This window comes from Onychostoma macrolepis, chromosome 09, assembly GCF_012432095.1.
Source record: "Onychostoma macrolepis isolate SWU-2019 chromosome 09, ASM1243209v1, whole genome shotgun sequence".
In the NCBI taxonomy this organism is placed as follows: domain Eukaryota; kingdom Metazoa; phylum Chordata; class Actinopteri; order Cypriniformes; family Cyprinidae; genus Onychostoma; species Onychostoma macrolepis.
The window spans coordinates 17,882,244-17,954,332 of NC_081163.1; positions in this window are offsets into that span (position 1 = coordinate 17,882,244).

A 72,089-nucleotide genomic window follows, 5' to 3' on the forward strand; every position below is an offset into this window, starting at 1 on the left:
TCTTTGTAATCATTTGAATGATTTTTTTAGAATACCATTACTAATGTATACAATAAAACTCTGTTGTGAATATGTGTATTTACACACTGTCCTATCAACAACCAGTCAGTAAATAGACTGAATCTAAAGCATAAATCACATTACTGGTTCATACTAAATAGAACATAACAGAACAATGACTGGTGGTTCACTGAGGGAGACAGATGTGAACTCTGTAATGCCTCTGAATGATACGCTGACTGAGTAAGGATTCAAACCAAGGTTGTTGAATGGGTTTGACTGACTCATGAAAACTATGGTTCAAAGGTGTCATTTTGTCATGAATCGGACATCACATGGCGTGGTGGTATTATTTTGTAGTCTGGAGCCCCGAATTCATGTGCTAAGGATCGGTAGACAAACACCTGTCCACATATGTGGATTGTTTTCTCTGGGGCCATCACCTATTCACATTTGACCAACAACCACTTTCACTGTTGGCATTTAAGTAAATATCCCCATTTAAAGGAGCAATGCAGACTGTAATGAGTGTAATTACTCACTTGGGAAAAGTCCACCTAAAATAACTGAGCTTTAATGAAAGAACTGTATTTGTAGAAAAGGTCACATTGGCATCGATTGAGGGAATGGACTCAATTTATCCACCTAATTTGACCCAATGGTATCTTTGGAATGTGAGCCGTAGTAAAGGGTGAGCAAGTGAAGGTAACTTAGAATTATTTAACAATTCAAACACATGGGAAAGCGAGTGAAAGTTCAAATTCTTCCTTATGAAATTTTTAATAACTTAAAATCTACACCACAGTTCAAAATGTTAGGGTCAGTAAAATCTTTTTTAAAGAAACCGTTACTTGTATTCAGCAAGGATAATCCAAATTTGATCAAAAGTGACATATTTATAAGATCTCTAATAAATGCTGTTCTTCTGAACTTTACATTCCTAAAATAACCATGAAAAAATTATTATGTATTATGGTTTTCACAAAAATATTAAGCAATATTAGGCAACTGATCGCAATGTTGATAATAATAAGAAATGTTTTTGAGCACTAAACCATACATTTATGTATATTGTGGTGTTTCATAGCTAGGTAAAGGAGGTTTTGCTTAGAATGCACAAAAATGTCTCTCTTGTGCAGAGAAAAAGAACACAGACCCAGCTTATTAAAATTCACAATGTTTACGTCACTATGTTTGCAGGAACTACTAAAAGCAGTATTTCCAGGATGGTAAGCCATAACACCATCAGTCCTGAGAGACATGACGTTTAACTGCAGGTAAGAATCACATCCTGCTGTAAATATCCGTTTTTAATATGAAGTGGCAGGGGATATGAACACTTCTCAGGAAAGAAGATGTGTGTTGCCACAGGGTTTATCCTAACCAGTGCTCTAGACTGAAAAGTATAAACACTGTTATCACCCTTCCTGCTAGCAGGTACTCCAGTAAGAGCAGACGCAACTGACTCTGCTTACTTTTACCAATATATTCATTAACACCTCAGACTACTGCTTGGTTCCAGGCACATGCAGGCTCAAAGTAAGCATTGGAACATTGATGATAATAATTAAACAATAGGCCCATTTATGTAGTTCAAATATATGAGCTCTTAATTAGACATCCTAATCCAACCTTTCTTAAGCCTTAGAAGTGTGGCTTTAAATAGCAAAAATAAAAAAATAAAAAAAGCTTAAATATTCATGCATTTGTCAACACATAATTTACTTACACATTCAAAATTCATGCATAGATGAAATGCGTGATTTCACATGCATAAGTTTCACAAATAGCCATAACCGAATGTTATATTTGTTATATTTTATATTTGTTGAATCCCGTGATTTCACTGTAAAGAAAAAAAAAAAAAAGTTTTTATACTACTCTAGGTAATGCAGCCTTTCTAGAATATTGCCAATAGTTAAGGGAGTCATTTAATGGTGCTTATGTAATGTAACAAAGGTTGCACAATAATAGCAAATGATGATAGATTTGAATAGGAAGGTTCAGTGCTGGGATATGTCAAATAGCTCTCAAAGTTGACCTTCTGCCTCCACATCCTGGTCAAAAAGCTTTCTCACAAGTGGAGGCTAAAGGCCACCTAAAATATCTCATACACATGGCAATGAACAAAAAATATATGGTCTTTTTTTTATAAGCATAAAATTTAGGCCACAGTAAGCTAGTCCCTTAAGTAACTCAATCTTTGTGCAGCCTTGATTTAGCTCAGAAGCAACTTTACACACACACACTACACATTTTAATAACATTAAATTAATAACATTAATTAAATAATGTTATTAAGTTTTTTATTTATTTATTTTTTATAAAATGCTACTCAAAAAATGCATGTACTGATAAACTTATTTGTAAATAAGTTGTAACATCTAAGTTGCAACAAAAAACTATGCATGTTTCTTAATGTTTTCCTCAGTTATACATACCTAACAATACTTACTGTGACATTGCTTCATTTTATATGACAAAAGTATCACTAAAACATAATGCAATAACAGCAACAAAGCAATGCTCATTTTACATTTATAGGGCTGATGTACCGTCATGTTTTGGTTTGTCAGGCTTCACTAAATACATTCTGGCTTGCTAGCCATGACTTCAAGTCATTGACTAACATCTCATCAGGCATTTGTCAAAATAAATACCCTTCTAATGAAAATGCCATGGATGTTGGAGGAAAAAAAAAAACTAAGTAAAGGTAAAGGTTAGTCTACCAGCATGTATTGAAGCTGATCAGGCTATACTGTTGTGAAGCATTTGAAGATTAGTCACAGATTTGTGTTGGTGACCTTTGCTGGGGGCAGGATCTAAGCAGATGTTACGATGCCGACTTGAATCCCGCAGCTGTATGCTTTAATATGTCCTGGGCTGTCCTGAACACCCAGCAAGGCCAGCTTTAAATGGCACATCTCCTGGGCACAGCTACATTATAATCAGTAAGACTCTATGGGGGGGAAAAGTGGGGAAATTAATTTTAATGGCAATAAAGAACTATAAATCAGACATTTACACATTTATTTTATAGCGGTTTCTTGAATCTATAGATATTTATATAAATCTACACAAAGTTTGCACACTGATCAAGTATATCAGCTGCTGAATGTGGTTTATCCCATCAGCATTTATAAACCAATTTTGGAAGCAAAAATGGTCCATTACTATTGTCAATAGTATAGGAATGTATGAAGCACAGTTCACACAGAAGTCACTTTCAAACCAAGCAACTTCTGTTGATCAACACTGCAATGGAATCCTATTGAAATGGCTGGATTTCACAGATAAAAAATGGCTGAACAATGATGTATAGTTTTAGGTGTATCGTGGTACCTTTGGACAAGATCAGTGGGTGTAGTAATAATTAGAAACAACTCTACCTCACACCTATTACTAGTCTAACCACTACGATGACAAGAAAACTATTCCTCCACCAAAGTTCTTTTATTGACATGGTAAAAAGGCTTTGCAGTGCCAATGCACTGATCAAAACACAGACCAACACATACACTCTCAGAAATAAAGGTACAAAAACTGTCACTGGGGTGGTACCTTTTCAAAAGGTACACTTTTGTACCTATTAATTTCAAATATGTACACTTTAATATGTATCTTTAAGGTTCCAAAATGGACCTTTTAGATACAAACATATACCTTTTGAAAAGGTACCACCCCAGTGACAGCTTTTGTACCTTTATTTCTGAGAGTGTACATCATTACAATTGAAAAAAAATAAATAAATAAAAGGAAAATAATAAGGTGGCAAATAAGTAAAAGGCAAACAAATACACAATGATTTCATTTATATCCAAATCTCACCCCCTCTTTCATGTTTTGCTATAAAGGGCTATTTCCACTGATTTCTATATATATACTGTATATATTTTTTTATACAGAGCTAATTATATACTCTATCCTCTTTAAGTTCTGGTTCCATTTGCTTCTTTTTTGTTCACGTTTAGTTTCTTTATCATTAAAAAAGCTGCGTTTAGATCCTCGCCTCTCTTCTCTTTCTATGCCAGCACACTTTGTAAGAGTTAACACTTATACAGTGCTAGGCCCTGAACTTTCAACTCTTGTTAGTGGTACTCAGGCTGAAACTACATATAACATGTTGGTAACACTTTAGAATACTGTTCCGTCTTTAATGAATAACTACACAGGAACAAATGGCTAATGCACTATTAACATTGTAGTAACTACTATTAACTAACAAGGAACTCTGATTAACGATTTATTACGTAATAGCGCTAAGTTGAAACTGGTAGTTCAATATTAGCTAAACAACAACTACTATTTTTTACATATATCATGATAACTCCTAAGAACTACTTTATACAGGTTCATAATTAATGTGAATTATGCATAATGAATAATTAATTCTAAAATGAAGATCATGGTAACCCACTAGTAATGACTCAAGTATTACCAAATCCTTCTAAATGAACTACTAATTACTTGAATCAGTATTCTAAAGTGAAAATCAGCATAACTTCCTAATATTGACTGATGTCATTGTAAGCTTTTGAGATATGTGTAAGGTTTTGGATAGTAATGACTCAAGTGTTACTACATCCTTCTGAAGAAACTACTAATTATTTGGATCAGTATTCTAAAGTGAAGATCAGGGTAACCCACTAGTAATGATTTAAGTGTTACCAAATCTAGCTAAATGAATTATTAACCAGAACCTTACAAAAACCTTGAAAGTTTACAATGACTTCAGTAATTACTAGGGAATTATCACGATCTTCACTTTAGAATACTGATCCAAATAATTAGTAATTCCTTCTGAAGAATTTGGTAATACTTGAGTCATTACTAGTGTGTTACCATGACCTTTACTTGAGAATGAATTATACATTATGTATTATTCATATTAATTATCAACCTGTATATAGTAGTTCTTAGTAGTTCTTGGGGAGGTATGAAATAATAATAGTTACTGATTAGCTAATAGTGAACTACCACATTTGACTAATCACTATTACTTACTAATTCATTAATCCGAGTTGCTTGTTAGTTACTAGAGTGATAATATTGCATTACTCATGCGTTCTTGTGTAGTTACATTAATGATGGAACAGTATTCTAAAGTGTTACCAACATGTTTGCTTGTATAGATCAAATCTCACACAAAGGCGAAAATCAGAAGCTTAGTCCGGGTCTAGAGAGAAATCACCTTTACCCTCCGTGTGAGCTATAGAGTAGCAAAGACCCGCATCAAAGAGCCTGCTATTTTGATCCATCGATGTAGTAAAATACATAAAAACACTCTACCCCGTGTCCGCCAGCTTTAAAAAATGCCATTTCCTTAAAAGGTTATCAAAACCTGTGTACATGCTAACCCACGACAAATAGCCACAGTTTCCAGAGAGTCACATCAGCGTGATGCATTCACTGCATCTTGCTCCAGCATGAATCTGACAAACACCAAAGCATTGCTTCCTTCTCCGGATGACTTTGTGAAAGCCAGAGTTGTTTATGAGACAAGCATTTAGCTATGCACCTTCTTCAAGCCAGAAACTATACATTATTGTGAACTGAAATACAAGTGAATTTTCAAGCTCTTCAGAGCCTTGCACTTGCTGACATGGTGCTGAATTATGCATAGATATGGCTCTCGTGACTTCCTGTTTGAGATGGTGCCCCTTTCAGACTGTGGAAACAAAACACAATAAGGATAGCACTGCTATCTTATATGCTGTCTTTTTCAGTGGGAGACTACAAGATCCTGCCGGACTGTATGTCCTGTGCTGTGTTATGATGGTTTTTTAGTTCAGGCTACTTCAACAATCCAATATCATCAAACTCAAATATGCTGAGTATGTGTGGTAAGATGGTCAGTGCAGTGGCTAAACAAGCAGCAAAAAAGGCAAAAACTCCAGAAATGTCCATGGAAAAAAAATTGTTTTTAGTTCCAAAACATTCTTAAACATTCTTAATGGACCAACTCCTCCCCTTCAGGGTAACATATAGTCGGCTTCCTGTTTGCGGGCCCCTCCTACTAGGCAGCTCCAGGAACAGTTAAGACAAAGAGACATGAACATTAATATACAAACATTGTTTGACCAACTTCACCCTGAATATTTCACTCTGATAACAGTCTGCATTGAATGTGCATCTTTCATGTGACTGCCACTTGAGTAAAACAAAATAAAAATCTTACAAAACAGTTTGGTCTGGGTTTTTTTACTTTGAGTTGAAACATGAGTGCTACATCACATTTTCTCCCCTTCACCCCCTCTGGATGGTCTGAGTTCAGAAATCAGTGCAGAACCTAATTCCTCCATCCTTTTTAGGGACCAGTAGTATGGGACTTGACCACTCACTGTTGGAGGGTTCTATAATCCCCATTTCCAGCATAGTCTCAATCTCAGACTTTAGCTGTTTAGCTGTCTTCTCCGGCACTCGGTAGGGTTTCTGCCAAATAGGAGTGGTGTCTTTCAAGATGATGTTGTGTGTAAGGATCTCGGTATGGCCAGGTCTTTCCTGGAAAAGAGAGGGAAAAGATTGGACTACTTTGGTTAGTTGCTTTTGTTGGTGGTTTTCCAAATGTGAGAGGCCTCCTGAGGTGATCGAACTGGCTCCATATAAGTTTCGTCCTCTTCCTCCACTACTGCTCTCACCATCATCACTTGGTCTTTGAGATCTTGAGGGCCCTCGAGATCAGACACCCTCTCCTTGAATTCCCTCAAGAGATTAACATGTAGGACCTGTTTAGGCTGCTTTCTTTCGGGAAAATTTCATAGGTTACTGAGCCCAGTTTTCGGGTAACAACATATGAACCCTGCCACTTGGCCGACAATTTACTTGTACTCAATGGTAGCAATACCAGAACTTTCTGTCCAGGTTTCAAGTCCTTTTCCCGGGCATGTGTGTCGTACCATACTTTTGTCTTTGCTGAGCAGCAAGTAGATTTTCTTTGGCCAGAGTCCTAAAGTTTTCCAACTTGTCCCTCATCTGTAAGATATAAGAGGCGATACTGCACTGGGCTGGTTTCTCTGCAGTCCATCCCTCTTTGAGCACGTCCAGGGGGCCACGAACTTGCCTGCCAAACAAAAGCTCAAAAGGAGAGAAACCGGTTGAGCATTGAGGGATCTCTCTATATGCAAAGAGAAGAAAAGGAAGCCATTTATCCCAATCCCTTCCAGACTCATCAACAAACTTCTTAAGCGTGTTTTTCAATGTACCATTAAAGCGTTCTACAAGGCCATCTGTTTAAGGGTGAAATGGCATGGTTCTGATTCCCTTAATGCCTAGTTGCTTGTACTATAGCTTCATCAGTTTAGCCATAAAATTTGTTCCCTGATCTGTAATAATTTCAGAGGGGACTCCAACTCTGAAGATCAAATCAATCAAACATCTCACAATGTGCTTAACTTAGATTGAACGCAAAGGGTACACCTCTGGATATCTAGTAGCATAGTCGCAGATTACCAGTGCGAATTGGTGACCTGAACTACTCTTCACCAAAGGGCCTATTATAGCCATCCCTATACGATCAAATGGAGTTCCAATTATAGGCAAAGGTTGCAGATAACTTCCATCTGATTTACGAACAGGTGCTACCATTTGATATTCAGAACAAGTTTTACAGTATTCTTGCACATCTTGATACATTTTTGGCCAATAAAATCTTTGACTGATTCGTTCATATGTTTTCTGTTGGCCTAAAAGTCCTGACCAAGAGATGGTGTGACCCAGATGTAAATTCATCGGATGCAGTGCTTAGGGTACTACCAGTGTAGGATTCTCTGTATCAACCAAGTACTAAAAGGTTGTTCTTTAAAATGTACCGGACCCCCCCAATTCCGGTACACCCACAGGCTTGCCATCTACCTCACACAGCTTTTGGAACAGGGGCTGTAAAGTAACATCTGCTTTTTGCAACTCCCTAAAATTATCAGGAACCTGCCAACAGGAGTTAATCAGCTCCAACTCAGGGTCAGGGAGATCGGGTAAGCTGTCTTGTGCCTTATCTTTCCCCCTATGTTTTTCTTGTCGTCTCTGTCTTTTACTTTTTTATCTTTCCCCACACTACCAAACAAATCAGCATTAGCATTAGGAAGGGGTTGTAACCCTTTAGTCTGAGAACGTGTAACTACTGCAAACAATTTGGATGTTAAACCCACCAAATCAGTTAGACAAGGAAAATCTTCCCAGATCACCACGTCATATGCTGATTTCTCAACTACGCCCACCCTTAACAGATATGTCTGTTCATCAATCACCATAGAGACATCAGCAGTTCGATAGATTTGTTCATCCCCATGTACGCATCCTAAACATACAGTATCACCATAGTTCAGCATTTCATACAATTCAACAAGTCAGATTTCACCAAGGTTTGGGTACTACCTGTATCAACCAGAGCCTGAGCAGGTTGACCATTAACAGTTACCGTTATAAGGTGACTATGTTTCTCTGTAGGTTTTGATGGTACACCAAAATCCTCAATCCTGGGAACATAACACATGTTAGTCACTTTGGGTTTTCTTAAGGGACAAAGAGAGGCCTTATGTCCAGGTTGTTGACAATAAAAACAGATCAAAGTTACATTAGAATGTTTACCAGACACAGTCACAGTCTTATCAATAGGTTCCTCAAATTTACCCTTGCCCACAGTACCTTTGTTGGTTCGTGGTGGATCTCAATGTGCAGCCATGTATCTCTCCGCCAGCCTTGCAGCTTCCTCTCCAGTCCGTGGTTGATTTTCTTTAACACAGACTCTCAAGTCTGCACGCAGCACTCGCAAATACTGTTCCAATATGATGGTTTCCCCCAGCTGTTGCTTGCTCTTTATTTCGGGTTGCATCCACCTCTTATACAAGCCTTTGATGTGATTGTAGGTTTCTTTTACACTCTCTCCAGTTGGTACCGTCAGGCTCCTGAAACGCAGACGATATGTCTCCTCGGTCATGTTGTATTTGGCCAATACCGCAGCCTTGATGTCATCATAGGAACCGGATCGTTGTTCGTCCATGTTCGCATAGGCCTCCAAAGCTTTGCCTGTCAACAAAGTTACCACTCAGGCTGCCCACTCATCGGTTTGCCATACCCACGTTCTAGAAATATGTTCGAACCACACAAAGAAACATTCCACATCCTCACCTTCCACAAAGTCGGGAATTCCAGGTTCATGATAGCGTCTAAAGGTGGTGACATAAGTGACACATGGTCTTGAGGTTGAGCCTGAGGAAGTTCTGGAAGCAATGTTCCTCCTCCTAATGACTGCGGAAATGTCCTGGGGGTTGGTATGGGATGGTGATGAGTATATTGGCTGATCTGTTCGACTGATCCCCACTCAGTCTGGTGTTTCTGGAAGATAGTAGCCTTTAACCTCTTCAGTTCATCAAATAATATATTTTCATTCCTTTGTTGTTGCTTCATGAACTGCCTCATTTCCAAAAGGAAATCTTAACCCACCGGAACACTCTCTGCACCATCTCGAGGGGTACTAACTTTACTGGTCTTTGGTCTCACCACAGGTTCAGTCTCAGGCTCTTGCACACTCACCACATGAAACGAGTCCATCACAGCTTCCTCCAGGTGCCCCAGCAGCGGCCAACTCCAAATCACCCGCTTGAGCTTCAACAGTGTCCTCCTCCCCCTCCGAAAACAGGATTGGGTGAGCTCTGGTACTCCTTTGAGGACCTCCCTGCTCTCTAGTAGTCATCATGAAGTTTGTCACTTGCCTCTTCTACTGCTGGTTACTCCACAAAGACTCCATATCCTACTTCTGACACCATTTGTGGTAAGATGGTCGGTGCAGTGGCTAAACAAGCAGTAAAAAAGACAAACATTTCAGAAATGTCCATGGAAAAATTGTTTTTAATTCCACTTGCCATGAATTCCTAAAAGGTGTAACAAGGACCATAGCAAAATGATAAAAAAAAATTTCCTCAGGAAAAAAAAAAAAAAACACAATAATAAAAAGGAAAAAAACTAACAAAAGAAACTGTTCCAAATACAACTCAATACATAACAAAAATAAGATACACAGTTGGCTATTGGTCCAACAAACACCCTTCTTTCTTTCTTCTTAAACATTTCTCTGTTCTTTTATAGTTTTAATCTCCTCCTTCATTTTCAAACTAACCAATCGTAACCCCTCATCAGCTACTAACTATACATTCTACATGTTACAGAAGATTTATAAGCTTACAGACAATACCTTAATAATCATCACCTCTAACAAGTTGTATTATTACCTTGAAAAGCATCAAAAATATAACCATTCATGAAATTTAGGCCTAAACATTCTTAATTGACCAACTCCTCCCCTTCAGGCTAACCTACAGGTGCATCTCAATGAATTAGAATGTCGTGAAAAAGTTCATTTATTTCAGTAATTCAACTCAAATTGTGAAACTTGTGTATTAAATAAATTCAATGCACACAGACTGAAGTAGTTTAAGTTTTTGGTTCTTTTAATTGTGATGATTTTGGCTCACATTTAACAAAAACCCACCAATTCACTATATCAACAAATTAGAATACTTCATAAGACCAATAAAATAAAATAAAAAACATTTTTAGTGAATTGTTGGCCTTCTGGAAAGTATGTTAATTTACTGTATATGTACTCAATACTTGGTAGGGGCTCCCTTTGCTTTAATTACTGCCTCAATTCGGCGTGGCATGGAGGTGATCATGTTGTGGCACTGCTGAGGTGGTGTGGAAGCCCAGGTATTTTTGACAGTGGCCTTCAGCTCATCTGCATTTTTTGGTCTCTTGTTTCTCATTTTCCTCTTGACAATACCCCATAGATTCTCTATGGGGTTCAGGTCTGGTGAGTTTGCTGACCAGTCAAGCACACCATGGTCATTTAACCAACTTTTGGTGCTTTTGGCAGTGTGCCAAATCCTGCTGGAAAATTAAATCAGCGTCTTTAAAAAGCTGGTCAGCAGAAGGAAGCATGAAGTGCTCCAGAATTTCTTGGTAAACGGGTGCAGTGACTTTGGTTTTCAAAAAACACAATGGACCAACACCAGCAGATGACATTGCACCCCAAATCAACACAGACTGTGGAAACTTAACACTGGACTTCAAGCAACTTGGGCTATGAGCTTCTCCACCCTTCCTCCAGACTCTAGGACCTTGGTTTCCAAATGAAATACAAAAAATTGCTCTCATCCGAAAAGAGGACTTTGGACCACTGGGCAACAGTCCAGTTCTTCTTCTCCTTAGCCCAGGTAAGATGCCTCTGACGTTGTCTGTGGTTCAGGAGTGGCTTAACAAGAGGAATACGACAACTGTAGCCAAATTCCTTGACACGTCTGTGTGTGGTGGCTCTTGATGCCTTGACCCCAGCCTCAGTCCATTCCTTGTGAAGTTCACCCAAATTCTTGAATCGATTTTGCTTGACAATCCCCATAAGGCTGCGGTTCTCTCTGTTGGTTGTCCATCTTTTTCTTCCACATTTTTTCCTTGCACTCAACTTTCTGTTAACATGCTTGGATACAGCACTCTGTGAACAGCCAGCTTCTTTGGCAATGAATGTTTGTGGCTTACCCTCCTTGTGAAGGGTGTCAATGATTGTCTTCTGGACAACTGTCAGATCAGCAGTCTTCCCCCCATGATTGTGTAGCCTAGTGAACCAAACTGAGAGACCATTTTGAAAGCTCAGGAAACTTTTGCAGGTGTTTTGAGTTGATTAGCTGATTGGCATGTCACCATATTCTAATTTGTTGAGAGAGTGAATTGGTGGGTTTTTGTTAAATGTGAGCCAAAATCATCACAATTAAAAGAACCAAAGACTTAAACTACTTCAGTCTGTGTGCATTGAATTTATTTAATACACAAGTTTCACAATTTGAGTTGATTTACTGAAATAAATGAACTTTTCCACGACATTCTAATTTATTGAGATGCACCTGTATAGTTGGCTTCCTGTTTGCGGGCCCCTCCTACTAGGCAGCTCCAGGAACCGGTAAGACAAACAGACATGAACATTAATATACAAACATTGTTTGACCAACTTCACCCTGAATATTTCACTCTGATAACAGTCACCATGGAATGTGTACCTTTCATGTGACTGCCACTTAAGTAAAACTAACAAAATAAAGATCTTACAAAACAGTTTGATCTGAGTTTTTCATCGAGTTGAAACATGAGTGCTACATCACAGTATGTTTCTGATTAGCTAGTTTGTTGATTGCCCAAAATAGGGCAGACCGGTCTCATGACTATTTTTGTCATAATTCCTACCATGGATCTATAATCTACCTGATTTAACTTATAAAAATGGCTTTTTGTTTGTTTTCTTAATGTAGTCTGGTTTAGGTCATAATATTTTGGACTAGAATAAAGCCATTACATTTTATTTATATTTATTTTTTTATGCACATTATCCATAAAAAAATGCTGAACAATATTCTATTATATTGTAACAAACATTTTGTTTATTTATTTATTTTTTTTCCTTTTTTATTTATTTATTTTTTTTAACATATACAGAACAGTTCAAAATGTAGGGTCAGTAAGATTTTATTTTATTTTACTTTTCTTTGATATGATCTTACCTTAAGTGTCCAAATACTTTTTGGGGTCATAACATACACTATGCCAGGAACCAAAAGTGTGAAACTACTTGTGATCTAATCACTAATGCATAGCAACTCTTGTAATACCATAGCTATTATTGCAAAATGTCAATTTTAAGTGTTATCGTTATCTTCTAGCCAACAAATGCCTGCATGGATTAGAATTAGATTTGTGCAATCTATTCAAGCTACACTGTAAAACCTGAGTATTATGCACAAGTACTTCTAGCTGCTGCTCCCAAGTCATTTTAGATGTGACATCTGAAATCAGTCAATGGTTAACATACAAAGCCTCTCAATGGTTAACATATTTCCCTAGAAGCATTTTACTTCACTGATGAGAGGAGAAGAGCTTCTCTAATATGAAAATTCAATAATAAATGCATTTCCTCTTAATGATGTTTATGAATAAAAAGATCAAATTGTAAACATACAGTAAGAGGGACAAAATGATATAAGATTGGTCAAATAAGATTGGGATATGTATATACATCAACAATCTTTTGGCCTTGAGTGTTTCATTTTATTTCTGATTAGATTTACAGTTCTTAAGTGAGTTGAGTTACAGAATATGTTCTCTATATGTACGCTTTTAAGAAAAACTTGAGTTCAGCTAACCTGTTGAGAAGGGTTTCAATTGAAACCCAAACACTACATCAAATTCCTCCATCTTTTAAAAGGGGGGTCATGGGGAAACCCATGAATATAGTACTCAATGAACAATAAACTGGCTAAGAAAATATGACATAAAAAATACATTCTTATATTCTCCACCTTTAAAGGGATAGTTCACCCAAAAATGAAAATGTGATATTTATCTGCTTACCCCCAGGGCATCCAAGATGTAGGTGACTTTGTTTCTTCAGTAGAACACAAACGAAGATTTTTAACTCAAACTGTTGCAATCTGTCAGTCATATAATGGTAGTCAATGGGCTCCACGGCTTTAAGATAAAAAAAAACACACAGACAAAACCAAATTAAACCCTGCGGCTCGTGACGATACATTGAGGTCTAAAGACAAGAAGCAATCTGTCTGTGCAAGAAACTGAACAGTATTTATATATTTTTTTACCTCTGATCCACCGCAGTGTCCAACTGTCCTGAGCGTGTTCACAACATCCGGCACGTGACGCGTCAACGTGCTCTGGCATAGTAGATGCATGCGTGGAAGCGATGTGTCGTGCATATACGTCACTCATTGTTTAGATCGCTTCTGGATGTTGTGAACGCACTCATTCACAACATCCCATTGACTCGGTCCCATTTACTGCCATTATATGACTGACAGGCTGCAACGGTTTAAGTTAAAAATCTTCGTTTGTGTTCTACTGAAGAAACAAAGTCACCTACATCTTGGATGCCCTGGGGGTAAGCAGATAAACATAAAATTTTCATTTTTGAGTGAACTGTCCCTTTGAATTACAGACCCTTTAAGTCCTGCCCTAAAGATGCAAGGCAGTACATACATGCACAGCCTATAAATACCAATCCACATGCTTGTGATTGTATTCAAGCATTTAATCTGAAATAAATAATGAAAGACCTTCTTAGTCTGCGTGGGTCTCATAAATATGCAGAGCATCAGAGGGACACAAACACCACCGAGAAGCAATCACTGTACCAGTCCTTCTCTTAAAATGGCACGCAGTACTTTCCAAAGTTTCCAGACTATGCCTCCTGTATACTTCAGGAAGCCTGGCTTGATTAAAAGTGCCTTCCGGCTTTATCACAATCTTTGTGTTCGCTGCTCAAAGTACCTTTTAATCCTCTTCCTACAAATCAACAAACTGCAGAATGCTGCATAAATTGATTGTTTTGGAGCTTTTCCATGGTGCTGTGGAAATTGTGTGGGGATTTATTTGTGGATCTCTTTTAATCTGTCAGTCAGAGACGAGGCCTAATAAACACCTGCTGAGACGGAGCTTCACATGTCCCCAGTAAATCATCAAGAAACGCACTGCCATATGAATTTTGTGTTGTTATTAAGGCAAAATATAACAATCACTGTTGTCTCAAAGTGAAAAGTAAAAATTAAAGATAATATAGCACATTTCCCTAAAATAATTACAAAACAAATAGGTGGCTCCTGGTTGGTATTACTTATTTACTTTTAGAACATTTATCCATTTTAAAATAATTGAACTTTCAATTAAAAAAAAAATTGAAAAAAAAAGATATAAAGGATATGTATAATGTATAATAAATAATATTTTTAACATAGCTATAAAATATTAAATAATGCATTTAAAAATTATAAATGTAAATAAAAAATAAATAAATAAAATGATGAATAAATGAATTCAGTTTTAGGAAATTAATAAATGAATCCAATGTATCCACTGTGTAAGATGCTGTTTAAAAATCTAATCAGAATAAAGACATTATCAGATGTGGATTAAAAGGTAGAGAGAAAAAATAAAATAGAAAAATAAATACAAATAGAAAAGCAGAAAAAAATATGTATATAACATCTGTTGGATGTTCACATTATTCTATCCCTAAAATCCTGAAATCTTAATGTACCATATCAATATCAATAGGATAATGTTTTACCTGACACAGCTCTGATAATGCTATATAATAGAATCTGATCGCCTCTGAGAATTCGGATCAATGTCATGAGGTTTTCTGTGTGATCAGAATCCTTGATATGGGAAATCAGATGATTTAGGTTTGATCTGAAAAAATGTTCTCCAAGAGAAGACGTCACAAGGTTGAAACCCCTGCAAGAAAAGGAACAATCACCACGCTCAGGCTGCCCATAGGGATCAGCATGTTGACAGTGTTTGAAGCCACCACAGCTACCTTCAAAGCTTGATCCCTCCTTTGAAGATTACCCACAATTCAGTAGCTGCTTTATTCAGATGAAGGGGGTTATTATGCTAATGATGGTGCACCGCTGGAGACGTGCTTCAGAAGTGCTTGAATGCAACAGGGGAAAGAGGAATGCTGCGGGACGAACGTCTTCATCTGCTTGGATCTCCATTTCTGCTCTGAGCTTAGGAGTTTAAGAGCAAAATAATCCTTCTTTCTTCTCACATGCTGCTGCCTCAAGACTAATCTAAAACAAATACCGCACAGATGACAACACTTTGTTTAAGTTGGTTATGTAACTAAACACAAGCTGAGCGATATCAAAAACACATGCTTCTTAATTTATCTTTAGAACGATCAGAAAATGCCAAGTGCCACTTTCCGACAAACACAGACTCCACCTTGAAGACAACGGAGGGCAGCTGAATGTGAACACCATTACACAGACTGCCAAACAGTCCTTTGTCATTGTCCTCCATTACTGATGAAGTGAAGCCTGTTAAACCGCTCTGCAATGGTGAATTCACTGCCATTATCTGCCGTTTATCTCTTAATTGTGCTTTCGATGTGAATCAGTCCTGATATTTTAATTCAGCCCTAGCAGCTACAGAAACATGCAGAGCATTGATTAACTTTCATTTTTTCAGTAAAAAGCCCCAGCTCTCAATATGAAAGCTAGGAAATTATATCAATTACAGTACAGAATATAATAACTGGGCTACATATTTCTCAATGGGATTGTATCTAATTATTTGAAATGCTTCTAAGGTCTCAAACCACTCACTTTGTTGATTTTATTGTTAAATAGTATTTAGTCACATGTATTTATATAGAAATGTATACAATACACATTGTTTCAATGCAGATTCACAGTAACAAACAGGAAAATGACAGTGTTAATGTTGCAAAAATGACTGAACTATATGAAACAAATTCAGCTGTAAAACAGCTCTACAGAAGACAAGAGTGTCATTATTCAGCTCAAGTTTGTTCAATGTTGATTCAATTCAGTTCAATAACAGGGTAAATGTTGCAAAGTTTATCATTTATGAAACACATTCAGCTTGAAAGCAAGCATTTATTTTTGAAACACTTGTACTCGGCAGTATAAATGTTACCAAATATTATAAGTGCTTGCTAGCAATGTTACCCTTATGATGAGTATTAAATATGGCAGCTACAACATTTGCGCTACATCAAAATAATTCATATAGTCTCCTGTCACGTCAGGTGAAGGCTTCAGTTGTTATCATTTTAAAGTTCACACATGCTGAGAATGTGCACATCTATCATATCTAACACAAATCGATCCTCCCAGTGTAACTGTTCACCCATAGCTGTCTTACACACTGAAGATGTGGTCAGATTGCCAAAAACATACTTTAGTCTAGTAGAAACAGGAAGCTCTCTTGTCATCTCCAAACCTCTGATATTTTATCAATACTGAATGCAGGAGTGAGATTTTTGAGTAGGATTCAGTAAGATTCACAAGAGCTGTTATGTATTTGCGAGCAAGCACTTTCTCTGAATTTACTGCCCTTGTTCTTGTTCTTGTTCTTTTTTTTCTGCATGAACACATACATAAGAGGGTGTGATCATGCACTAGCACTGGTGCAGCAGTTCCTGGCATGGGGATCAACATCATTATCAGATGCATGTATCCTCCATGGACCTTACCTACTTTATCTGAGCCAATCCCTTTGAGAAGGCTTGTTGTGGCATCAGAGGAGTGCGGAAAAATGAACCTGATTCATAGTGGACCTCAAAGGGAACCTACCCTGAATTTGCCTGGGAGCGCCACTGCAGCTGATACTGTCATCCATGACATTTCCAAAGAGTCCCACAGAATATGTTAAACCTCATTTCTCAAATGTTTTCTTGATAGTGATGGCGTAAGGTGACATCACTCACCAGATGGGGTGGAAAAAGGGAACAAGCAATGCATTTAAAATCTAGCAATTCATATCCAATGTTTGCTGTATGTACTAATTTTAATGCATGGAGGCAGCATAATTATCCTTATCAGTGGGAGCTACTGTAGCCTGTCAAGCTCCTGTACGTAAATGAATGCAGTTCATAAATTAAAGTAGTTATCTACAGTATGAAGTTAGATAGGAGTTCAAAAATAAAACATCAATACACCAATAAAACATAAATATTTATGGTTTTAACTGAGTAAAAGCATAGTAACGAAAATTAACATTTAATTAAAGTTAGTTTTAAAATAAGTCTGTATTAAAATTACAAATATTAGAAATATGTATTACAAATGTAGGTTATAACTAAATGTAATACTATAATAATTATTTTAAACATAATTATAAGTAATTGCTGCAACCCGAAATTTGTAGTTAATAAAATTCCACATGCTTGTATCTATTTACTTGGCCAGATGTATTTCAATGAGAGCAACAGACCTCCTAGTGTCTGACCTAAGGGAATAGTGTCCAGATAAGGTAAAGTATTGCCGTCGTTCTTGCAAGAGCTGAATAAAGCGAATGGAGGAGTACACCGGGGAATATGAGAAAAGTGCTGAGAAAGCAACTCCCACCGGATTTCTCACGACGGTGGAGAGCTGTCAAAGGCTTGAAAATGAAGTAACCGAGTAATCAAAGAAGAAAAATCAGGACGACTTAACTTACCCCTCAAGGGTCCCCCAGGCAAGAAGACGGTTGACAAAATTAGTTCAGTCTTTTTATAAGAACACCTGAATCTCACAAACAAGATACTACAGCTGCCAAAACAGGAGAGGAGATGTTTGAGATCAACCCGCTGTGGACAGCATTTAACTATTGGCTTTACTGCAGTTGGTCTAAAAGTATGAAGTGTCATTCATACAGTGGTTTGCATCAATAAAGTAAACAAAGGGTTAGGGATTTTTGGCAACAAATGTGAATTTTGGGTCATGTAATAAGCAGTGACACCACCGGATCAGTTCAGACTGTTTAATACCTCCTTTTCATTGTCTTCCAGTGTTTACCCTAAGCAGTGAATGCCTGGACAAATTAATGAACCAATCAGTCTCTCAAGTTTGCTAAATCAGCTGTTTTTGATTGACATTAATGCTTTTTATGTGCATATTACTGTGTAACAGTATCATGAACTGTACAATGTTTCAGTAGGTGTAGTTTTCATCCTCACCACCAGGGTCCTAGTGTGCTCCCTGGGTGTGATGAGGATGTAGTAGAGTGAGATAGAGGACAGCATGGTGTGCCTTGTGTTCCTACTCTTTCCTGAGAGACCATACTTGTTGAGAAACTAAGTTGTTTTCTGCTCAATTGTAAGCAATGTTTGATTATAACTGCTAAATAGTCTAATAGTCTATCAGCTTTGACTTTGATATTTATTTGTATATGTGAAATGTAGTTCTGAGGCAACGGTTAATTTACCTTGAGGTTGCCATTTAAACAACTTTTTATGAATGGGTTTTGTTTCTGAATGTTTGTATTTTGTTTTGTAGAAGGATTTTTGTTTATGGGCTTCCTTTCCTTGTTCAATGGGTCATGCTATGGGAATAATGTGGAGGTACTATCACTGAAGAAAAGATTGATGTGCAAGGGCACATGGGACATTTCCTACGTTCCCTACGTTCTGTGTCTGGACTTTATCACTAGTACAAGTATTCTTTCCCCTGATAAGACTTTTTGCAAGTAACACTAAACCAAACCCTAATCTTAACCCTAACCATATAGTAAGTGCATGTAGTTCATTAATATTACTCAGTACTTAAATGTATAATTACACTGTAACAAGGACACCTTAAAATAAAATGTAACCAAAAAAAAAAAAAAAAACGATGCATAATGTTTATGGGTTATTATTTGATTTCCTTTGTTGATGTTTTTTTTTTTTTTTTTTTTTTATTATTATTTGGTTTGTATGACCATTGTTTGTACTGATATCTATATTGAGAAGGTCTGCTCAAAATGGGTTATCCATGTATGGTTTAAATGAAAGTCTTTGAAGAATCAAATCATTAAATGTGGACTTTGCATATGTTATGTTTACATATAAACATGAACTTGAAAAACTCTTTATTGGTGTAGCAGAGTATATTTTGAATTATGCCATGGTCTGTCTGAATACTCGATTCTGATTGGCTGGCAGGTGTTGATTAAATTTGTTGAACTGCACAGGTAGTTCCAGGTCAGTTTAATCACGTTCCATATTAATGCGTTTCCTATACACATTGGTAACCATAGTAACATACAGTTACAGTTGAATAGTAATACAGATGAAAATAACCGTTATTTTTATCGTTCCGGTCAAATATTGCAGCGCAAATATTATTAACATCTTTAATATGTGAATGCTGGCAAATGACCATGGCATAAACGGGAAAATCAACGGCTAGCTGTGCATTAAACGATTTGAATGCACTTTGCGGAGGCCTCCACGCCGTGCATTCAAATCGTTTAATGCACAGCTAGCCGTTGATTATCCCTTACGTAATACAGTTGATCCCTCCTTCATAAATTTGTATAGCTGTTTTTTTTTTTTTGTTTGAGAGACAGAGAATCAGTTATAACTGAGAAATAGTGGATTTAGTTCCCCACAGAAACAATACTGTCCATACATAATCAAATTCAATCATCTGAAATTCAATCATCTTTCCATCATAACAATTAACATCCAGCCTAAAATCCGACCATCTGAATGTGAATCATTTCTAAGCCTGAGTGATCAGGTGCAGCCCATATTGTTTGTTTTGTGGGTAGAACTCTCTCATTTTCTACATGTCTAGGATTATTTCTCAGTTTGGCATAGTCCTGAAAACAGATGGGTCCACCATAGTGTGAAGTATCTAATGAACATATGAGCTCCAGTAGTAATGGGCTTTCCTCCTGATCATAGTGTGCTAGTGAACTGTCATTACTCATCAATAGACAGTTTTCTGACACAGGTTACCTTTACAGGAAAAGGAATGTGGTAGCACAGAAACCCATGTACCATGGTATACACATACGGTACTCCAAAAATACTAACATGGTACATACAAACACACACACACACACAAAAAAGGTGTCCTTATAATAACAATAAATTATGCATAATTACATGCAAGTAACACTAAACCAAACCCTAATCTTAACCCTAACCATATATTAAGTACATGTAGTTAATTAATATTACTCAGTACTTAAATGTATAATTACACTGTAACAAGGACACCTTAAAAAAAAACAAAAAAAACAATGATGTTGCATAATAAATGTCTAGTTCTGTCTTAAGTGTGAAACATAGTTCAAACTCTATCACTAACCACAAACACAACCATTACCTACTACTAAAAACAGAGAGAAGTAATAGCTTGAAAAGAATGATGTCAAAGCCCCAAACCCAGTCAAACCTTGAAACTACCCATAAAATCTTATGGGTCGATATGAATATTGTGCCAGAAACCAATACGGTTCTTCATCCAGGAACACATGCTACTTGATATAAAAATATGGGTGTCTATTCCTGTTCCTCTGAAACACTGATCTCTGTGTTAAATTTTCAGCCATCGCCTGGGTTCACTGCCTCTGAGACCAAGCTCCATCCACACCTATTTTCATCTTTATAATACCAAATTTAATAATTAATACTCTCGCTGTGTGTGAGAGAAGATTTAATTCAGAAGCTCTGCTGAAACTTCCAAAACGAATGACTATTGCTATTTTTGACTCACACAAGCCATTAGGTGTAAATAGCACACTTCCTCCAGAAGTGAAAAGAGCCTCTCAGGTGTGGTTTTTTTTTTTTTTTTTTTTTTTCTTCCATCCATCCAGAAAAGACAGTGTGTGCTAAATGCAGCCCAAGTGTTTCATCTATTATTACATCCTGTACTAATGATTCAGTGGTTTTTCCTGGTTATATTTTTCTTATTTCCTGTCCTATAATACATAAAAACGAACATGAAACCAGCTACAGTATTAGATTTACACAAAATCATACGTCTGCTACCATGAAACAGAAATCAATGCACCTTGCAGAATTCAGTAGCAGAGCTCTTAGCAGGTCAGTGCCTAGAATTTCATCAGCTTGCTTTCAGGTTTCACGCTACCGTGGCAATCCGCTTTGAGAAAGACAAGTCCATTCTCTGAGATCTTTCCTGTCATATTGCATAAGTTTTTCAAGAACTTCTCCCTGAAAACATCAGGTTATCTGAGATGCGCCTGCAACACTCTGGCAACCTGCATTATTCAAAATAATGACATAGAAGGTAAAGTAGCCTTCTAAATGACAATCCCCTCTGTGCTGAATTAGCAGTGGCATAACAGGGTTTTTAACGGTCTGCAATACCTGCTCAGAAGCCCTGTGTGACGGCTGGCTGTCTGGATCCATTACAGTTTATAACTGGCTAACATTAGTCCATTCACACAACAAATTAGGGCCTGCACATCCAGACGTCAACTCTCTACCTCTGAAATGGCTATGAATATTTTATGTCACGCACAAGCTGACAAATCTAAAAGAGAGAGAAAAAACAGGTTGGTGAGGAAAAACAGCAGAAAAGGGCAAGAGAAGCATGAGGGGAGTGAGAAGAAGAGAATCTAAAAGGGGAAAGACACACTTTAATCCCAAACATCATGCCCATCAATTTTTCATCAACCTTTAGGCAGTGAGCCACGTGGTTTTGCTGGAATTTTAATTACGGATTGTCCTGAGGCTCCTTTGACCACGGAGAGGCCCGTCCAGATGGCAGAGAGGAATGGACAGCGTGGAAGCACTTGTTTTTCATCTCAAATGGAGGATAATACATCAAACAACGGCCCAAGGCCTTTTTCAGCCACAACAACAACAACAACAACTGCAGCGGAATATTGTCAACATCAGAGGAGATCACCGCTCTTTGGCCTTTGTGGCTTGACTTGAAATTACAGAGTATGCTTTAGAGAGGATTCGTGTCATGATAATGTGTTAGGAAGACCTATTCATACATACACATACACTATCAGAGGAGAATATCCTGAAGAACACACCCACCTGTTAACAGCTCACACACAGAGAGAGGAAACTTTAGAAACTGATTCAAATCTAATTCAAGGAAGCTATGTTTTATCCAGACAGAAAACAAGGCTTGTTTTGTGAGTCTTGTCTGCATTTCACTTTCAAAGTGCTTTATTGGTTTTACATACAATATTGCCAAAGCATCAATACGCAGACTCTCGCTCAAAGATTGCTCGGACACAGCTCCATCAAATGTGTACCAAATCAGAATTTGGACGAAGGGAGCAAAGAGGAGACATTGCAGTACAATTTTAATGGAAATTAACTGAAATTGAAAGAAATATGTGATTCAATTCTGTGAACTGTAAAATAAAGTTTGTCAAGAAGACCAAATCTGAATATTGACTTAATAAAGAATGGCAGAATGACAGACAGAACAACAGGTACATAGAACGACAGAAGAGATAGAATGATGGATAGAAATGTAGAATGGCACTGACTGCAAAATTAGCAAATTATGGCCAAAAATGGGGCTTCTAAATAAATGTTTCACTGCGATATAGTACTATGATTAACAGAATGAGACTACAAATGGAGCTTCTAAATAAATAAACCCAACACTATCTCACAGTAATTTGTACATATTTTACAAGGTGGCTAATTCATATGAATTCGTACTACCTTGCTTGCACAAATTCGTATGTTTTGTGAAAAATCTTACGTATTTTAGATAGATAGATAGATAGATAGCTTTCTATTAAAAATATTTAAAATACAAATATTTATTTTTTTTTTCCTTCTTTTTAAAACTATCTGGAGGAGATAACAAGAGAGTTTTGCTCATTACTGCTGCTGAAGAAACTAGTGCAAGGACCCAGTGATGCTGTCACATGAGAGGGGGAGACAAATGCGTAGCTGCCCCTCACCGGTGCCCAAATGAAAATAATTACACTCCCAGTTCTCCTCACCTCGTTCTCATTACACGGCAGGGGTGATTCTCCCAGCTGAGATACTGAGGCAAAAATAACACAGCAGAACAAAACACAAAGTTTGGAGGCTGACTTTCTACAGCTTGAAGGAAAACAAGAAATAAGAGTGGATGTGGAGAATAAAGGAGAACGACACAGACAGACAGAGAGGAGAGAGATAAAGGGACACCGGGAGAGAGAGAAAGAGAGGGAGAGAGAGAGGGAGAGAGAGAGAGAACACGCTTTCTGCAAACTAGCCCTTTTTAGTTCTGGGATGTCAGCTTGGTGGAATTTAGAAAACAAGATATGAGAAAGGAAGAGAAATTGAGGGAGGCGGGAGGGAGAAATGAAGAAAAGACAGAGGAGAAGACAAGGTAAAAGAAGTGGCAAAGCGATTTCACGGCTCTATGAGCAGGTACAATACCAGGGCTGTCTCGGTTGTTGGCCGTTGCTCGTGAACCCTCAAGCACACCCTTTTCTGCCTGGCTGAAGGTCAGGGGAGACAGAGAGCCCAGCCGAACGAGCCGGGTGGCACGACATCGAAAGCACTCAAGTTGTCAAGGTACATAAACAAAACAACACACCATTCATTTTCTCACAAGGAAATGACACCCTTCCACAGAACTGCTATTGTCATCAGATGCAGTATCTCTGTTTCTGGAGAACAAAAATTCACAGAGTGTCCGAAATCGACTACTGAGATACATCCTATACAGCATTTAATATAATATAATATAATATAATATAATATAATATAATATAATATAATATAATATAATATAATATAATATAATATAATATAATATAATATAATATAATATAAAATATAAATCATATAATATCATATCATATCATGTCATCATATCATATCATATCATATAATAATATTATATTATATTATATTAATTATATTATGTGTGCTGCAAATCGATAAAAGTATAACTGATACCAATAGATGTCTCTATCCACCTAATATTTAACCATTGATATAGCCATTCAACATTACAGTGTAATTCAGAGCTATCAATTTTAACATTTATTAGACTTTAAAAAATAACTTCTAATTTAAGTGAGCTTAAAACAATCTTCACATGAACTTGTTATAATAAATGTCATATTTACCCGGTGCCCTTCATCAGAAATATACAAAAATTGAAATTGAAGTTGTCAAACACTAATTCTAAATTAAACAGATGAATCCTTAAAGCTATAAAAGTTATTGATTGATGTGTTTCTTCTTTTTGTCTTTGATTAACAGTCATCACAGCAGGCGGGTTATTATGTTGTTTTGGCTGGCATTTCTTTAAGAGCTGCCGCTGCTGAACGTGACACAGATCTGACACGTATCGTATTTTCTCTCAAATCTCTTTCCCTTTTCTGACCAACTTTAGGTCTTAAAGTCTAAAACCTGGATTTCATTACTGAAGCACAAATTCAGGCAACAAAAGCAGCCCACACTAAGTTCTCTTTAATGATAAACATGCATTTTCATTTATTCATAGGCTACATGGCTGTAATAATATTTTAGTTCAAAATTTTGCCATTGTTAAAAAAAAAGTGCTTTACTGAGCATATATATAACAGTATAGACTTAACTGCCGACATGGAAATGACAAACAATACAAATATTTTAACGTCCTTTATTCTCCTATAAAGAATCACAATTGTCAATTATTATCCTTTTCTGAAGTTGGCAGCCGTAAGTTAGCTGCCAGTGGTGCCTTCTGATTTAAGTCAACAATTTATTCCGCCGATCTAACCTCTTTGGGATCGAATAAAATTGCAGTTTGGGGTTTTTACTGATGACTATTGTTACAGCACAACATATCCCGGGTATACTGTAATCTTGTGAACCTTCTGGGAGTGTTTCTTTGATCTTCCTCTGGTAGTTGTGGCAGCTGTGACCATAGACTGACAGATCGCGCAGCTGTGACTCGGACACAAAAATGGCGGCGATAAAACACTGTGACGTCACATGGAACCTATGGATACACTCTCTGGGAAATCAACCTACAAATGGCTTGCTTACATTAAAGCTGTTTCTGCATATTAAACTGATATATACTGTAAGTATTTTAACAGACTTTTTTTTTTTTCATGCAATCATAGTAAAAACTGGTTTACATAATTAAAAAAACTGGATCGTTTGCAAGGCCTAGTTGAAAACCACTTAAAGTCCATGACTGTGGGAAAGGATTTACTTTTTTTACTTGCCGTATCTAAAATGCATAAAGCTATACAGCACAAAGAAAAGAAACCGTATGAACACTGGTCACGGATTAGGAAGCTCAGACAAGAAGCTTTATTCAGCAGACTGATCATCCACTGTAAAAACTCTCTGTGTACATGATTCTATGCCATAGCTTGGCCTCAGACTCTTCAGCATTATCAGTCAGCAGTAGCCTATACAGTGAGATTCTTAATGCAACGCACATGCAATCATGTTGTAGTGAAAATCAATACTGCTTTAATACAACATTTAAAAGGCTGATACAGACTACACCACTACCATTCTATCGTTCTATTTTTGTTATGTTTATCAATGCTGAAAACAGCTGTGCTGCTTAATAAAAGTTGCCGCTTGTTGGTAGAGGCTATTTACACTAACTCCGCCCACCAACGTGTGATTGGGGTAGTCAACACTACAAAAGACGACCATCAGACCTCAGCTCCAGTGGCGTAGATGGTAAAATGCGTACCGTAGTCTTTTTGATGTGATCGACCCGAGTTTGAATCCGCCTTTTGCCAAACTTTTTTTCTTCCTTTTCAAATCTCATCACATCACATCAGATCAGATCAGAAAGGCATTTATTTTCAATAAAAATGGAGGAAATAATCAAAAAGTTAAAAATAAAGTATCGGGTATGGTTAGGGTAGGTGTAGGGAGGGTTTTATTGTCCCAATAAGGCAGCATCCATTTAATAATTTGAATTAACATCATAATTTACACTCAATACGTTATTATTGCATACTGTTTTATAATGTACTGCAATACTGAGGTGCAGATAATTGCCACTGTTTGCAATAAGTAGTACTATAAATAACAGAAAATCCTGCTATTTTAACATAGAATCTATAGCTATTTGCGCTTACTGTAAATAGCATATTGCTAAAAATACTGCTATTTTCACTTAGTGTAAGTAGAATCCACTGCTATTTGCACTTACTGTAAATAGCATATACTTAGTGCAAATAGCCACCGCCTTAATAATTTTGTGGAAACCATGATACCATGATTTCTTTTTTTTTTTTAGGATACTTAATGTTGTTGATGATGATGATGGTGGTGGTGTTTTCCAAAGTCTTTTGTTTGAATCATTTCACAGACTCTTAATTTGTTTCTTTTTGTCAGCATTCACTCTTCCTGTGTTTGTACTTGTCTCCTAAGTTACTCACCTGTGTCTTGTTTAGTTCCTCATTTACTTCAGTCCCGTTGGTTATTTGCTGTATCCCATTTGGAAGGCTGTGCCCTCCAGAGGTCGCATTTGTTGGCTGAAAAAGTCATTGATACTGCCTCATTTCAGAAAAGAAACCATTACAGTACATTACAAAGAATGTAATTGTAGTCATTTATGCCTCACGAGGAATAACAGTCAATTACATAATGGTTACTTTTCCTCAATGACGTAAACAGCTGACAAATTTGTCCTCTGGAAGGCACAGCCTTCAAAATGATAGCAAATCCTCGCTAAGATGACCACAACATTACAGATGAACAGGAAGTTCAAAAGGACAGCATTTATTTGAAATGGAAATCTTCTGTAACATTATAAATATCGTCACGGTCACTTTTAATCAAATTAATGTATCCTTATTAAATAAATCTTACTGACCCCAAACTTTTTTATGGTAGTGTAGAAGAATTATTAATTTTCTTCGGTGTTTTGTGGAAATGAATATAAATAAATAACTAAATTCACACAACACAAAAAAATAAAAGTCCTCAAGATTAAAATAAATAAATAAATAAATAAATAAATAGACATCTATCAATAAGACACTATAATGATGTCCCAAAAGGAAGGCTATGTCACAGGGAGGGGGGAAAAAATATTTGTAACGTGTTGCTCACAGAGGAAATGTTACATCAATGTCAGTCTTTTCTATTAGTGGGAGTACTTCCTCATTCCTGCCACATAAATATTATCAATCTAACATAATATATTTTATAATCAATTGTCAGAGCTACTGCAACATTCATAGGATAATGAATTTAAATTTTGTAAGCAATCTTACAAGAGTAATATCTGTATGCTTAAGGGTCAAGAAGAAACAAATTGGGTGTGATAACTCTGTCTGTGCCAGCAGTACTGTGAAAGGACATGCTGAAGTGCCACTGGCAGGAACAGAATGAATGGACACCCTGCACTTTATTTAGTTCCTCTGTTCACAACATCAAGCGTTGTCAGCTCTGATTTCCTCCCCATGATACCAGCAGCTAGAAAACAGCCAGTGAATCACCAGCAAGGACAGAATGTACAACCATCAGCATTAATGCCTGCTGGACCTGCTCTTAGCATGATGTTCAAACAAAATCTGTTCGGATTGGGCTGTAGTGTCAGGGTAGGCAATGTAGACATATGTTACTAAGCCCTGATTTGTCTGCTACGAATTATTTCAAGACACAGTTTTGAAAGACACAATCTGCAGTCTGTGCTGAAAGATTTCTAACAATTTTTACGCTTCAAACAATAACACTGACATACACTGCTATATTTACAAGAATCTCAGGGGGGTAAAACACTCCAGCACCTCCACTTTAAGGAGCATCAAGCGCCAGCCCTGACACCCTATTATTCTGAAATCGTTGCGTTTGCTTTCAGGATTTGTCCTAATTAGTCGCACTGCAAGCAACATCAGAGTTTGATTCTTTTCGTTGTAACTTTGTGTAACAATTTACCTCTTCAGCATTATCTCCTTTCTGTTTGACTGCACAGGAGAAGGACTTTAATAGCAGGCCGTAATTTGTAAAGCGACACCTATAACATTCAAGCATGTGCTATTTAGATTCCTGTGTAATTTAAAATGTTTCTGGGTAACAGAAACTGCATCTTTATCAACATCAGTATTATAGTTCTTCAGTTCCAGCTGAACATAAAAAAGGAAAGATGAGCTTGTTTGATCAGTTTGTTTCCAATTAGCACTGAAAGTGGCTTTATTGTATCCTAGGCCATTCTTTAATTGTTTGCCGTCTCCATTTGTTTTTACATAAATGGGTGAATGGAATCCTCTCACTAATCCTCTACTTCAGGTTATTACTCACAGCTTGATTCCATGAGAGAAACAGAGACGGTTCACTGTGTGCCATCCTCATCCTCACTCTTTCACTCTAACACTGTGCACTAACCCAGAGCAAGGCAATAAAAGCTATCTCTTCAATCTAACAGGCAGCTCAAACTGACAATGATTTGCAGAATTCAGAAGTCATTCCTTTTCAATGAAAGTTGGCCAACATAACTGTAACAGGGTCAACGAGATGTGAGGCGTGCAGATCCAATTGCAAAGCTTTATTTCTGAACATAGACATGGTCATAACAGGCAGGGTCAAACAACGGCAAACAGGTATATAGAGGGCAGGGCAAGAGAAGTATCCTAAACAGGCGTGTTCAATCGTGGGCTAACAATATCCAGAGGGCTAAGACAAAAGATGTAATCAGTAAATAAAGCAATGGTCCTGGCTGGGGCAAACAGTATCCAAATGGCAGGGCAAGGGTTAATCCAGGGAACACGGGCCAGAATAAGAACACAGGAAAAACAGGCAAGGCAAGGCAAGACTAGACTAGGAAAACTATCAAAGGCTCTGTAGAGTAGCTAAAGCTAGGGCAGCGATAGGTGCATACAATACTCAGCAGTGAGGGAGAGAAAGTCCATGGCTTAAGTAGAGTGTGTGATTGGTGATAGCTGTGTGATCAGTGCCTTCAGCTGTGTATGTGCAATCAGTGTAATCAGCTGTGTATGTGTCATCAGTGCAGTGGATCATGGGAAATGGAGTCCAGTGTGATGGGTGCTGTGAGAGTCAATGTGGTGAGCGAGTGACCTCTGGTGGTCACAATTGGATACACTCAAACATGGAATATGAACATACTGACAGCATCAAAAACAAAAGTATTTACCTATGCATAGCTTTATTTATTTAATTCCAATTAGCTAGACAGTTATTTTACAAACTATCAGCACGATTGGGAGTTTCATATGAGAGCAAAACAAGTTCCTCACAAATACTTTACTTGTGTTAAAGTTGGCTGTGCAAATTCACCAAGCTGACCAACAAAAAAACTGCTTGGTTTGAAAGTGACTTTTGTGTGAACAGTGTTTCATATATTGATACACTATTGAAAATAGACAATGGACCTTATTTTGCTAATGTGACCGCACATTTACAGATATATTTTTAGGGAAAATCACACTGTAAAATCAACCTAAAAAGATCTATAAACATTTGTATACCTCAAAAGTTGTTAAATGTGCAATGTTTACATTTAGATTCTGTCAGCACATCAACTGTGTATGTTTTTAGTGATTACTAATGTATGTTGAGATCATGCTGCATATTTATGAATTTCTGTGGACTTTGTGCATGCCAATGCATGAGTTGTCAGCATCAGAGTTTTTTTCTGCTTGTCTGAATACTGAAGGATTTGTAGTCCTGGCAACATAATCAAACTCACTTGAGCTTTTAGGCTTGAATCTGATGTCCAGAAAGCCGCTAATACTGCTGATACTACTGGGTTTTGAAATCCACGTCTTTGTTTGTTCTCTGAGTCTTGGTGGCTGTAATTCTGATTGGTGAAGAGAGGGCCCTCAAGGTTTAGAGGTCTCTTTTACTGACTCAAGGTAATTGTTTCAATTAAAACTGTAATTACTGGATAGGCTCAACAGTCAGAGTTGAAGAGACGACATGCACAGGGGACTAACCATAGAGTAAATTAGACAAACCACTTCTGCCTTAGTCAAGTGGTGTCTCATCCGTATCTCATTCACTCGCTTTTATGTGAGCTGTAGCTGCACAGAACATGAAACAATGTCAGTCTGAATGGAGTATTTCAGTACATAGTGACATTTCAAGCATTCTCTACATTTAACATTTTAGATCACTTCTAGTGTTCCTTTGGATTCTGAGGTTCCTTCAGGTAGGAGTACTCAAATCCAGCATGCCTCGCAAACCTCTTAGCATCTGTTCTCCTCATTTTTCCCTGTCTTATGACTGTCATACGTAAAAGAGATGAATTGGGCTTCTCTTTCCCCACTTTTCATGCCGGCAGTTCCGACAGTGAGAGCATGACAGCAATTAGCTTTTCCGCTTCCTTAGCAAAACCTTCTATTGAAATCCTGTTGCATCAGGCCGAGGAACACTGGCTGAGAGAATCTCTAATTAAAGAGCAGACCGGGTGCAGATGAGCTCCTCTGCTCCCTGCCACCCTCAGTTCCGGACGCAGCCAAAATCAATGGGGCCAAGGAACCGTCAAGAACGGGCCTGCAGTGATCAAAAGCGACAGAGGAGAGAAGAGAGAGAGATGAAAGAGAGGATAAAGGCCAAAGCACGTTTGGATGTCGGCGAGAAAATATCTAAAAAACATGTGATGGAGTTCAGTCACGCATGGTTTTTCTTCTTTCAATTTCAGATTTCTGAGCTCCATCCAAAAATCTACTGCGCAGCAGGATAGTAATGCATCATAGGTGCGCTCCTGATGTGATGCCTGCTTCTACAAGGTAGGCAACTGTTGACTGATAATGCTTACAGTACCGTTCAAAAGTTTAGGGTTGGTATGTTTTTTTGGTAACACTTTAGAATAGGGAACACTTATTCACTATTAACTATGACTTTTCCCTCAAAAAATTCCTAATTGGCTGCTTATTAATACTTAATAAGGTAGTTGTTAAGTTTAGTTATTGGGTAGGATTAGGGATGTAGAATAAGGTCATGTATAGTAAGGCATCATTATGTGCTTAATTAGTACTAATAAATGGCTAATATTGTAGTAATATGCATGCTATTAAGCAACTAGTTAAGAGACCCTAAAATAAAGTGTTACCATTTTTTTAATGTTATTAATATTTAGATTTTAAGATGTAATTTCTTCCTGTGATGGCAAAAATGAATTGCACACCCATTATTTCATTCTTCAGTGTCACATGATCCTTCAGAAATTCTAATATGCTCATTTAGAGCTCAAGAAACATTTATTATTATTACCAATATTGAAATCAGTTGTACTGCTTAATATGTTTGTGGGAACTCTGATACTTTTTAAAGGGTTCTCTAATGAACAAAGTTCAAAAGAACAGCATTTTTTTAAAATTTGAAATAGAAATTTGTAATATTATAAATGCATTTACTTAGCTCAATAGTCAAAGCATCAGTCTTGATGTGCATTGTTTCATTACAGAACTGAGCGGTAAGAGTCCTATAAAACAAAACAAAAACAGGTAAAATGCCAGAAATAAAGGCATTTTTGCCTTTGGACAAACATGCTTTTTTGTGCTCACAATGATAATACTGGTAACTAGTAAGAGCTTTTTTTTTTTTCTAATAGGGCACAATGGGGCTAAATGATCCCTTTAGGTCCAACAGTGTAAGGCAACAATAAAAAATAAATATATAAATAGAAAATATTACTTTTTATTCAATATAGATGGAAAAACACAATTTGTGTGAAAATTAACAATAAAAGAAGTTTGTAAATAAAGCGATGGTAGGATATAATGTAGATATGCGGCAATAGTGATCTTTATCTAATGTTAATGATCTGTAATGTTGTTTAAGGTATAGTTCACACATGAAGCTCAGTCAGTGTGGAAGAACTACACACACTTCAACCCAATATAAAACAATTTATTGCTGTACAGGAATCTAGCCCAAAAATCAGGCTAAACAGGGCATTTTACTCTCAATTATTCAAGTGCATTATAAGCCTTTTGTCATAAATAAATGTGGTAATTTCAGAGTTTCTCAGCATCTACACAAATATGCAAGAGTTTTATAATTATAATACACTGTTACATGAGTTTATCTAAAAGAAAAAGTAAACCTAATCAACTTACTTCCAACCTAATCAAGAGTTAATAAACTAGTAATCACATGCACAAAATAATGCACAGACATCCAGTGACATTCTAGTTAAGCTTCTTTTTTTCTGTTGCCCTCTTTGATTTTATTAAATTCAATTGTAAATAATTGTTTTCAGTTTTCTCTTTATAATTAGTAGAGTCATCTCAGGCATTGGAAAAAACAAGCAACACCACCACCATCTGTCACTGGAACTGTACATGTATGAAGGACCCTCCTTTGGCGACTGGTAGACTGCCAACATCAGCTTACCCAGAGGAGACTACAGCAGGGCCTTGAGGATTTAGATGGGACTTCGTTTGAGCTCTAGCCAAATCCAATCTCATCATTTCCTGCTTCTTTCAATAGCAGAGCTCCATATGAGCTGTGTTTGCAGCAGAGGGAGAGACTGTCCTAATTCAAACACTGAGGTTATGCTGCAGTGTGTGGATATTAACCTCACTAAGTGGATGCAGGGCAGTTTTTATTACAGACCTTCCTCAGAAAACACCTTCTGTTGTGCAGAGAGGAACATGTGGGGAAAATTTGTACATGCCTTCTCTGAGAAATACATGGATATATGGAGAAATATTTTGATATAATACCTATGATTAATTTGTTAATTTGTTCATAAGGCATAAATGATTATTGCAAGTAAAGGAACGCACAATATAAGTTGTGGGATGGATGGATGGATGGATGGATGGAAGGATGGTAAGATTTATAGAGAATTTCATTTGTAACCATGGAAACACCAGGGAAAAGTCAGTGCTGTCCTTGGTCAGGGATGACTCACAAACTTTCAGGACTGTTTAGCAGAGGACGGAACAGAAAATGAAAGCTGTTAGATGAATCTGGAATTTACTTCTAAAGACAACTACGTCATGGAAAAAAAAGCGAAATAAATGCTCACAATCAGATAAAAGGTCTTCATGTGTTTTATTATGTTCACAAAAAAACATATAATAAAGCAGACAAATAATGCATACTTGCTGAATTAAAGTGGTAATTTCTTAAAAAAAAAAAAAAGTACTGACTCCAAACTTTTGAACAGTTGCATACATTAATGATAAGGTTTGTTTGGCAGAATTGTAATGCTACTGAATCTCAGTGAAATGCGTAATCAATTTTAGCTTATAATTTTTGAGGTTCTAAACCACCAAAATTAAACCTAAAAAACTAACTCTATTTTAAACAGCTGAATAAAAAGATGATTTCAAAAAGGTTCAATTCTAAATAAGTGGCTTGTTGGAGAAGTATTGTTTAATGGTTTGATTTGTTGGGGGTTCAATACAAATTAAGCTCATTCAGCAGCACTTGTGGGATTAATCTCATAAATTTAAAGTAATGTACAGAATCAGATAAAGTAATGCAAGATCTGTTGAATTAATCTGGATTGACTTTTGGTAAACATGCCATGGAAAAGTGATGAAGTGCTCAAAATCAGACAGGAGGTCTTCATATGTGTAATTCTGTAAATATAAATGTATATACTGTATATTAGGAAAGAACTGCAGTATGTTACAAACATGGAACCATATTTGTGCTATGCACCACAAACAGAGCCTCTAACATATCTGTGTAGCTCAGAGGATCGGTAAAGCTGCCAAATGAATCGCATGTAGCCTCAGGACTGTTCTGTGTGTGGACCATCACCAGACCCTCAGAGCCACTGACACATCTCTGAATAAGCAAGAGAGTATTACTAATGAGGAGTTCTTCTCTAGCATCTACTAGGCTCTTTTTAATTAGAACTAACATGACATTTTACCACAGAACTGGTCAATACTCCCTAAACCGTTTGCAAATCCAATAAGGCTGGTAAAACATATCTTTGAGATAATAATCACTTAATTACCTGGGCTGTAAACAAGTCTGTCTCGTTTAAAAAGTCACACCTTCTCCTCAGTGGGGATTTTGGATATCTTACAGCAATTAATAACCTCTCTTGGGGATTGCTTTCAGCTCTTTTGATAAATCCTCTTTGGCAAGAAGGTAAGAACTGAATAAATTGCTGAAGGGTCTGTACTATCAGGCTTTGACAACTATGAGGAAGTGCAACTTCAAACTTCTGTTTGCATAATATATGGTGGAAAAATAACGATTTCAAGATTTTCCCCTTTTTTCTTTTAAAAATGTTTCAAGGGAGTTTTAATTAACCCTGATACTCCAGAACTCAGTACAATGACCTTTTGAAGCACTTGAACATGTTTAATGTAATAAATAGCCTATATGTAGCCATTTACAGTAGTGTTTTGTCCCTGAATGATAAATGAAATGAGTATGATTCACTGACTGACTAATAAAAACAATCATTTCTTTCATTCCTGAATGAATCAGTGTTTTTAAACAAAAAGGATGAATTCATGAGCCAATGACTTGCTCATAAAGACAAACACAACTCAACTACTGAATCGCTAAATAAAATTCAAACCATTTTGGTGAAATGGCTCCTTAAGATAATTTAATAAAGACCACAAATATACCATGAAACCTAGTAAAAGCATTTTCTCTCTTCAGCTTGCTGTTAAACTTTCTCAGCTTAAATGGGCAAAAACAAATTGTCGACAAGAAGGTAAATGCATCTGACATGTGCTGGCACAAATTGAATTTTTTTCTTTATGTTCCCTCAGTTTAATAATTCCCTCTCTTGGCTTGGGGAAACTCCATTTCTGACCCCAGACAAGAGCTGTGATAAAGCAATTAAGTGAATTCTGTGTGGGTGGCTCAGGTTGACAGGCCCAGTCTGGGAAATGGCAGACCCACCAAACTGCCAGAAGAGAAGCCTGTCAGCCTGTTTCCGACTGACACACTCCTTCACATGAGAAGGAATCAATTTGTCTGATGGCTGTGAGTCAGTCATTGAGACAGGCAGGTATGTACTTAATGGACAGCATAGATTACATTTTAATAAGATTTTCTACCTTTGGAATAAATGACCAATCTGTGCCTTTGGCATTTCTCCTATAAAGCAGCTGTTTGGCTGGCTTGCAAAATTTAATAAAATTTAGTTTTTGTTTTATATTTCTTCAGATTAACATCTTTCCATCCAAAATGGAACATATATGTCAAATGGGTTTCAGAAGTAATTTCAGGCATTAAAAAAAGCAGGAAACATCAGAAATCAACTGAGATCAGTGAGTTTACAGTTTAGATCTCAAGCCAGATAAGTACAAGTGTCTCTATATATTGAGATATACAGGCCTATAGTGTAGTTTAATACCGTGTTCATGCTAATACTTGTAATCCTGATCCAATAAAAGTTTCCAACCAAACGAACACAATATAAACTAAATGGAAAGTGCAGACCCTTTTATAATGAGCCATACTGCATGCAATCACACTACATGCTTTTATCTTGGGCTCCTTTCATAAATCTCTGTGAAGTTAAACATTAATATTTCTCAAACACTGTATTACCAAATCCGATATCACTGCTTTTATTAAATTCAGGAGGTTTAATAACGTTCAGTGCCTTAAGATGCCATGCAATTTCCATGTCTGACAAACTGATAGACACACTGGTGAAAATTTCAGCAAGTTTGGTTGCGCATTTAATTCGTACTTGATATATGCATGCTAGTTTGGAAAACAGGCTTTGCTTTAATTATAAAATAGCATGCAACCTTAAACTTAAAGGTATAGTTGTAAAAACTCTGTCATGATTAACTTGCCCCCATGTTGCTCCAAACCTGTATGACTTTCTTTCTTCTGTGGAAAACAAAATATAATGTTTGAAAAATGTCTTGGCGTTCCTATTTTCAGACCCCATTGTCTTTCATTTTATTTGACAAAATGTTCCACAGAAGAAAAAAAGGTTTGGAATGACAGCGTTTTTGCTTATTATAGGGAAACCCAGACTATAATTTTTTGATTGTACGTTCACCATAATAGTAAAACTACCGATTCATTACGGACAATCTGTTTTAATTTCTGCCACATTATTTTTAATGTCCAACCAGATGCAGCCTTGCAGTTCACAGAGACCTATGGGAACGCAAAGACAATTTTCTGCCCTACCACTCAACCCAAACAGCCCATCACAGTAGGGAGGGACAATAAATAAATAAACAAACAGCAGAATTTCAAATTGAGCACAGAACAGAGCGACTCGTCTTTCTTCCTCTTCAATGCCTCTCAACAGCATCCCAGCAGCAGCTTCCTCGGGACACACCAGCGAAGGATCTTTTTAAGCTGAGAGAGTTGCTGGCTCAGCAGCCAGACCTGAATCCAAGCAAAGTGCTTTCTAAAAGGCCCTCAGAGTCTGTGATCGTCCACACATCCTAAGGGGCCTCCATGCTAATGCAGCTGCAGAGTGGGTGATGCAGCTGTGAGCGAGAGTGCTTTCTGATGAACAAACACCCGAAGGTGTTTATCTTCAGCTAGCTCCATCTGCCAGAACGCGCCTAGATCTCATTCAGCTCCCTGATCAGGACACCTTGGAGTCCCATGTGGTACTATTCTGAACAAGTACAAAGGTGATAATGAGTCATTTATGGCCTCTGGTGGTTCGTGATTCTGAAGATGTTCATTCTGTTTGCAAATTAATGATGCACGCATTCAAAACATGTTATGAGCAACTTCTTCCTTCTTGTAATTTTGACCTCTGCCATGGATGAAACAAAGTATTTGGGAATTGTGTTTGCGGTAAAGAGATTATTTACAGCAGACTTGATAACATGATTACCTATTTACAACATTGCTAATTGATGGAAATGGACACTCTACTTTTAGAGCTGTTTTCGCATTGTAAGCTAATGCAAATATGTATAATGTACGAGGACTGTAGAAAGCATGTCAACAGCAAAGAAAAAGACAAAAAGGAAAAAGAGGACATATGGTCACCCTACTTTCATTTCCACACACATCTATGCACGTAAAACAGAAATCAACAATCATTTTAGACAGCTTAGAACAAATATGCATACACTGTCACAATAATGACAAACCATGTGTGACATATTTGGAGGGAAGGTTGAAGGAAAACAAAGATTGATGTCCATATCAGAGCTGGAATTATTACTGCAACTGACAGTCATCTAATTATCATATTTACATCCAGACACTGATACTCTGGTGGGGGGTGGACTGTTCTCTGAACAGCCTGGCAAGTCATTAAAAGATCTGAATGAGAAAAATATGAAATTAATATTAATCATAGCAGCCTTAAATAAAAGCACATTCAGATTCAATCCCAGTTGCACAACCATTTCACTCTGTCATTTTCCAGAATAGAATTTAGCAGCAACAGTTTGTTGAATGTGTTAATGGATATGTGCAGTTTATGAGCGTATTTATGCATAATATCAATCTGTGAATTTGTAGTGTTATTGGTTTTGCTAAAAACATTTGTCTCTTGTTTCCTTGTAGGCATTTGGAAGTAATTTCATATGCACACATGCTAGTTACAATTTCAGAGGGAGAAATTCACAGACACATTTAGACACATCTTTGAATAGGTTGCGTTATTATTATTATTATTATTATTATTATTACTATTATTAATGATAAATATAAATACAATTATAAAAAGTTGAACACTGTGAAAGGTGTGAATATTCACTAATATGTAAGCTGTAATAGTAGCAAAAACTCTAAAGCGGTGTGTTCTGATACTGAGAATAATAACGATTGGATGCTCAACTGGAGTCTGTTGATATGATGCACCTGTAGCCAAAGCCAAGACTCGCTCGGCCGTTAAATGTTACAATATTCCAGTAATAGATGGCCTGCAGCTGGAAAGAAGACCTGAATACCAATAGCCTGATTAGACGGATTGTGGTTAAACTGAAAACTTGATCCCCTTCCTCTCTCTCTCTTTCTCTTTCCCTCTCCCGCTACCATGCTGTCCTTTCATACATTTTTGTTTCTGTTTTCTCTCTGGGTGTTACATTCAGAAGTGATCATCCCTATACAGTATATAAATAATATATACATCATGTTTTCAGGGATCAAATAAATAAAACGTCACAAAGTATGCTTCTAATTCACAGTTTAAGCTAATTATACCAATAACCACCTACAAAAACAAAACAAAAACAACAACATTGTGCCAGGGATTCAAAATAATATTACTTGTAAATGAAAGACTTTTAAATCTTCAGAGATGAGAGGCTTTTCAAAGCTTTTTGTTTGCAGAGTGTGTTTGCAGGTGCAGCTGGTTTAATTTACGCTGATGAACCTTGTGCAGATTTATGCTGATTGATCCTTAGTGAAAGGTTGTGATCAAAGTATCTTGGGAGCAAAGTGTCCATCAGGTGAACTCGACAAAAACGTTCAAAGGGCCTTTTGAAGTGGTTATTTTTTGCACTTCTGTTTGGAATGACACTACAACATGGTTTCTATGATTGTTCTCTCTTCAAAGTGCACTGTGAAGGCATCATTTATGTTGTTTCTATCTCCGTCAGTTGCAGCTTGTTTGCTGAAAGGTGTATAATCTCTGTGGTACACTGTGTCTGAATGAGATGTTGTCTTGAATCTGATGAGAATTTATTTAGGCTATTCACCTTATCATTAGGATTATTGATTAGGGATTGTTCACTTTCACTCTGAATCTTTCTCTGCTGTCACATTTGCCTTCTTTATTGAAGTACTGATTTATCAAAGCAGAAATTTGTTAACTCAATTTTAGGTTCCAAGTTTTCAATCTTCCTGAGCATTATTCTATAAATCCCATTCATTTCTGCCACCAATATCAGATTCTGCTTTTATTTGCTCAAATGTAAATGGCTTTTATATAGTACAATATAGATCCAATGTTATCTCATCTCATTCATTTTTTTCCAATTGCACCTGTCTGAATCTTTACAGCTCATTCTGCTGAATTCAAACACTCCAACTCAAGCAGCGTAGATGTTTCCTTTGCTGCCTAACATAACCCATAATGTCCATATGATTCTGAAAGAATAGTGATGAAATATGGCAGAGTGGTTGAATGAAGTCAATCAACTATCAATCCAAAGCTGATTTTAAATTGTCATTGTAAAAAGATGATTCATATTCTGACAAAAATGTAGCTAATACTTCATACGTTAAATTACAAACTGCATACAAATTAAGCATTTGGTATTTCAAATTGTATATATTTACAGCTGTTTAGTTTAGACCTTTATCAACCCTTCCCTGTGCATCTGTCAGTCCTCTGTCGTGTGTTGTGTGTTTCCCGCCCTCATGTTTCTATATTTGGTCATGTTCCTGTCCTTGTTCAGTGTTATTATTAGTTTATTCAGTTCAGGTGTGTGTAATTATCCAGTGTATATTAGTTCCTGCCCGTTCAGTTCATTTTGGTCTGGTCTACTCGTTACTTCCTGTGTGTTTGCCCTGCCCTGTCTTGCCCTGCCGGTTTGAATTAAAGACTATATTTTGAGTTTATCCTTGTTTCCTCATTCCTCCCTGCTGTGTGCACCGTGACAGAAGACCAGACCGAAACCGAAAGTAAGCGGCCCCCTGGCTAGAAGGGTTCCGGCTGTAGGGGCCGGACCAAGGCCACGGCCCCGAAGACGACCCGCCATGGCCTCCTGAGATCCCTGGTCCGCTATGGCGCCCCGAACTGTCTGTTCCACTCTGGAGGTCCTCGTCCTGTCATCCTGTCCGTGTCTGTCCTGAGGGGCCTCCAGAGCGCCCAGCCCCCCTCCCCGGTGGTACTGTTACGGCGTGGGACGCGCCTTCTGGGAGGGGCGTCCCACGTTCTCGGTGGGTGAAAACTGAATGTGTGTCAGTATTTCATGCATACCTTTCATCTTAAATGGACAGCATTCCTAATTATCTGTGTCATCAATGTTAACCAACAAAAGATGTTCCATGTATACTTGTTAAGTAAAACTACTTTTCTAAATTCAATCCTTGATTCAGATTTCTCATAAGCTTATTTGATTTGGTCTAAAGAGAGAAGAATTGATGACTATTTTTCTTTGAATACTACATATAAAATAGCTACCAAAATAAATGTTGGTAACTGCAGTTTGACTAAACGTTGACAAAATGCAATGACTTTTTGTAGACTAAAACTATGAAAGACTCAAATGACTCAAATGTGACTAAGACTATTAAGCATTTTCGTCTCAAGATAAAGACTAAGACTAAATCAAAAATGCCTGCCAAAATTAACACTGCACCGTCACAGCATCGTGCTTCCATGATCCTTTGATCAGACTCTGCTTTCGAGCTACTGTTTGTTTACATCACAGCATGTATACATGCAAAAATAATAAACAAAGACGGATGTGTAGGAATCTATGAACTGAAACTACTCAAGATCAGTCAGTAAAAGGAGTCCAGTGTGTCCGACAATTGAGCATTTTAACAAATGTCCATGCAGATGGTGTTTAATTCATAGAAGCAAAATGTGTTCTGCAATCGTTATCTTGCTTAATTTTTTTAATTAATTCATTTATTTATTTTTTCTCTATGAATTATGGCCACACCATTATAATTTTAGCTTGTAAAAATACAACTTGAAACTTGCATTGCAGTAATTGGCCCCAAGATGTGCTCTTATTTTTGTGTTACTTTGCCAGACTATCTGCCCGACTGTCACTGGAAATATATGGCTCTCATTTTAAGAAACTTCAGGGAAAACCTGGTTCGGGTTGGTAAATGTTGTATATTTCATACTAATTGAAGCAATAGTGTTATCAGTTTGAGTGCAGTTGTATAAAGTGGAAACATGGCTTATATCTGTGCATGGCTGGAGTTGTACAATATAATATGTGAAGAGTATCTGGAGTGCATATCAGAATCAGGTCAGGTAAACAAACAGCTGCTCTATGGCTATTTATGGTAAAGGCTTTGGTAGAGATGAAGAACAACGAAACAAGTTTTCAGGGCAAACCTTATAAAGTATACCATTCCATGCTTGCAGGTCAAAAAAACATCCATGGATCATTGTCAGTGATACCTTATGATACAACTATATGGCCAAAAGCATGCTGACACCCCCTTCTAATTAATTTATTTGAAGATGTTCAGTTAGGTTCAGATCTGGGCTTTGTGCAGGCCAATCAAGTTCTTCCACACCAGACTCAGTAAATCATTTCTATTTGGACCTTGCTTTCTTCATGAGGATTTATGATGGAATATAAAAAGGGCCCATGAAAGGCCCTCACAAACTGCTGCAACAAAGTTGGAAAAACAATTCTCTAGAATGACTTTATATTGTTTAGCAATACTACTTGTTCTCACAGAAATGACCAAATCTGTTCATTAGAAGGATGTGTCCACATGCTTTTGGCCACACAGCGTACTTCATTATATGTCTGAAGCAAAATTTTGAGAGCTGTGTGGGCTGTGAGATGAAGGCCTCTCAAGAAATTGCAGGTGCATTAATGAGCTTTTACAAGAAAATAAAAAATTGGCTGTCTTTTCTGATGACCAGCATGGCTTTGGAACCCCTCCAAGTTGTTTTCTTCCTTGGTCTCCAAAGTCTCCAATACACAGCATGTGCTGTATATTTTATGTATGAAATGCAATGGTATTCTTGTTTATTAAAGGAGAAAATCCTATCCAGACCATATATGGGGGAAATGCTTTATGACTTTGTGGATGCACCAAAATGTCAAGTCATTCAAGGAAGAATGAGCTAAACTCAGTTGTAATGTGCTTTATACAGAGTCATATTCAACATATTCTATTTCTTACAATCCATCTTCTAAGAAAACCTTTGAGAAAGGGCTAGTTTAAGTGTTTTATGCCATAAATCAAACACATAGCATTATAAAGTGATATTAGAGTAACCCAGAATGTCTAGATGAGAGAGACATGTTTTTTTTTTTTTGGGGGTAGTTTAAAGAAATGGTTACGCTATAGGGCAGAAAACTGTAAATGTAACCCCAGAGAAGAAAAATAAAAATCTTTATAATGCAAATAAATATGGAGTCATAAGAAGTGAACAGGCAAAAGCAGAGTAAATTGCCTCAAATCTGAAACAATTTTTCTGACCTCTTTTGAATGATTTCGAGGGGTTTCATTCTACACTATCACCAGAATACACATCCTCATGTTCACTGTAACTAACTGGATCAAATATTTACGGTAGGACTTTCCAGCTCTGCATCATTTTGGGAAATGATGGCCTTCAGCAAATGTTCAGTCTTGCTGATGATGCAGGAATAGACTTTTGTACACTGTAATTCATAATGGATTTTTGTAGATATGCAAGTCTTCCTCAATTGAATGGATGTAATACAATGCCAGCAAGAAAAACACTAATATCATAAAATCAAGATAGCTTTGCAAAAAGCTGAATAGTGACAAGACTGAAGAAAAACACAATCTCTGAGAATTCAAGTGATTTCTGAGGAATGAAATTGTACATCTCTGCACAGTGCAAAGTTTATGGATTGACGAGACTGAATCTGAAACCGAAATGATTGACATGGATGGGACAAAAAAAAAAAACTGATGCTGTATATCAAAATAAATCTATTAAGTCTTAGAGTGTAATGAAAAATAATATACCTGCCACTTGTTATGTAATCATGTCCTAAAACTATCATAATAACACTATAACTGACACACTAAGATAAATTCTTAATTTCCTCTATGCAGAATTGTATCTGTATGATACCTGTGTTTCTAGCACATACAGGCCACGGAATTTTAACTGGAATAAGATCTGGGGCCTCATGTATAAACGTTGCAATTTCCCACGTACATATTGGGATTTATAAAAAATAAACTTGGCGTACATTATGTGCTCACCGTACGGGAACTCTAGACCGTGCGTACGCACTCTTTTACTGGCGTAATAGCGAATTAATGATTTCAGACTCTTTTCCTTTCAATATACACATTTAGATTAAATATTCTGCTGATTAATGGAGTTAAGCATTGACATTAGCCTACATAAAGTCATTATTCAAAAGTTAAACAAAACATATGAATTTAGATATTTTGACGTAGGCCTATTTGTAAATGCGCTGGGTTTTTTATTTTATTTATTTTTTTTATTACTTTTCTTGTTGCATGCTGTTGACAGCAAGGAGTGTCATTAATGACAGCACAGTAATGTTTCTTTAAACTGCAAATCTCATGTTAAGAGAAAATATTTTTAGCAAAAACATCAATGATATGCACACTTACTTCGATATTGTGGCAGACACTGCTGGAACGGTCCATTGGCAAGTTTAAATAGGTCCGATTATATTAGCCTAGACTACTGCATCATATGGAAGGATTATACCATATATACCATATGTAATGATTTTCCGGACTATTTTCAAAATTGCGTTTTCCACATGTGGGCGCATAAATTGTGACATAATCCAAATGCAATTGCAAATCTTGCATTACCGTTTGCATTACCGTTCCCGAACGCACAGTGACTGCCACATTTCAAATGAAAAGGCAAAGTCCATTTGCAATTGTATTTCCCATGTCTTAAGAGTTAGGAACCTGTCATATTTAAATAGCAATATTAATTACCACATTTGGTTTTTCACTTTTCTGTGTCGCGCATGTAACCTGCAAAAACTCAAATGAAATCGCAATTCCTTTTGCATTTGAATTTCCGATGTCTACACGGAAAGCTGTCAATCATTGTGAGGGGGCGGGACTATACTAGGGGGCGTGTTTGTATTGGGAAGTGACGTCACTCACAGACGACCGTGCTGAATACTTTGATTAATGGAGGTAATCGGTAAAGGCTCCGCTAAAGGCAGCTGTCAATCAGTTCGTGCCTGTGTGAACGAACAGACAACCTTCTTGGCACAATACACAATTCTGTCTTTTTTACCACGGGTCATGTGCTCCATAACGGATTAAAATAGTTAAAATATGAAATAATATATATAGGTGGAAAATGGGTAAATAAATATAGACTGGCACGTTTTTTTGTTTTGTTTTTTTTTCAAAATATTGAGGCAGGTGTAGAAAGGAATAAAATGTATTTTAATAAGTGTAGAATTGCACTGTCTGTTTACTCATTTGTGTCAGTTGGAGTGAGAGAAGCAGTGAGAGATGTTGAGACAGGTGTAAAGCGTTTCATTAATAGTGAATATTGACCTCATTATTATGCACTCATTATTTTTGAGGGGGCACGAGTTGGGGGTGAGTCGTCATGTGACACACAGAAGCCACAACAGCACTTATGTTTTATTTATTTATTCCTTTTTATTCGAAACATTCACAAACGCATTAACTATATCATGAAATATCTTGATTCTCACATTTATAGATTATGTTGATAGTGGGCAATGGTCAAAGTAACCTAATAATGTAATCTATTAACTATAAGCATAAAAATCTGTCTGTTTATGGGTGTCATGCCATAACATATTTTTAATACGACTGACTTTATATTTAATGTGAATTTAACATTGAAAGTTAATGTGAATAAAAAACATTGCAAGTTAGACTACTAATCACAACACTTTCATTGTACAGAAAGAGAGCAAAGAACAATTATATTATCAAAGAACATTTTCACTGACAGTCTAGTTCAAGCACTCTCAATTAAACTCCCATTAAAATCACTGAAGCTGTTTACACTATGAAATCAATATCTTACAGATTTCTACACACATTTGCACTTTGTTGTTTCTGACAAGAGAATTCGCCAGAAAGAGGTACTGAGTCAGTGAGCCAGTGAAGAAAACACCAGCATTTTAGCGATGACTCATCTGAACACCTCTGATTGGTCATTTCATTCATAAGCTCAACAGCATCGTGTGTGATTGGTTACAATGTGCAGCGCAGAAAAAAACTCGTCTGTCTCTGGCTCAGCGCCAGCAAACACAGATTTGAATTTAGCAGCTGATGATATGACGCTCTGAACGTTCTAATCACGCCGGTGTGATTGTATTAAATATATCAAAAAATATTAATCAGCTATTTTCTGTCTTTTGGAAGCTGCATTCAAAATCCACTTGGCTCAAAAATCTGAGGGGGCACTTTGAATGTGCATGACGCCTCTGGTTGTAAGCTCCATATATGGTGATTTTGGGGAGGAGACACATGTACGCACAATCTTCCGCTGACAGGGATTTATAAAATAATTTTTGCGCAGGTTCTGGCGCACGCATGGTTTTATAAATCTGAAAACTTTTGTGCGTGTACGTACACTTTTAGGATGAAATCTACGGAAAGTTTTATACATGAGGCCCCTGGACTTTGATTTAAAATTGCCAATAACCTTACATATCAATACTGTTGAAATGACAATCTTTGGTAAAAAACAAACAAAAAACACAACTACATTTCCATAGGGTGTACTTTCTTTTTCACAGCACTGCATTTAGTATTACAGGGGGGAAAAACACAGAAATCCACAGAATAAGGCATGACTGAAAGAAAAGAGAGTTGGAGAAACCACATTTCATTTTCACCTGAAATTGTGGGAGAGAACTACAGTGAAAGAGTCTGACTGGCTGTCAGGCAAATGATGGCCATTAAAAAAGGGGGCCTATACATGCTGTCAGGCCTCAGCCTCTTGCTCTGCCTCTCTACACTCACTAATTAGAGTCCCCTGTCTCGACACCCTTCTCTTCCTTTTACTTCCTTCTGCGGTGCGTGTGTACGCCTGGACAGACACCCGAGGCAGCCATACTGGACGCTGCTGCTGTTCATTGTGTCAAATCGCACACTTCTCAGAGTAGCTGCTAAATAAAACCCATATCACAGCTCCTGATTGATGTCTTCACAGAGCAGATCTCAAACATTGTAATGCATCTCTGGCATCATATAAATGACAAAAAACATGATTTTTATTTATGTACAGATCTCAGTGTGAATGATTTAACCAAACATGTTTACAAAATGAGTACAATTATTTATAATGTGTAATAATGTGTTTTTATTTGATTTTTTCAGGCAGAAAAAAATGTGTATATAGGTTTTCTTCTCTCACACAAGCTGCAAGAATATTTCCAACATAATACTGTACTAAAACAAAATTGCTTATTCACTAATGCAGTGTAATGGTTCAGACAACCACAGAAAAACACAGTTCTCCAGCAAAAAGGCTCTAACAAATGGCTTTACAATCAGCACAGTCAATGGTGTTGGTAAATGAAACTCCCATTTAGACCCCAATTGACTGCACTGTTGGTGTAATGGTTGTCCATTTAGTGAGTAAGTCTCTTTTTCTGCTTTTTGCTACTTGCTTTCTCTCTTGGGGTGAAAATCAAACAGCTGTGGATGTGTGAGGAGTACAGCCAGTTAGACTTACCACAAATGCTTGTTATCCTGTCTGTTCACCTGGAATGCCCCTGGAAACAGATTTACAGGTTTATAGCTACAGTCAATTGTATAGGACTGTAAAATGTCCCAAATGAAATCTCCCGAAAGCTGACATAAAGAAACTATGCCTCCAAACAAAATATAATTCCAGACCTCTGAGAAAAAAATAGTGGTGTGTGTCTATGATGCTCTATCTGCAAGTACTTAAAGGAAACATTTCCCCCTTTGCCAAATCATACACCAAATTTAACAGAATAAATCAAACAAATTACAAATAAATAAAAAAAATACAGTATATAATTGTTACAGAATGATCAGAGCATGAGACGTTTGGATCCATCTGCAGAGTTTTATTCATGATCATGGTCGGAAACAAACATGGGTCAATAAACAGCAAACGGACATGAATGAGGCAAGACAAAGAGTATTCCAAGGGCAAGCGTGGGTTTTCGATCAGCAAACGATATCCAGAGGGCTTGACAAGAGGGGTAATCCGATAACACGAGCAATAGTCCAGGCATGGTGCAAACAGAATCCAAAACAGCAAGGCAAAGGGTTAATCCCAGATAGACGGGCAAGAATCAGAACACAGGAAAAACAGGCAAGGCAAGACAAGACTATGACTAGACTAGGAAAACGTAGGCAGAATTATGACTAGACTAAACTAAACTAAGAAAACTTGAGCAGGCTCCGTAAAGTAGCTATCAGCTAGGGTAGCGATATGCGCTTACAATACTCGGCAGTGAGAAAGAGGAAGTCCATGGCTTATGTAGAGTGTGTGATTGGCTACAGCCGTGTGTGTGTAATCAGCGCAATGGATGATGAGAAATGTATGTGTAAGAAGTCTGTGTGGTGTGAGAGTCAATATAACCAGAAGGCGACATCTGGTGGCAAACGGATGGAAGCCCACGAACCGAATTTGTGACAATAATACAAATCCCTCAGAATTTTGAATATGAAGAAACCTGACATGAAAGTAACCCATTTCTTCCTTTTTTTCTGCCACTGATTCAAGAGCCACAGATGTGCTGCTAGCTAGGGCAACTTTCCATGGTTAATCAGGCCAAGAAAACAGTGCAACTGACCAACATTTTTCATTGATGGTGTCCTCCCTCAGTTTAATTCTCACTGGTCAAGAGCTAAGCCCTTCTGCACTGACATGGCCTAGATATTCACTCACTGTAACTTCTTTGACTTTTATATTTGTCCTGTTTCTTACAATGAAAACATAATAGAATACTGCACTACATGACTGAGTGCAACAAAAGCTACAATTGAGGTATGATAAACAAGTGCCATTCTTTTTAACTTGAGAAATAATCTTGAGAAAATGCATCAGTTTCTAAACAACATCAAGCAACTAAACTGTTTTTAACAGTGATAATAATAAGAAATGCTACTTGAGCATCACATTAGCATATTAGAATGATTTCTGAAAAATGTAAAAAAAAAAAAAAAACAGACTGGAGTAATGGCTGATAAATTCAGCTTTGTCATCACAAGACTAAATTGTTTTTTTTAAATATAATAAAATTTAATAAAGAAAAATTATTTTAATTGTAATAATATTTCACAATATTACTGTTTACTGCATTTTTGATCAAACAAATGCAGCCCTGGTGAGTGTAAGACTTCTTTGAAAAAAATATAAACATTTAAAAAAAATTCCTACCGACAACAAACTTTTGAATGGCAATGTAAAATTATTATTATTTTGTATAATTCTGTTTGTAATAATGTTTTATGTGGTTTTATGGTTTTTACATCATTACGGTTAAACAAAAAGATTTTCAAAGAATGTCATTTCATCAAAATTTCATCAAAATAATAATTTTTCGAATGGTTGTCAATGGAGAAAGATACTTTTTATCCAGATGGTGTAGTTACACCACTACCAACAGGCACTGTTAACAGGGCAGTTTCATTTTAAGAAACTGTAGTTAAAGACAAATCCTGGTCTGTGCATAATGCAATTCAAAAAACGCTTGCTGATTAAATCATCATTAAGTGCTCTTTTCCAATAGCCCATCATGCCACTCAAATTATTTAACCAAATTAGTCACTATTTAATGCCAACTGCCATGCATTTATTAATCCTTCTGAGGAGATGAGCATTGGGGTTGACAAACATGAATAAATAATTGTCATTATGAATAAATAATAAATGAAGTAAATAAAAATGAATGCATAATTGCATTTCTGCCTTCATTGTGAACAGAGTAGAAAATTAATTCATCCTTGTGCTGCCCTGCTGAAAAAGTGTTTTATGACTATGAAATCCTCACAGATTTGAGTTCTGACAGCAAAATTACAGCAGAAAACAATTATAGACCCATCAACACTTAAGAGCCAAAAAATAATAATGTTGTGAGGAAAGAGAAAAAAAGTCAAATAATTACACACTATTAAGAGAACCATCGTACAAGAGGTTTTGTGTTTGTTTTTTTGTTTTTTAGGAGAAAAGTTAACATTAGCCATTAAAAGGTCTCAACAAAATATTTGTGCTTATCAGTTTGTAATTCAGTCTCCAACAAGCCTTTAAAAAATCTCTCCCGATGCTTCATTAATGAGTTAATCACAAGGTTAAGACGAACATATGCGATTCGGCTCTTACTGACAAATGTTTTGGCAGTAAAACATCATTTCAACAAAGCGCCACTTAAAACTTCAACAAATTTTCAGTCAAGTTCTCAGTTGCCTCATTCTGTCCAGAAAACGTCTGATTATTAATTAGTCGCGCTATTAAACTCTCACAGTACAATTTAAAGCACTGTGTTTCTTTGGCCTTGCAATTGTGGGTGAATTAGATACAGAGGTCAAAGACGTGAAAAGAGTCTGCAGGAGCAGCAGTTGCTATTGGCCATTTTTTTTAGCCCAGTCGCGATCATCCCTGCAGTATTTTTTTATTTTTTTTATTTTTTTACCAGTCATGTCCTTCACAATGTGTCCCATGCGGGTCTGAATGTCATAGTCATCATTATTCGCTCACTGCTCTTCAAATGGTTGAATCTGAATTCCAGCCTCCTCTCAAGATTGGCCCTGGGCTTTCATTTTCAAAGGTCAATATCTGGTCATAGTGGATTCTGTTTTCAGGGGAGGCCTGCATTTTAAGTTCAATCTCATTTTAGATAGACTATCTCCGGTGTAATATATTTTGAGCAGAACATCGTTCTAGTTATTTCTGCATCTGGCTCTGATTTAACGCCATCTTTCTCATATATAAAACAGGCTAATGGCTGGATTTTTGATGGACTAGCTCTTGTTCAAGGTAATAACTGCTGTCCGGTTGATTAATACAGGAATGGAAACTGTTTAGCTCAGACTCTCAGAAACCTTGATCATCATTATTAAAATAAATAAATAAATAAATAAATGGTTATAAATCAAAAAAACTTCACCACAAATCAAAAACTTGTGTTTTGGACTGCATTGTGTTTTCACAGAAGAAGTGGGGAATAAAATTTATGAAAGGATATTACAGTTAAATTTGGATTTTACGATGAATATGGTTTACAAATGCACAAATCTCAAAGGTGGCCATGTTTGTGTCTATGATTGTGGATGTCGTCTGGGTCCTCAGGGAACCTGACATTCAGCATGCAGAGGGGACAAATGATAGAGCGGCTGAAAAACTGCCCCCTGTAACAGGCACTCAACCCTTTCATTTGTCACTTTGAGCAGACCTTCTGCTGGATGAACAAATGCTCTCAATCCCTCAAGCTAATGCTACTGAAAAAAACACTGAGAGAATGGACTATCAGCATGATACTAGATTGATCACAAATAAATAGTAAAGATCATTTTATAGCTTAACTTAGAGTGCTCTTTTTTAGTGCTCCATGGTTGCTCCATTGCAGCATAGGGAATCATAACATCAAACAAGCTGCTTAGTTGCAACTTCATGATGGGTGTCTGGCTAGATCAAAAAGTAGGGCATGATTCTGATATGGGTTTGATTCCCAGGCAATGCAATGCATCATCTGATAAAGTTCATATAAGTCCAATGCAATATAAGCCTCTTTGGATAAAATCTTCTGCCAAATGCATTAAATGTAATGCAAGAAAACATTTTACTTCCTCAGGCCCAATGTATCACGGCATTAAGAGCTGTGGACTGCTGCATGGGAATTTATCCCCCATTCTATTGATATTAGCGGTCAACATTTTTAAACTGAAACCTCCAATCCTACACTCTTTATGTGGTTACAGTTTTGAAAAGTATGGAGAGTTGTGCAATGTTACCAAACCAAAATGTAACTCACTACATCATCTTATCTTATATACTCTATAAAACTATATAAAACCAGCATGAAAGCAAAATAATTCTCAGTACACACACGCTTTAAAAAAAAAAAAAAAAAAAAAAAATGAAATTAATGTTTTTTTTGTTTTTGTTTTTCAGGATGAATGCATTAATACGATAAAAAGTTACAGTAAAGACTTATAGGCCAGGTTTCACAGATGGGGCTTAGCTTAAGCTGGGACTAGGCCTTAGTTAAATTAAGACATTTAAGCAGTTTTTATAAAAATACTTTAGAAGAAAACGTTACAGGTGTGCATCTTGAGACAGAACAATGTGACTGGCATGTTTTAAGATATGTCAGAGCAAGATATTTTTAGTTGAGACAGCTCAAACATCCATTTTAGTCTAGGACTAGCCTTTAGCCTTGTCTGTGAAACCGGGGGCGTATGTTACAAAAGATCTCTATTTTAAATAAACACTGTTCTTTTGAACTTTCTGTTTAAAGAATCCTGTAAAAATGATCTTTCCACAAACATATAAAGCAGCACAACTGTTAGCACTGAGGATAATAATAAATGTTTCTTGAGCATCAAATCATCATATTAGAATGATTTCTGAAGGATCATGTGACACTGTGAAGACTTGAGTAATTGCTGCTGAAAATAATATATTGTAATAATATTTCACAAAATTACTGTTTTTACAGAATTTTTGATCAAATAAAAAGGGACTTGTATGATGTGATGAATGAGCATCTGCTAATGTCTGATATGAAGTTTTAAAAGAAAAAAAAAGTTGTATTTTGCATTACACACTAAACTATCATTTCCTTAATAATGTGACTAAGTTCAGTTTTCTCTTCCACTGACTAATTGTATTGACTTTGTATTATGGCCAGCCTTTTAATTAAGAATTTTCTTAAGTGATCTGTCTGCTTAAAGATAAAAAAGGCTTCACAAATACTTTTTATAATAAAAATTGTCACAACACAGGCATGAAAACTGACGGTACGCAGTTCTCAGATGATTTTACAGTTTCTATTTCACATTCAGTTGGTTTTACAACAGTTTAAAAATGACTTCTGATGCAACCAATTATTGGATTACATGAAAACCATCCAATAAAGGCCATTTTACTCTTGATTCACATCAGCCTGAATAAATGTACTCAGCTCTGTTTCACGCCTCACATTGTGTTCTTTTATTCTCTCTCTGTCTCATCATGCCAAAAATAAATGAGCTGGTTAGACTCCGGCATCAACAATAAAACAGCAGGATTACAAGGATCAGAATAAATTTTATTTATTGTTGTTTTTTGTATATTTGCCTTAACACATTACATTTTTGGCATACATTATTGCAGAAAAAAAACACTCTGCCAAGGTTAGAAAGGTTGTGATCACACCACCTGGTGTATGTTCCCTCACAGCGCGTTTTAGGCTGGAATATCATGGGTTTAAAACCACATATTGTTAGCTTCTCAGTAATCATTTCAGCTATTCCCACCTCTTCCACATTCTGTGTAATGGGTTTTTATCAAACAACCTTTTAAAGCTGCTCTTTGCTGCTCATATACTGCCAATCTGAGGTTTTAATGTGGTTTGAAGCTTTAACACCATGTTTCCGTCATAATATTAGGCCTGATGTTTTAATGCAGTAACTGTATGTTTTAAAATTACTATATTCAATCGAATATTTTAAGATTTAGGCCAAAATACGCTTGTGCTTGGTGAAAATAAACAGGTGGTGGTCTCAAAACTGGCAGCAGCAGCATAAAACCTGGCCTAAAATTTTTATTGTCTTAGCAAAGTGCCAACATCTAACTTGTTTGTGGTAACCTAAATAGAGAATTTTATGATTTAGAGTTGCTTTGCAAAGCAGATAGGCAAGAGACAGCTGGACTAAATTTCCAGACAAATTAACAGAGTTCTTGTTCATGCATATTCTGTTTCCTATGGCTTATCTAATTTTTGATGCACTTTGTAGTACTATACTCAGGGGCACAAATACAGGACATGCAGCAGAATATGCAGTGCATATGAGCTCATGACCAACATGGGGCTCCCATAAGTGTTTCATTCATATAAATAAATGAGATTTAAAAGTTAAAAGGGCGTAAAACAGAAATAAGCAGGGCCTGAGCTTCACTGCTGGATTTTAATAATTCCTGGAGTTTCTGTGTTCATTTGTGTGGGAATTTCCCACATTACTAAAATGAGTAGCTGAAAATTAGTTAATTAAGCCATACTGTAGATGAACAAATCAAACCAAAGTTTGTAAGAATATGCTGACTGTTTTATACACTCAAGGTCAGGATTCCTTTGAGTGATCAGTGCTTTCGGTCATGGAGCTGTAGGAGGAAATCAGCTCTTCATTTCCAATGCAGTACAGGCCCTCGTTGAGCTTTTTGCAGTAGAAACTATCCACACACACACACACACACACACACTCTGCTCTTACTGACTATCCTCTTTTCCTCTCCTCTGTCCTTGACTCTCTCTCTTCTCTGAAACTCCACCCTTTCACTGTTTATCTGACTGACTCCCTCTATCCCTCTTCTCCCCTTCATCTTATCTTTCATTTTATTTCTGCAATTATGGTCATATTTTTACTTTTTTCTATTATTATTTCTATAATTTTTTATTTTATTAATATTTAACTGTGGAAAACATACCACTAATGCATACAGATAAATTAGGTATGCTGATTCTCGTACATGCTAACAATTTTAATAAACGACAGCTCAGTATTTTTGAGGTCATAAATAAGGACAACAGTAGCAGTTTGGTAGTCAGTGGCATTTGGAGACAATGGTGGATGAAAACTCATTATGGCACAGCAGCACTGACTTTTCATCCTTTTAAATTTTCAAAACTATTTCTGTCACATCTTCTCAGTTTCATGATCTTTTTTTTTTCCACGATTAATTAAATTTAAAGTGGTTGAACATGTATAATAAATTGCACGGCAGGTTAACACTTTGATTTGATCTAGAAATAAGCAAATAAACTTATGTTTTTAATTTCAGTATTTTAACAGTTACTAATCTCTGTCTGTTTTAAGTGAATATCATTAACCACTGGTAATAATAAGAAATGTTTCTTGAGCACCTAACCAGCATATTAAAATGAAGGATCATGTTACACTGAAAACTAGGCTACTGAAAATTCAGCAACAGGAACTGAATTGTATTTTAAAATATATTCAAATAGAAAAAACATTTGTTTTCCATTGTAATAGTATAATCATAATATTACAGTTGTTACTGTATTTTTGATCACATGAATGCAACCTTGGTGAGAAAGTGACGCTAAAACATTTTGAAAATCTTCCAGACCCCAAACTTTTAAAAGGTAGTGTATATTTTTAGTATTTAACTAAACATGTTGACTGAAAACACACAAGGCCAAACCTCCCAACCTCCACAAGTGCTGTTGGAATATTGACTATTCCAAACTATTTTCCTGTTTCTTTGAACAGACTGACAGTGAAAAAGCTTTTGCTTCTATGACTAACAATCAACCTTGTCTAACACACACACACACCCTCACAAGCCACAATTATCTGCCAAGGTCTTCCTCTCTCCATCAATAATAAAGCCTGAAGGATGTCTTAATGTGTGTGTGGTGCTTCTCCTCCACTGAGGGTGGGAACGGACAATCAGCATGGCTGTGTCTCCCCTTGAGGCAGCTGGGCCGTTTGCCCTTTTGCATTTCTCTGAGTCACAGCTTCCCAAGGATACTCCCTTCCATTTTATTCCAAGGTTGCATCCTTCTCTGCATCCCAATAAGTCTTAAGCATAAGGAGGTTATTGTGCACCTGCTGCCAGGTGATGTGTGACTTATAAAAGGATCTGCTCTGTGAGGCTTCATCACCAGGATCTGCTGGCATAAGACTAGATCTGTTAAAATAGATGTATGAGAGGACAAGGAGCGTTGCTTTTCATCATCATGGTGTACTGGCAGACATGTGGCACAAGGGACTCTTTAATCTGTGTTGGAATTGCATCCAATGTCACATACTGTACACTTACAGATACAGGATAGAGAACAGATGCATGTGCATACCTGACGCTCAACTGTTATGTTTTAATAGATTGTCCTGTCATGTTAGGCTTCATTTACTGAATAGATACAGATTTTCTGTAAATAAATACACACATACATAAATATACACTACCAGTAAATATTCTGGAATACTTAAGATTTGTTAATGTTTTTGATAGAAGTCTCTTATGCTCATCAAGCCTGCATTATTGTATCAAAACTACAGTGAAAACAGTAATATTGTTATTTATTATTATAATTGAAAATAATGATTTTGTATTTTAATACATTTTAAAATGTACTTATAGCCATTACTCCAGTCTTCAGTGTCACATGATCTTTTAGATGAATAAAATAGTGTTTTTGATATCTCACATGATCTGAGGAACCAGGAATTAACTTCTGGAAGCAACACACTTAACACAACCAATACTGGACCATGAACTAAAAGAAACACAGGGCTTAAATATAAGAGTAATCGTGGTGAACAGAAGCAGGTGTTAACTAATCAGAAACCATGGAAACTAACTAGTGGAGGGGAAAATGGGAACAATGGAAACTAGGTTAAATTAAACTAGGAACACAGAACTAAACAAAAACTGAATAAATGTATTTTTTTTCAACAATTTCATGTTTTTATTTACTGTATTTTCGATCATCAATGTTACCATTATAATAACCTCCTGACTACCAGGAAAAAAAACATTTTAGAAAAAAATAGAAAAATAACATATTTGAAAATGATATTTTATTTATATTATACCAGGAATAAAATAAAATCAAAAGGCTATTTATTTATTTTTTTTCCATTTTGTTTAATGCAATATGTTTGTAAAATGGCCATAAACGGGTTTTCCCATTATATACAATTTATCTATAAACTGTATCCTATTTGTATATAAATGTGTTTTTGGGAAACGTGTAATGAAAGAAGAAGTGTAATAATGGGAGTAATAATTGGCAAGATTTTCATAATAATATCTAATATTATATACAGTGCCTTGCGAAAGTATTCATACCCCTTCATTTTTTCATGTTTTTTTATGTTGCTGCCTTATGTTAAACTGCTTTAAATTGCTTTTTTTTCCCCACATCAGTCTACACTCCATACACCATACTGACAAAACAAAAACAGAATTGTCACAACTTTATTTATTTACAAAAATGTATTTAAAAAAAAAAAAAAACAGAAATATGTACATTGCATAAGTATCCATTAAGTACCCTTAACTAAATATTTAGCTGAAGCACCTTTATAGCCTCAAGTCTTTTTTGTTTGATGCGACAAGCTTTTCTCATCAGCATTTGGAAATTATCTGCCATTCTTCTCCTCGCCTCTTCACCTCTTAAGCTCTGTCATGTTGGATGGGAGCAGATGCACATTTTCAGGTTTCTCCAGAAATATTTTATTGGGTTAAAGCTCAGGCTGTGGCTGGGCCACTCAAGGACATTCACAGAGTCGTCTATAAGCCACTCTTGCTGTGTGTTTAGGTTCATTGCCCTGTTGGAAGGTAAACCTTCTGCCCAGTCTGAGGTTGAATGCTCTGGACTGGGTTTTCATTAAGGCTATCTCAATATTTTGGTGCATTGAGCTTTTCTTCTACTCTGATAAGTCCCTCAGTCCCTGCCGCTGAAAAACAGCCCCACAGCATGAGGCTGCTACCAGCACACTTTACTTTTGGGTTGGTACTCTGCAGGTGATGATGAGCAGGGCTGGTTTCCTTCAAACATGATGCTTAGAATTGAGGTTCATCAGACCAGATAATATTGTTTCTCACAGTCTGAGGGTCCCTTAGGTGCTTTTTTGCAAGATACTACATGCTTATGTGACCCTTCAGTAAAGCAGAATTTTTTTCAGAACTCTTTCACAGATGTGTGGCTTGACGCAAACCTGTTTCTGAGCTCTACAGGCAGTTCTTTTGACCTCAGGGCTTGGTTTTTGATCTGATAAGCATTATCAGCTGTTAGACCTTTTATTAAGACATGTTTGCTTTCTAAATCATGTCCATTCAATTGAATTTTCCACAGGTTAACTTCACTCGAAGTGTAGTAACATCTACAAGCAATATGAATGCTCCTGAGCTAAATTTCAACTGTCCCAGATAAGAGTATGAGTACTTATGCAATGGAATCATTTAAGTTTTTTTTTTTTCTTTTTTTTTTAATAAATTTGCAAAGATGTTAAAAACCATGTTTTTGCTTTGCCATTATGGTGCATGGAGTGTACATTGGTGTGGAATAAAGTAATTGAAAGTAGTTTAACATAAGGCAGCAACATAACAAAACGTGAAAAAAAATGAAGGGGTATGAATACTTTCACAAGGCAGTGTATATATATATATATATATATATATATATATATGTGTGACCCTGGACCACAAAACCAATCTTAAGTCGCTGGGGTATATTTGTAGCAATAGCCAAAAATACATGGTATGGGTCAAAATTATCAATTTTTCTTTTATGCCAAAAATCATTAGGATGTTAAGTAAAGATCATGTTTCATGAAGATATTTTGTAAATTTCTTACCGCAAATATATCAAAACTTCATTTTTGATTAGTAATATGCATTGCTAAGAACTTCATTTGGACAACTTTAAAGGTGATTTTCTCAATATTTAGATTTTTTTGCACCCTCAGATTCCAGATTTTCAAATAGTTGTATCTCGGCCAAATATTGTCCGATCCTAACAATCCATACATCAATGAAAAGCTTATTTATTCAGCTTTCAGATGATGTATAAATCTCAATTTCGAAAAATTGACACTTAAGACATGGTTTTGTGGTCCAGGGTCACATATATATACAGGTGCATCTCAATAAATTAGAATGTCGTGGAAAAGTTCATTTATTTCAGTAATTCAACTCAAATTGTGAAACTTGTGTATTAAATAAATTCAATGCACACAGACTGAAGTAGTTTAAGTCTTTGGTTCTTTTAATTGTGATGATTTTGGCTCACATTTAACAAAAACCCACCAATTCACTATCTCAACAAATTAGAATACTTCATAAGACCAATAAAAAAATAAAAAACATTTTTAGTGAATTGTTGGCCTTCTGGAAAGTATGTTAATTTACTGTGTATGTACTCAATACTTGGTAGGGACTCCTTTTGCTTTAATTACTGCCTCAATTCGGCGTGGCATGGAGGTGAACAGTTGTGTGGTGTGGAAGCCCAGGTTTCTTTGACAGTGGCCTTCAGCTCATCTGCATTTTTTGGTCTCGTTTCTCATTTTCCTCTTGACAATTTCCATAGATTCTCTATGGGGTTCAGGTCTGGTGAGTTTGCTGGCCAGTCAAGCACACCAACACCATGGTCATTTAACCAACTTTTGGTGCTTTTGACAGTGTGGGCAGGTGCCAAATCCTGCTGGAAAATTAAATCAGCATCTTTAAAAAGCTGGTCAGCAGAAGGAAGCATGAAGTGCTCCAAAATTTCTTGGTAAACAGGTGCAGTGACTTTGGTTTTCAAAAAACACAATGGACCAACACCAGCAGATGACATTGCACCCCAAATCATCACAGACTGTGGAAACTTAACACTGGACTTCAAGCAACTTGGGCTATGATCTTCTCCACCCTTCCTCCAGACTCTAGGACCTTGGTTTCCAAATGAAATACAAAACTTGCTCTCATCTGAAAAGAGGACTTTGGACCACTGGGCAACAGTCCAGTTCTTCTTCTCCTTAGCCCAGGTAAGACTCCTCTGACGTTGTCTGTGGTTCAGGAGTGACTTGACTTAAGAGGAATACGACAATTGTAGCCAAATTCCTTGACACGTCTGTGTGTGGTGGCTCTTGATGCCTTGACCCCAGCCTCAGTCCATTCCTTGTGAAGTTCACCCAAATTCTTGAAACGATTTTGCTCGACAATCCTCATAAGGCTGCGGTTCTCTCGGTTGGTTGTGCATCTTTTTCTTCCACACTTTTTCCTTCCACTCAACTTTCTGTTAACATGCTTGGATACAGCACTCTGTGAACAGCCAGCTTCTTTGGCAGTGAATGTTTGTGGCTTACCGTCCTTGTGAAGGGTGTCAATGATTGTCTTCTGGACAACTGTCAGATCAGCAGTCTTCCCCATCATTGTGTAGCCCAGTGAACCAAACTGAGAGACCATTTTGAAGGCTCAGGAAACCTTTGCAGGTGTTTTGAGTTGATTAGCTGATTGGCATGTCACCATATTCTAATTTGCTGAGATAGTGAATTGGTGGGTTTTTGTTAAATATGAGCCAAAATCATCACAATTAAAAGAACCAAAGACTTAAACTACTTCAGTCTGTGTGCATTGAATTTATTTAATACACAAGTTTCACAATTTGAGTTGAATTACTGAAATAAATGAACATTTCCACGACATTCTAATTTATTGAGATGCACCTGTATATATATATATACAGTGAGGAAAATAAGTATTTGAACACCCTGCTATTTTGCAAGTTCTCCCACTTAGAAATCATGGAGGGGTCTGAAATTGTCATCGTGGGTGCATGTCCACTGTGAGAGACATAATCTAAAAAAAAAAATCCAGAAATCACAATGTATGATTTTTTAACTATTTATTTGTATGATACAGCTGCAAATAAGTATTTGAGCACCTGAGAAAATCAATGTTAATACTTGGTACAATAGCCTTTGTTTGCAATTACAGAGGTCAAACGTTTCCTGTAGTTTTTCACCAGGTTTGCACACACTGCAGGAGGGATTTTGGCCCACTCCTCCACACAGATCTTCTCTAGATCAGTCAGGTTTCTGGCCTGTCGCTGAGAAACACGGAGTTTGAGCTCCCTCCAAAGATTCTCTATTGGGTTTAGGTTTGGAGACTGGCTAGGCCACGCCAGAACCTTGATATGCTGCTTACAGAGCCACTCCTTGGTTATCCTGGCTGTGTGCTTGGTCATTGTCATGTTGGAAGACCCAGCCTCGACCCATCTTCAATGCACTAACTGAGGGAAGGAGGTTGTTCCCCAAAATCTCGCAATACATGGCCCCGGTCATCCTCTCCTTAATACAGTGCAGTCGCCCTGTCCCATGTGCAGAAAAACACCCCAAAGCATGATGCTACCACCCCATGCTTCACAGTAGGGATGGTGTTCTTGGGATGGTACTCATCATTCTTCTTCCTCCAAACACGTTTAGTGGAATTATGACCAAAAGTTCTATTTTGGTCTCATCTGACCACATGACTTTCTCCCATGACTCCTCTGGATCATCCAAATGGTCATTGGCAAACTTAAGTCGGGCCTGGACATGTGCTGGTTTAAGCAGGGGAACCTTACGTGCCATGCATGATTTCAAACCATGACGTCTTAGTGTATTACCAACAGTAACCTTGGAAGCGGTGGTCCCAGCTCTTTTCAGGTCATTGACCAGCTCCTCCCGTGTAGTTCTGGGCTGATTTCTCACCTTTCTTAGGATCATTGAGACCCCACGAGGTGAGATCTTGCATGGAGCCCCAGTCCGAGGAGATTGACAGTCATGTTTAGCTTCTTCCATTTTCTAATGATTGCTCCAACAGTGGACCTTTTTCACCAAGCTGCTTGGCAATTTCCCGTAGCCCTTTCCAGCCTTGTGGAGGTGTACAATTTTGTCTCTAGTGTCTTTGGACAGCTCTTTGGTCTTGGCCATGTTAGTAGTTGGATTCTTACTGATTGTATGGGGTGGACAGGTGTCTTTATGCAGCTAACGACCTCAAACAGGTGCATCTAATTTAGGATAATAAATGGAGTGGAGGTGGACATTTTAAAGGCAGACTAACAGGTCTTTGAGGGTCAGAATTCTAGCTGATAGACAGGTGTTCAAATACTTATTTGCAGCTGTATCATACAAATAAATAGTTAAAAATCATACATTGTGATTTCTGGATTTTTTTTAGATTATGTCTCTCACAGTGGACATGCACCTACGATGACAATTTCAGACCCTCCATGATTTCTAAGTGGGAGAACTTGCAAAATAGCAGGGTGTTCAAATACTTATTTTCCTTACTGTATATATATATATATATATATATATATATATATATATGAAGAGTTCAGATGCAAAGGCTGATGCAGTATATATTATATATTTCTTTCCCTATTCACTTGTTGTGTCTCCCGAAACATGCCTTAAGTCCTGGTGTCCTCTACAGTGGACATGTATGAAATCTATGTCCTTCCAACTGAAAGTCATATTTTGATTTGAAACCCCATATAATTTTCCTGAGATGTTGATTTATGACAATCTATTTGAACATTAGTCAGATTTCAATCATATTTCCATAAGGGTGTTAAATTTATTTAATCACTAAATTAATGTCAGCCATTTTTAAAGACCAAGGAGAGGGGGTACTCTTCCATTTGGTATCTCTGAAAAGCCCTGAATGTGCTCTGTACAGGACATCCAGACTTAAAACTGTGACGTGAGGTCTCAGAGAAATTCACTAAAATATAATGTCCTCTACAGAGGACAAAACTCCATAGCTGTGAGCCAGGAGGATATTCAGGAAGGAAGATTCTATATTTTGGCAAAATTATTATTTTTGGACTGTTGGAGACAGACAAAGGCCAAAGTGGATTCCCAACAGCTGAATGACATAATTAGTAAGCTGAGCTGGAATATGTGTTTGAATCACGACCTATAATGGGATCAGACTGTTGGCTGTGTCATAGTGTAGACTTGAATCAGGAAACCAATGGATGGCCTCAGCAAAGCCATTATGCGCAAATGTCTAATATATATTTCATCTACAGTATAGAGAATTATGTCCTCACTATGCTTGGCTCTTCTCTTGTACTCTGTTCCTGCATTAAGTAATTAAGATTAAATGATGATTTTATATTTTACATTTCATCTCAATGAAGATGCAAGGACAGAGGCTGCGTCTTCACAGCGCATAAGCATACTGTTCCTTTCACCGGCGTCGTTGATTTGGCTTGCTGGCTCTATTTCAGGCAGCTTCAGACTCTCCGGGAAACTTTGTACTCAATTTTTAATTGGCATTACTGCAGCAACGTGAGCCCATTAGTGAGAGAGACGGAGGGCAAGATCACAGTGCAGTATGGGAAAGTAACCTCGATGGAGGAGTAAAACTGGGTTTCATAGCTGAGGGGTACATACACACACACAAATCACATATACACGTTTGTGTTTCTACCATGTTCTTCTTTTGTTCTTATACTGAAGTAATGAAACTTTCTATCCTCTACATCTAAATCTTTACATTTTGGATAATCATGTAAGACATTTTTGGTAGCATAGGCTCAGTAAATTTATGTATAGTTAATGCATTAGGTATCATAAATTAACAGTACTTTAATCTAGATTATTACATGGCTCCCTGGAATACTCGATTATGATTGGTCATTTTTGGTATGTTGCATAATTAGTGATATGACTGTTCATTATGCCTTAAATGTCCGTCTTGTCTGAACTTTGTCTAGGCACATAGCCATTTGTTAGGAACTGTTTTTCTTTGCAGAAGCTTTGCATTGAATATTTCAACTCATATCAGTATTTCGTGTCTAATTATTGATTGATGTGGCAAGTAGCCATGTAACAAGCAGGATACACCCCTTCAAGGTGATGTAAGATCAGCCTGTTGGGATTTATTAGGCAATAACAACCGACCGGATGTGCATTATTGCTTACTTAATAAATGCTGTAAATGTTAATTTACATTTACTACTGATAATACATTTTTAACATTTCAAGGGCCAGATTTACTAAACAGGGCAAATTAGCGCAATTCCATAAAAGTGCCGATGGTATGGGAAACTTCTGCGGGGGAATTTACTGACAATGTGCACATTAAAGAACACAGACGCAGCTAGATCATTCCATAACTACCAAGAGCAGTGCAAATTACCGCCTGCTTTAAGACATGCTTTTTTGGGACATTAAAAAATGGCGCAAATACCAGAAATTTGATGAGCGCAAACGTTAGTAAATTTAAAATGTAAAAAGATTTTGTGTCTGAAATGGAAACTCTTACAAATGCAGGTTCAATAAGGTCAGGTGCAAAAATAACTGTGTCCTCACCTTTTCTTTACTAATTCTTCTTTAGTAAATCCTGAAAGTACTATTTTAACGCCAAAAGACGTGTGTTTACTAAAGACCCCATGAACTCAAAATTGACAGAAATTAAATTATGAAATGTTGCAGTATTTAATATATAAAATGTGTGCCCATAATCTTTAATCAAAACGATGAACATTGAAGAAGAGTCAAATGTGATCATTCTCAGTCTTGTATTTTAGTAATCAGCTATATAATTTCACTATTTTCTGTTTTAATTATTTCTTCCATTTCTTTTTCTCTAAAAATTTATATTAGATGCATTATATTCATGTTATTTGTAATTGATTTACTGTATGGAATTCATTTAAAATTATTGAGTAAGGAATATTATAATGTTATCATTGATAAATGCTTTAACTGCAGATTAATCAATCAATAAATAAATAACGTCCCCTTGTTTCACTTAGATATACACCATAATAAAGAAGAAAAGTTGTAAATTACATTCATGCCACCTTTAAGCCATTTTGCTAGGCAGTCCTATAATTTAGCCAAAACCTGACTCTCTCTCACACACACAATATACTGCCAATTGTTAATCAAGCATGCAGATGTGAATTTTGGCATTTCGTTCACTGCAAAACACTGTATTTTTACGTTCACTAAATAATGTCTTCTACTGAAGTAAAATGAGACATAAATATCATCAGAGTCTGATAGTAATAAAAAGTGAGAAGGCAGTATATACAGTCTCCCATACATTGCTGCACTGCCAGAATCTGCAACTTTTACTCTGCACTGCCACTTATTATACCAACAAAAGAAAAATATGACACCGCTAATGCAATTTAGAAACATTACAGCATTATCCCTCACGATACTGAGTAATATATCAAATCCAGACCTGGGCGCAGATGGACTACGCAGCTTAAGGGGGCCAGGCAGCTGGTGCACCTGACAGGTGGCTGGAGTGGATCCAGACACGCAGAAGCTTCGGGTGGCCTGTGGACTCTGCGGACTCCTGCAGGTGGGGTGGTGGGTCACTCCGTCTGCCCCTGTTCTGATTGTCTGGTGGTCTGCCAGGCTACTGTCAGCCCTGCAGGACCAAACGGCACCTTCAGGTCACAGCTGGCTGTGGCGGTCACACCTGTCTGCGTTCTGTCACCCCTCTGTTCCCTCGGAGGAATCTGGGACAAATCAGGTGGCCACAGGCATAACAATTGGGCCCTCGAGGTTTAGAGACTATCTATCTATCCTTCTGTCTATGCTGTCTATCCTTCTATCTATCACTCTATCTATCTATCTATCTACAGTATCTACATCCATCCATCTATATACATAGAGCCATATGTATATATATATATATATATATATATATATATATATACTTACTACATATATCATCTGCCTAGAACACCACTCTATTTTATTTATTTGTTTATTGATCAAACATAAAAGAAACACTGTAAAGTTTCTTGTACAATTTTAGTTTCCATTTTGATCATTTGAGGATCTTGTTACACTTCACGTCACACTGAGCACCTATCACAGAGTAAAACCCACAAACAGTGATATTAATTACCTCAATTTGTCACTGTCACAGCTGCCCTCGTTTCGATTTCATTATAATGTGAATAGGATAAGAGATAAATAAAGTCGATTTCATGTGGCACACAGCAATGTGCATTTGTAATTTCTGAATTTAGAGATGCAATTTAATAATGCCAAACCTCCTCTCTCCTCTGCTTACAATTTACCACTGATTACAGCCTGACGCTCTTGCAATTTGAATATTTACTGCATGCCAACCAATCCACCCCACCTCATTTACATTTTGATTTACATGCCAATAGATGCAGAGTGTGGGATAAATATGGACCGTAATCAGCTTCATTTATCCAGAGCTGAAATGAGCAAAGACCTTTGGGTACCCCGTCTAATGGCAAACACCAAGCTATTAGAGGTCAACTATACTAATCCCACAAGAGCAAATTGGACACAGCACAAGACTTGGGTGATTGGCCATTTTAACAACAGCCTCGGGTTGCTTGACTTCACCCATCTTGATAGTAATCTGCTGCTGCGATTTCATCTTGTTTGTTTGTGTATGTGCGGCTACATTGGGGAAGCATGGTGCCATTAGTTGAATCATTGAGCACGTTTCTATGAGTCATTGTTGCCGAGGGAGACCGTTTATTTGGGAATTCAATAGAGGGGTCAATTAACAGTCTCTAAATAGAAGTTTGTTATAATGGATGGTCATAAAATGTAATGTGCAGTGGTTTACAGACCCCATCAAAACTGAAGTGAAGAATTCTGTAAAGACTCTTAATTATTCATCATAATTTCTCAGAGCATTTATTCCTTATCTTGTGGTTTTATGTGCCATTCAGGTTTATTCAAAAAAAGATTAAAGGCAATAGGTGATGCAGCTTCACTGCCCATAATAAAAATAAAACAGCGCAAAGTAGCTAAGAAATAACTGATGCTGAAACAAATGATCATGTGTACCATCTGCAAAGAAGAATATTCTGTAACACTTTATAATAAGGTTTCTTTTGTTAACATTAGTTAACTACATTAGTAACACGAACTAGCAATGAACAATACTTCCACAGCTTTTATAAATCTTTGAACATTTAGAAATACTAAGACAAAAAGTTGTGTTGCTGCACTTTAAACTATCACAAAAAAACAATAAATAACCATTTTATTAACTGAAGTTTAATAAATGCTGTAAAAATGATGTTAGTTCATTTCTTGTAAAGTGTAAGCAAATATTCCAATGATACATTACAATAAACATTTTAGAGAAAATAAGCAAGCAATTCTATACTATGATTCCTATAAGACAGATGTTGAGATGTATTCACGGTAAAGGATGTGTACTTTTAGTCGTTAAAATGTCGTAAAACGTCTTTTGCACCAACTATAAACAAAAGGAAGTAGAAAAAAAACCACAAATGAAAAATAAATGTGGTTCCATTTATGTTGTACATAGAGTTTTTTGTGATATTTTGGTCCTCATCAACTTTCTAAACCGCCTAAGCAGCAATATACATAACCAAATCTGGGTGGAAAATGAGGCCAGGGAAGCCAGTGAGTCACAGCTGAGTGATGTACACAGGTCTGGCATTCACCCGGTAAATAGCTCATTAATGAGAGCACGCTGAACGAGATTGGCACTAGTCACAACGGACCAGTGTGCCCTTTATGAAAAATACAACAACCTAGAGTACAAACTCGCTTGATCCAGATTCATAATGAACCAGAGCACTTGCCAGTGTATTACACCTTTCACAGGGCAACATTTCAAATCAAGACGAAGAGGTTATGTGATATGTAAAGGCTCATTTAAAACAGTCTCAAACTAGTGGCTCTTTGTGGTTAGATTGAGGGCATTTCCAAGTCAGTGAAAAATAACTGAAACTGAATTGTTTTTACAATCCCAATTGTAGGATTTTATTAATTTTTTTTAATTCCTTTTCCCGCTTTTCTTCTTTCTTTTCTCAGATGGGTAATGTTTGAGCCTTTTCGTGTACTTTGTTTGTTTGTAACTTTGCCTCTTTATTTATTCATAGAGCCCAATCTAGCTCAGCTGAAGTGGGCTCAGAACACCCTGATGTAAATTACAGTAAGTCAATACCGTGATGATGCTTCAGCCTCTCTGCTGCACAGGCTTGGATGGCTGCCATACTTGTTACCTGCAGTTTTGCATGCTGCTCTATCCACTTACGGTTTTAAATCAGACTCTCTAGCCAACTCATATATTTTGTCTCCTCTGACATTTCCTTTTACCGAATCATTAGTTACTGTGAATACAGTCTTGTCTTGTGTCATTTCTGTTAACTGCTGTATAGGGAAGACCAGGGCTAACTGCAAATGGTCCAGGCTGTCACAAAAGGTCAAGCTGCGCTCAAAGAACTGTATCTGTAAATGTTTAATAGCTTTTTTTTTAACCAAGACGTTTAGGTATGTTTCAATTCAGAAGTTGACGTTAAAGAATACAGTAAACGAACGTACCACGAGAAATATTCACTTAAGTGTGACAATTAGCCCCAATGTCCTCTATGTTACATACATTTATAAAAACAGTTTGTCAACATACACAGAATAAATAAATGAATGATAAATTTACCCCATTTATCCTCTTCTTAGGGCATTTTCAGACCTGTAGATCGGTTGCTTTGTTCTGAAACAGGGACTTAATTTGTTAGGTTACACTTTATTTCAAGGTGTCCTTGTTACAGTGTAATTATACATTTAAGTGCTGAGTAATAGTAGTTAACTACATGTACTTACTACATGGTTAGGGTTTGTCTTAGGGTTACTTGCATGTAATTTTGCATAATTTATTGTTATTATAACAGTAAGTACATGAAACGTGTAACAAGGACACCGTAAAATAAAGTGTTGCCATTTGTTACAATGTGGCGTTCTTGGTTCGGTTTGTTTGCAGGCAACACTGCAAAGCATACCAAACTGTATTTATGCAAGTCACATGTGAGTAAAACTGTCCTCTTATTGGTCAGAGATCACCTGTTTATGTTCCTCTGCATCATTCATCGAGATGGATTGGCAAGTTCGCTCCATGGGCTTAATATGGCTTTATCTGTAGCTTATTTATCTAAATAATAAATGAGATATAATTATATTTAAAATATACCATTTAAAATTAAAATATAACTATGTACATATTATATCTCGGACTGATTTTTTTTTTTTTGCCAAGTTCACATAGAGTATGCCTAAACAAAATGAACTAAGGGAGAAAAACGGGATAGGTTCTGAAACAAACACTCCAAATGAGCCGGGTGTGAAAACACCCTTAATAATGTAGTCCAAAATATAAACTCTTTTTTACAAACATCAATTTTTGTGCTAGGTGTTTGAGTATTCAGGGTGATAGGACCATCCAACAAGGTACTGGCCTCAATCCTGCTATTACTCATTTCATATTGTTAATATTCTTTCAAATGCTCAGCCAAATCTTCACAAATCAGTCGGTGGCCTCACTAGAGCATCACTAAAACAGCCCTCACATCAAGAGCAGGTGCCTCCACAGCTGCAGTTATCCAGGTTAATTAAGCAACAACACATTTGAGAGTAATTTGTGGGCCTGATTGCTTTAAACTGTAGGCAACCTAACTATCTAATAACCATCCGTAACACTGGAAGACATAGTGATTTGTTTAATAGGCTTAAAGGAGTCATGACCTGAGAAATCCAATTTTCTCTTATGTTTTGACACATAATAGGTCATTGTATTATTAAAAAAAAACATATTGTGAGTTTCAGAATTCAAAACTCTCTTGTTTCAAAGCTTTTATTGAAACCAAACTACCAAAGTGACTTGAATTTAACTTCTTTCTTGTCTCCTTGACCCACCTACAACCAGTCAATAAGTCAAGCCACTGGCTGAACGGACAACTTCACATAGTTCCTCTTAGTTGCCTGAAAATCATCTGTTACTAAACTGCAATAAATTATATACAGGAAATGAGCAAAAAACTCTTCCTTTATAATTGCTGGAGCTGTCAATCACCTCAGTTCAGAACTCTCGCCAACTCCTATTATAATCAATTAGTCTGACTACACTACACAATGAATCTCTTTTATTTACAGTACATCATGTCTGCACTGTGTTGGTTATGATGAAAATTGTGTGTTTGTTGAAAATATAAGGCATGTAAAAAGGACATAAAAATTCCACAGCATTGACTGAATACTTTGTCAGTAGTAACAATGGTCATTCTGGGAACTGGGTTAGATAGATAGCAACTAGTAATTTGTCACTACCAAGAAAAACCCATTTAAATTGCATTAATGGTTTGGACACCCAACCCAGACTTTGGCATTGTGTATGAATATGCATTAATGATGACTGATATTGTGATCTTCAACTCCTGGATCACTCCTTTGAGCTTTTGAACCTGATCCTTTGAAAACAGGATCATCGGATGAACATCCACACCATCATTTAACAAACATTAGTCAGAATAAATGCTTAGAATACTGTCCTCACTGGGTCATCAAACCAAGCACTAGTTTGAAATCATATGAAGTTCAGGGAGCAAAAACAGGAACATGTCATCCGCACAATGTAGAAATCGAAACTACTGCACACCCTCTTCTTTTGTTTTCCAAAGCAGTTATGGTCAGAAAAGAGTTCAATAATCTTTCTACAGAAATGCTTAGCAAACTATTTACTCAGCGTAATGCTTCAATCGCACATTAGATGGGAATCTGATAATCCCTGACATACTCTCATCAGAAAACACACTCAGAAACAAAGTAAATATCTTTAATCCGCTTGTAGTGGTTGGATCCCTATGTGAGGGCAATTCAGTACATCTCCCACATTCCCTTGTGCCCCGTTCTTAATCTGCGCTTTGTTTGTACACAGAGAGGGGATTGATTTATTTCAGCTGTGTCAGAAGCCATAAACCACACCAAAAATGTTCTCTGGCCATGTGTTGCTGGCCATGTATCCACATGAGTTTTCCATTTAATTGTTTCTTGATGGAAACAGTTCAATGTCAGTGCGAGATCAATGAGCACTCGGTGAGTGTGTGTGACCAAGAGAGAAATTGCTGTTGTTAACTGCTGATTGATGGGAAAAGGTTAATTTGGTACTAATGCAGGCTTTCCTCCACCAAAAGAGTCTCTCAGACGGTGGTTCTATTGACAGCTGAGCATTTAGCACAGATCTGAAGTGCTCCCTGTGATGGTTCCTAAATCACACTGAAATATAATAAAGATCTGCACCAAAGGACAAGGCAAAGGCCAAATGCACTTTTTTGCTGACAGTCTCATTCTTTTGGCTGAGTTCCAACCGATCAGCATCTTTTTACTCACAACTAACTCTAGTTCTGCAGCTGAGAGCACAAAATCTGGTAGACTAGTTTTACAGATATTTTCCTTATCTTTTTATCTCCTGAAGTCTTTCACAACTTATGTAACTAATGTGTCAAAAGTGCAACATATGTATATTTTATATGAAATATATTAATCATATATTATTTAATACATAATATTGTAATATTTGATTAACTGTGTTGTAAGTGACAGACTGGCACTCAAAAAATATTCCCATTACATGTCCTGATATCACATCTTTCTCTGTGACAGCTTTAGACTCCAGATTAAACTGCAGAAATGAATAAATAAAGTAAATAAATAAATAACCCAAGGAAGCTGTTAGTTTGTCATGTTGCAGAAAGCTTACATTGCTTACAGCACCATTAAAAGACAAAGTCAACTACATTTAAATTCCTTCAAGTGTAAATAAATAAATAAATGAAAGTTATATTCTGTATATATCTTCATTTATTATAGAAGAGTGAAAAATCACCACATAAGAACTACATGATGTCTTTTTGACAGGATATGACATATGGCAGGATGGCAGAATGTCACTATCAACAGTGCATTGCAGAGCAACACCAAGTGAGGAACTTGTTGAGTAAAGACATGGCCTGGAGGTTATGTGACACTGTGAAAAACACTCAAACACAGGTCAGCACTGTCTGTCTGTGTGTGTGTGTGTGTGTGTGTGTGTGTGTGTGTAAGGTGGGAGAGGCTTTGGGAACCTAATACATTCAATCAGATTCCTCTGTGAGTTTTCTCTGAGGTGTCAAGGTTTATCTGGTTAGCAGGTCCAGTTAGCCTCTGCTGGAAAATGTCATAACTACAACATTGTGTGGGTAAAAACATATTTTCCACATCACAGTGTATGTTGTAAAGTGCTCTACAAATGTATGTTGCTACACATAACTACTAAGGAGGTATATGCCTGACCAATCAGACAACTCCTGTAATGCTCATGTAGAAATTTGTAAGGAATATCAAGCACAAAACAGTTTCAGAATACATATTTGAGGTTTAACTTTGTGTAACTTATGTTGCTATACAAACATGAAAGTCCCTTCAAGCAGCGCTAACCACAGACCTTATTTTACTCATAAATTTGAAAACAGCATTGTAAAATCGCAAGGGAACCCATAAAACAAAGGCAAATTCTCTTCATGGTTTTTATATCTACAAACTGAACAGCTCTATTGGATTTTTTCTGCTCTCAAATAAAGAAGCATGTTAAGAAATAAAAGATACTTTTTTCCAAATACTTACACCAAATATTTACAGACAGTGTTAAACATCAAAGTCACTCAGTGTTTTTTTTTTTTTTTCTGATAAAACCTGCAGAGGTAACCTCAGCCCATCTTTACTTGGAGGCCATTGAGTCTGCGAGTGCTACCTTTATCCTCTACATCTTACTGATAAAAAGCTGAGGAATTTAACGCAAATATTACTCACCTATTTATTGTATTTTAGAAAAATCGATATTTTCTCTGTTGTTGTTGTAGTTCTCCTACTCTATAACCCCTTCTAAGCTACAGTATCTTATTCCCTCTGTTGAAGTGTTTTTTCTACAGCATTTTCTTTACTTCACTAACCGCTGTGACTGAGCAATTCTCCATTTTCTTCTTCTACACCTCTCCATCACACACACACACACACACACTCTCACTCGCCTCTATTCCCTGACTGAATCTTTTTTTTTTTTTTTTTATCTTTCACCCCTCCTAGTTTCCCAGTACTCATTCCTCACTGCGAGGCCCACCATTACTGTTTGTCTGTCACAGTAGGATACTGTCTGCATTAGTGTAAATCCTGCTGGGAGGTTGAACCCACCAATACTGTCATGAATAACCAGCCTGACGTTTACCCAAGAAGTCTTAACTAAATTTAGCACAGCCAAGCAAAGAAGCATACTGCAGATAACAATGCCTGAGTTTCACTGGGAGACCCTGTGGTGCCTTTTAATGACAAATTACAGTTGCCATGTGACCACAAAGCGTATAACAACCTGGGTATTACAGTTACTCTGGTCGTTTGAGAAGAAAGACCAAGAGATACTGCTGATGTCTGAAATCATGGTTGACCAATTTGAGTCAATTACATGACAGGAATAACCCAGAAAATGGGTTAAGAAAAAGTTTTTCTGACATTCGTTTGACATAGCTGACTTTGGAGTGCTTAAAAAAATTAAATGTGATATACTATAATGAACCAAAACAATCACACAGATGCTGTTTTTTTCTTTTCTTTCAAACTCAAGCTAAAGAGAACAGACTGAAATCCCCAGCAATCCAAACTGAACCCTACATCTAGTGCAGGGGTAGGCAACGTCGGTCCTGGAGTGCCGATGTCCTGCAGAGTTTAGCTCCAACCCTGAAAAAAACCTCCCCTACCTGTAGCCCTAGTAATTCTGAAGACCTTGATTAGCTTGTTCAGGTGT